General features: G+C 43.0%; 1 protein-coding gene across 1 annotated transcript; it reads right to left on the reverse strand.

The window, feature by feature from the left end:
• Positions 1-2,400: 2,400 nt before the first annotated feature.
• Positions 2,401-53,244, reverse strand: PPM1K (protein phosphatase, Mg2+/Mn2+ dependent 1K). The gene is made up of 7 exons (XM_078676204.1): positions 53,091-53,244; positions 44,215-44,729; positions 43,418-43,518; positions 18,211-18,376; positions 17,749-17,893; positions 16,315-16,449; positions 2,401-7,827 (listed from the first exon to the last, which is right to left on the reverse strand). The coding sequence occupies exons 2-7, from the start codon at positions 44,658-44,660 to the stop codon at positions 7,696-7,698; spliced, it is 1,125 nt and encodes a 374-aa protein (XP_078532330.1). The 5' UTR covers positions 44,661-44,729; positions 53,091-53,244; the 3' UTR covers positions 2,401-7,695.
• Positions 53,245-72,089: the final 18,845 nt, after the last annotated feature.

Here is a 72,089-nt window from a genome sequence, read left to right on the forward strand (position 1 = left end):
GTAATTGTAGGCAATGCGTTAAACCATCCGCAAAATGGAAGAGAAATAAAGCTACATTACAACGGTGATTGTAACACTAAAAACTTGATTTATTACATCAAATGCCCGTGTGGCAAAATCTACACGGGAAAAACTGAAAGAAAATTGAAAACAAGAATTTCTGAACACAAGAGTACGATCAGAAATAAAAACACCAAAAGTAATCTAGCTAGACATTGGAATGACAATAACCACAGCATAGCCCAGCTAAGGTTTTCCATTCTAGAGGTAGTTAAATCCTACGAGGGGGTTGATCTCAACAGATCCCTCCTCCAGAGAGAAATACACTGGATCAAATTTTTATCGTCTCAAGAACCTAAGGGTCTTAATGAAAAAGTAGATTTCTCATGTTTTTTATAATGACTCTGTTTATGCATCTATGTTTGATGAATGTAACTTATATTGTATCTGTATAAGAATCTGACCTGATTTTAGGCACGTCCAATATCATTTTCTTTACCTTTTTTCATTTTACTTTTGCTACACATCACTTTCTTGTTATTTCCCCATTGCAAGATGGCGCGGGTTAGCATCGGCTCATTTGAGTGAGTTGTCCGCTTTTCATTTTCATTTATTTTTGTGAACGGAGTTCCGTGTAAAAGGACTGTCGAGGCTTGCCCCTTCGCAGTTACTGTTCCCGGAGAGTGTGTTCGATTAAGAGATAGAGAGGAGTTTGTTGTACACGCTGAGAAAGATTTACACGGTGAGCGCGCTGCGCTGCAGCTTTGGTGTGCATTTCATCCGCGAGGGTTAATGTTCCCCGACTGACCGGCATGGGTTTTCGTGTCATTTGCAGGTAGAAAAGTGAAGCGCTGGGTTCACAGTATATTCTTTTGAACACTGGTGTTCAAGATAAGGTAAAGTGCAGTTTTACCTGTTTTAATTTCCTGGTAATAATTTCTTGTCATTGGTTTGGATAGGAGATATTCTCCCAGTCATCCGATGGGATTTTAGTTAGAGTCTGTATTTTGTTTTTGCAGAAGGATTTAGCGCCTGAGGAGCGCGATTGGAGTAAGTTTTTTGGTGTCATTATCACACAGGCACATAGGTGTTGGTGAAGGTTTTTATCTACCAAAGTTCTGCTCTTCATTTCTCTGTTTATGAGTTCTGTTCAGTGCCTAAAGAAAGACATTTGAGTGATTGTATTGCCTTCCACATTCTATCTTTTCAGGCCCCCGACGAAGAGCTGCCCACAGCTCGAAATGCATTGGGCATACACAGATGAAACGTTATTATTTTCATGAAACTGTCATTGAAGTTCTGAAAAATTTTTTTGTTATGATCATGTGTTGTGGTTGATATATAACAATAACATGTTGAGTTTATCTACACTGTTTTGAAAATTCTCATTTGATAAAAGTTGACTAAAACTTATTTTGAAAACGTATTGAAGAGTGTTGATATTATTTTAGCGTGTTTCACGCTAGAGCAACAGTGCGCCTAGGTTAAGTGTCATTTACACTTAAGATAAGGTTGTTCAAGATTGAACCTCCCCATGTCAGGTGTTTGTTCTTACAGTTACGTTATGGAACCCTACACCTCTGTTCCTTTACAGCCAGATTGGCTAAAGTCCCTAGTGGTGATGAGGGGCACTGCCCGGTGTGTTGTGCTCCCAAGGAGACCACAGAACTGGTTTGTTTTTCTATCCAGCCTTTGAAAGCAGCAGGCAATGATGAATATTATGGTTGTGCCATTCTCTGGGCACTAGAATATATAAAGTTGCCATTAAAGATACTTAGTTCTGATCTCAGCAAGCCATCGATTTTTTTCATGAACTTGCTAGCTTTTGGCTATGTGGAAAGCAAGGGCAAAGTTTTGCATACTACCTGGGAACCAACTCATGGTAGACGTGAGGATGTGATACGCTGTACTATTTATGTTCAGATTTTGGATGTTAATGTCGGATTCTTTTGCTGTCCCCCATTGTTTTCTGCCTAATAATTAATTGAGTTCCAAGTAATTAAAATTTGCTGTATTTAAAACTCATATGACCATTCCCTGAAATGTAATGAATATTTAGGTTTTTCATTATTTAGGTTTTATACTGCACTATGTGTTCTTATGTGCTTGTATGGCCGTTGAGCCGAAATAAAGTTGTATTGATTTGATATGAAATTATTTATAGATCACTATAAGTCAGAAGTTTGTTAGATGTGAAGGAGTAACCTTACTGGAGTACATTTCCAACGTATTTAAACTAGGGGGCCTTTGCATGAATACATATGAACTGTCTTTAACGAGTTACTAATAGCAGCAGTATTTGCGCAGAAAGTATGCACAATAGCTATTGTCATATCGAGTTTATCACAAACCGATTTTTATTTAGGAATTTAAAGTAATAAAGCACATACATAAGGTAGCTGAAATTCAAAAACTTTATTTGCAAGGCATTCAATAAAAATATTACACATTGTACTTGGCATGACACTAGTTTGCATTATCCAGTATCCAATTGAACAGAGAAGCATGAGTAGTAGGAAAAGTTCTTTTATTTAATACACAAAATCTAGACCACGATACCCAAAACAAGGCATAGTAGTAAAGGAAGTACATCATGAGAGGAGCACAACCGAAAATGCTGAAAAGCTATAATTAAAGCAGCATTACTTGAGAGCAACAGGGTTTTAAAGGCAAAAGGTGACATTCCACAACATGTGCAATGCAAAAGCACACTAGCAATTCTGAACCTAGATCAAAGAGTGTTCGCATATGTAAAGGTTGCAAAACCAGTAGTTATCCAGACACAGAGAAAGTAACAGTTCGGCTTATTTTCAGCCTTGAAAGAAGTTTATGCTACAAATACACTTTATATTAATAAGCATTTTATGCCAGGAATTATTTGTGCTTATTTACATAAAATACATTCAGTGAACTGCTTCCGCCTGTCCCAGGTTCAAAAGCGTGATTCAAGTACAGGGTGGATAAAGCCACTAGCAATCAGTCCCAGGAACCCAATGTACAGGACAGGCAAACAATTCTGAGCAAAGAGCAGCAAAGAAACATTAGTGATCTGCAGGTCACAGTAAAGCCTTCAAGATAGGTGGATGTATATTATTCCATAGCCCTTCTCACTAACATTTGGCATCAATCTGCTGCCAGTAACTAGTACTCTTGAATTTATGGAAAAGCACACTGCAGGTACCCTATTTCAAATGGGTATTAGCCATTCAAAAACTGTTTTCATTGTTTACAAGAGCAATAACCTCTTCTGGTTAAACCTTCAGTTTGCAGTAGATTTGCAGCTTTCAAAGATGAAGAAAGGAGAGCAAACAGTGAAACATCAGTTTCTCACATGACGTGCTGGTAATTCGCCACAGACTAAAGTTACCCACTTACAAGGCATCCAACAATGATACGTAAAAAAGGAAGTGTAAAGTAATTCATTTCTAGAGGTGAGAATGCAAATATTTCACATTTAATAGGCCCACTTAACATAAGTGGCAGTGCGGCAAAGTATCTGCTTCAGCACACTTTTATAGCGCTACAACACTTAAAGCTGGTATGTGCTGAATAAATTATATGCAGTTTCAGGATGGTTTGAAGATGCTTGGGGAGCACGTCATAAAGTTATAGGTACAGCCATGACCATTCAGAACATCAAAAGCCAAATACCTCCACTTCCAAACTCAAGAGTGCATTGACTTTACAGACAACAGCAAGACTTTATTTACAATTTTTTTTACATCAATATTAAAAACTTACAATACTTGTTTGTACGTTTCATAACAGTACAGATTCCATAAACGAGGAACTTATTAAGCTGCATAGCCTTTTTACAACATGAATGCAATGGAATGTATGAAACTCAGCAGGGTACTGAAATGCAAATCCTTGCGACATTAACGAAGAAGGGGTTCAACAAAGTGGCAAAGGAAACACCAACAAGGAACAAAACACACCTCTACAATATTGTTTTTTCCACAGAGCTTTCAAAAAGCACACTCAACGTTTAGTCTACACAGGACTCTAAAAAAGAAAATTGTGTTTTAGGACATTTTAGCCACAGGGCAGTATGTATAAAGTTTAAGAAACAAGAAAAATGTGGCTTTAATGTTATCTTTAGATAAGAACCAGGAGAAAATGATTGATGAACCAGAAGCTACAGGTCTGTGATGGTGAAATAAAAAAAATTCCCTTTCATAGTTTATACTGTACACCATTACAATAACTTTCTTTAAACCAAACCAATGCACGTGTGTAGTATCACAGAAATAACTGTCACACAATATATATATATATATTTACTTACAAAAACATATATACAGATAAATATATACAAACGTCACACATCATATAAATTACTATTTAGCACTCATCTAAAAAAAAAATTTTTTTAAAACAAGGCTGTATCCCATTGTGCAACAATTCTAAGGCAAGATTGACAGCTGTCCCTGGTGCTACATGTAAAGGGTGCTAGCTTACCACGAAAAAGCAGAAAGGGGTGCTGGAACTGGAAGGTGTAAAAGCTCAACTTTTCCAAGTATGGCCCTTCGATGAATGCAAACCTTCGATGAATGCAAACCTTCTCAGGCCCACTGGTAGGACTAAACTCAACAATACATCTGGATGGCAGAAAGGAACAGCTACACAAGCATGGTCTGCAGGCATCTCAGAACAGACTCAAAAGGCAGCTCCACTGTAACCTGTTCAGTAGCATCCTTTAACCACATTAGAGAGGCCAATGCACAATTTCTACAACGTATTACGTTTCTTAGATATTCAGCAAAAACACAGGTCATAGCACTTCTTCCACATTCCAAAATGAAGTCAAATGTCCCTTTCAAGGGGATTTGAAAAGTTACAAGATAAACAGTATTTGCATTTCACTATAGCAGAAAACAAGAATGCTCTCAAGTTAGAGAAGCTAGTTTATATGATGAGCAAAATGTATTATGTGGTCCTTCCCACTTCCACTAGCGCTTTAGAATAAGAATGTTATAGCAATAGATGCTAGAGAAAAGGGCTGTAGAGCATGAATTAGCAGGAAGCTTTCCTCATGTACACTATAGTAAGACGATCCACTGGCACCACTGTGCATTACTCTTCCATCAGTATCTTCAAGACAATGGTAAGTTAAATAAAAACAACTTTTAAAAATAAAATAAATTGAATCTCAATGATGGCCAATATCCAAAAATGTAATACTCAGTCCAACGGTACCGGAGCAAACCATAAACTGATTCTTCAAAATTGTTCCACGTTTTCATCCCCTCAAACCTTTGGGCCCAGGTTAGTAAACCGCACCCCGACATGCCATGTAGGAATACAATAGACCTATAGTGTAATGCAGTACCCTTTAGATGCTCATACGTGTAATACATCCATTAATAAGCAGTCAAAGGGTCCAATTAATAAAATAACCAAAGCACAAACAGCAGACAAATTGTTTGTAAAGGCAGAATGAGGTTTCACCAACAAAAATATCTGCTGGATTACCAAAATCCGCTTGAGTCCTCTTGCCAAAATATACATTCCACCACAGAAAAACAAAAGTTAGTCCATGCTTGCCTCATGGCACCTACAGCAATCCTGGACTACCTAAAGCGACTGCTATCTAGGAACTAACTCCATATCAACAGCCTTATGGTTTGCTATTTCTTAAACATAAAAAGGATGTGGAGTCTTGGCTCAACTAATAAAACGACCACCACAATCCATTTTAAAAAGAGTTTTAATGATTAGAACCAAGTCTGACCTACCAAATTATGAAAACGAGAGAAGACCGTCCTGGTAATCAAACCAGATGAATGTAGGTAGGAACTGGTTTAAAAGAAAAAACCTATTGATGCATGCCACAAATCAAAAGTTAAACTTATAGCGGTCATCATGTAGTTTTGCAGGTAGACCTAAAGCAGAGTAAGACACTGCAGGAACCCATAATCCTGTTATATAGTCTGACGGCACATGAACAAAAAAGAAAAAAAGTCTTCCATTTTCAGACAAAAAGCCACTAACACCACATTGCTAGCCATCAACTCTTAAGTCAAAAGATACTCCAACAGACAAGGGCCCTGAAATGCCACAAGCCGTCTGCTTTGTTACATATAAGAAAGCAAAAGAAATGTAAGCTTGTGATGACAGTCATTCATTAATGAAAGCCTTAGGCAAAGGAAGGAAGACCATAACCCAATGTTAACTGTATGATCAATCCATTTCGCAACTCTTCCCATTAATAACAGTTCCTTGCTGTGATTCTAGAATTAATATACTGTTCTTTCCAAAGCACCACCACTACCAGGTGAGGAAGCATTATATAAAACCTTTTGGTGGACACTTGAAAATTCGACTAGTGATTTCATACTGGGTATCCATGGCCATGGTTTGCTTCCTTAGCACAACTTATTAAAAGTAAAAGAAAGGAATGAAAGATCATAATAGCTTAAACCTAGATCAAGGGCTGCCTAATGCAGATATTCTGGTATCTTCACAAATCCTCCCCTTTCTCACCAAACAATGCCACGCTTCCTCAAACACCAAAAAAGGTGGGCTGTACAAAGATGTATACAAGAGAGGTCATGGCATGCCCTTGTGAAATGGCTCTGTGCCACTGCAGCTGCTTTTCAAGCTTCCTGCTTCCCCAAAGAATTCCAGCAGAGACTAGACCCTCTCAGATGGGTAGTGAGAAACTTGATCAACTCTACCAGCTGAATCTCACCCTTAGAGGTGGCAACAAAGGAATGGTCAGAAACGAAAGTATTAATTAAATGAACCGTTTAAAGAATCACAAAGGGAATACTAGAGTCAATGAAGTTTTAATACTAATGTGCTCCCAGTCTTTTTAGCTTGAGGAGCCACCTAGAAGCATCAAGCCCAAGAGAAACCAAATATCCTCATTGTGACATTAAAAAGCAATGGAACAGTTAACTGAAGAGCACTTGCAAGTTCGGTGTTTGAGAGGCTGCTACTGGCAGACGGATACTTGCAAGGTTCTTTTTGCTGCGGCATCCCAGATTTCAAGAGTCACAAATACATTTTAGTGACCTGCTGGTGGTGGAATGAAAGAGATAGAGGTATTTATGAAATTCACAGAACACACATGGTTTTGAAGAAATGACCATTACTGTGTTGAACGTTATTTTGTACGCTTTAAGCTATTGTCCCACATAAAACACCCTTTATTCTTCCAGGTACATAACACCATACTGCAACATTTAGTATGCTAGGTGTAATTAAACTCATTTTCATGACAATGTAAAAACTAAAAGTTATGGGGCATTTACAAATTAAACTTCTTTACCACGAACATTAAAACAAAAAATTGATGCGCTATGCCATCCATGATAAGTCTGCCGCCTGATGGACCACATGTATGCAAATTAGTTTGAGTCATAAGACAGTATTAGGACAATAAAAGGAATATGGCACGCAGTCGATACTTCCATCTGGGTAGTCCAATGGCCTATGTTTAGCTTTCAAAAACATTTGGAAATTGCTCATAGTGGAACAGAATATACTTTTTAAAGCCCTCATAGAAGACTAAAAACACCCTTCACTCCTCAGCTTATACACCAGCAGACTCCAGATTAAAACTGGAAAAAACACACAAGTCATACTGATTACTAGATGTAGCCTTGTTAGGAAAACAGCGACACTAGGGGTTTAAAAAATATTAGGTCCTGCATACTGAATAAATTACAGACTTATGCGCAGTAACAACTATGCCCATCTTCCGCTTGAGGCAAAACTCCGGCTGAAAGAAAAATTGGATTCAGAGTTCTTGTGCTTTCCCCAAGCACCAAAAGGCACTATAATAGCAGTGCTGTTATCCTCAGTGCCATATTGCAGTGCCTGTATAAAGGTAAAAGGGAGAGAACAACATTAATATGCGCGTGGAAAGGACATTATTATGCAAATGTTAAAAATACACTTTTATGCCAAGGAAACGGTGGGATACTTTACAATAGGTAGTGATTTATCACGTTAGAATATCAGATCAATGTTTTAAGATACGTGCAGCAGTATATATACATTTCACTTGAAAATCTTGTGTTCTAGCCATGAAGTCTTATCATTAATGATGTCATTTCAGATGTTGCAGTGACATTATCAATAAGGTCATAGAACATATCAGGAGCTATGATCCTGGTAAGGTGCGCGCATGCACCCTACACTTTCACAGATCCCAGCACCTCTGCAGGAGTATGCATCTATTACCGGGACAGAGAGAGACAGACTTCCCAGTGCTCATTTTAAAAGACTGCAGCAGCGTAAAGGGAAGTTTTCTCTTCGTGTGCGCACCCCAAACAGGGAATCCAGTTGAAAAAGACACTGCTGGGGTCCAATCAATATTCTAATGGGGCACCTCAGGCTGGCAGTGTGAAGAGGCAGCTCTTCAAGTACATATGCAAATTCAATTTACACCTTTACAAGACATTTTGCTCGGCCAGCTTGCTTGAAAGGACTTGAAGAGGTGTTAAGTGCATTAACATGTAAACAGAGTGCAAGGGAGATTCGCAGGTTAATTGGTCTATAAGGCCATCAGGTTGCTCTTGCAGGCATTTTTGAAGGCTGTTTGTTGTCTGTTTTATGGGCTGGATGGAGTGGCTTTACTGTCGATTTCCCCAAGATTATCACAAGCACTGCCTGCAGTAAATACAAATGCATAGCGTGACCAATACCTTGTGAAACACATCAAAAGCATGTCTTTAAAAGTGATTTTTAAAACTGGCCCGATTTCCAAATATGGGCACTTTTTATTTTTAGCATTCTCAGTCACTAATGGAGGCCACTTGCTGCCCAGTCCAAAACTGAAGACACAGATAGCTACAGTAACAAGCAATGGCAAAGCCCGCAGGTTTCACCTATGCAAGATATGTTGGCTTTGTCAATGTTTAGATATGTTGCACAGCAGCACATGCTTAAAGTAAAGGGGAAACAAGCATTGAAAATGCAATAGGTCTCGCCTTTAAGTTAAAGCTAATTGCTTTGCTAATGGTATTGTATAGCAAAGCATAGGGCTTTAACTTCATGAAAGGCGAGACCTATTGCATTTTTAATGCTTGTTTGTAGATATTACCAGTTGCTTCAGTCTGGTGTAAGCAGCACACGCAGTCACAAAACAGAGAGGGTTTAAGTGTAAGCTAATTAATTCAAATAATGTTAAAGACCTTTACAAAACAATATTTATGTAAAAAGTTATATAATGCATTCATACTCGTATTAACATCACTAGTAACCTAAGGAAGAAACATGAAAAAAAAGATATTTGGTCAAAGGCCGTGTGAACGGACCAGCGCATACATACAGCCCTTGCAAACATTACAATTCAGACTCATTTGCATGTGCCCAGAGGGTCGATCTGGTTCACACAGCTGCTTTGTGCGAGCCTGTTCATTCATCCATAAGCTTTACAAACACTTGGCTGTGCACTGGACGCAAAAGTTAAAAACAGAATTAACAGAGCCATGCAAGCAACACATGCCAACATTTGGAAACGCTGAAGGTGAGGCTAAGGGAGGTGGGGGGTGCAGCACATTATCCTGGATGAGCTCAGACACTCCAGCATGGAAAGTTGTGTTGAAAAGAAACCAAAGCTAGCGCCAAGAAACTTCGGGGAGAGGGAAAGACAGACCAGAAGACGGACAGGAAAACATACGGAAAGGGCAGAAGTGGAGCATGGCTGATGCAGAAAAAGCATGCAGACGGTGAGAAAGCAGAAAGGAAGGCAGGAAGTGGGGCAAGAGGAGAACCCAAAAGAGAGGGATAGAAACACAAGCATTGGCATAGCCAATAAGTCTCACCTTTGGGACCTTATAAGTGTTTAGCCATGCAACACTTGATGTTGCTGCACCATGGATATTGTGCTGCATAACTAAATACTTATAAAGTCCCAAAAGCAAGATCTATTGGCTATGCCAAAGCATGTTAGGACTTGTGGCCTGTGAACAGGACCATAGAAACTGAACCTGTACCAGGAAATTTTGAAAGAAGCCGGCACCTAAAGGGGGAAGCGTGAGGTAAAACGTGCTGTGAAATGTGAAAGTAACGAGGCCTGTGAAGTGTGAAAGATTGTGTGACAGCGAGGCCTGTGATCCAGAGCACGAACTATCACAACCTTGATATTTGTATTCTAATAATCTAATAAGGACACAGGAAGAAAGCACGAAGAATGAATGACTCTAGTCAAGCACACATTATGTAAACTGCCAGATCAGAGGTGGAGTGTCAACAATCTCCCATCTCTGACTGCAGAGGGATGACTCGCTCCCTCTCCTCGACGCTGAGATGAACCAGAGATGTGCAATGTCCCTTCAATAAAGCACTAGCTGCAATCACTGCTCACAACCCCCCCACCCCCCACCACCCCCCAGCTCCACCACCCTTCCATCCTTTCTTATTGAGTGGAATCTTTGTCCGAACAACTTTTTACAGATAGTAAAAAAAGAGAGGGGATTGTTTATTGAAGGTTTTAGGAACCCGCACCTACTGTTATGTGCGTTTGCTCCCTCAAATGAAGTTGAAGGGGAGGGGAGGGGGGAGTGGAAAAAGGAAGAGGAAGGAAAGAAAATGCCTGGGGAGGAAGTAAGAAGGTAAGAAAGGAAGGGGAGGGAGGACTGGATGGTGGTTGGAGAGGAAGAAATGGACAGGGCAGAAGGAAAGCTGTGCGATGGAAAGATGAGACTGAAGGGAAGGAGCAACAGGTGGAGATGAAGGGGATAAAAAGAGGCGTTAGAGAGAGTGGACAAGGGGGAAGGAAGAATGAAGAGGAAAGAAAGCACGGCAAAGGACGGGGAGGAGGGATAAAGGAAGTGGTGGCCAAGAGCGTGAAGTATGGAACGACAAAGCGAAAGGGAAGATGAAGGGACGAAGGATATATAATACTGAATAACCAAGCACAGCAAGAAGGGGAAACTGTAGAGCCCACTTGATAGAGCGTGTTTCTAACTCCAGAGTCCTGGACAGAGCGGACCCCGCTCCGCGACCCCCTTATTTATTGAGAATAAAAGTTGTTTTCCGCGATCTGTAACTTTATCATGACGACGGACAGCGGCAGTGCCGTCTCCCTTCATATGTCATTGAAGCTAATCTCATGCTGTATTTGGCTGAATATCTTGTTATTTGCTCCTTAATTAAAACATTTTTTTAATAATCTGATATCGAGTTTTGTCTACCTCCGCCATCCCCGCTACCCCCGCTCTAAGGGCAGCGTCACGCAGAGAGCGCTGCCAGCGGTAGTTAAATTTCTCAGCGGTACTGAAATAGGTTGGTTTGTGAGTAGTATTTAAGAGGCCGTAAAAGGTGACCTAGGAATTTTTGTCAGAAGTAAACTCTGCAGAGATTCCAGTTCGCACCATGTTGCCCCTCCGATCTCAGAGGATTTTTCAATCTTTACAAAAACGGAACAAAGAATTAAAATACCACCAATAGCTTTTACCCCCTAACGTTCATAGATCTCCGACAAGCACACACTTGCTGTTACGACCTTGTGTAGAAATACCATTTCCAGTCGGGGGTCAATTGGACAACAAGATGTATGGCCGTGAAGCTTTCACGCTCTTGCTCCGGGGTTTCTCCTCGACTGACAGCACCTGCCTGGCAATCCCTCCACCGGCACCAGGTTCTGCAAGAATGATAGCACGGACCGGTAGATTGTGTGCTTTAATACAACGAACGATGTGCGTGTAGCAACAGCAGAGCCTACCGTCCAGCACATAAGTATTTACGTCAGACGCCACAACGTAGACTTTTCTGTTTTCTGCCTTCCCACTTGGACGGGCTCGGCCGGACTTCCTGCTGGCGTAAAAGGTTTATTATCTTCTTTATGGGGCCTTCTGTTTGGACCCATAAAGAAGATAAACCTTTTTACGGCAGCAGCAAGTCGGGGTAGCCAGTCCACGTGGGACGGCTGTAACAGAGAAAAGTGTACGTCAGAGGACGCTCTTTTCCAATGGCTGGCCACCGTTTAGCCTAAAACGGTGACGCCAGCCAATGGAAAAGAGGGGCGGGGCTTAAAACCCACTAGTTAACCCTCCTGATGACACTAAAACTCGCCAGCGAGACTGCGCATGTGCGCAGTCTTACGCTAGGCTTCGACCTAAAAAGTGCTATGATGCAAACAGCATTGACTGCAATATAGCACCTTTTTCCTCTTCAATCCATGTTACACGGCAGTCCATGCTGCTATGCAGTTTATCTAAAAAGCATTGACAAAGCCAAACAGCTCTCGGGTATGCGAGTGCTATCTGGCTTTATTTAATGCTTTTGTGGCGGACAGGAGGTTAGAGTGGGACATAACAGAGGGAAACAGCTTTTACTTTGCATACCATTACCACCTATATGCTTTTACCTCATAAGGTAAGAGTAGTAAAGGTAAAACATACACACACATATTCACTGAAAAAACCAAAGGCTACAGGAACGTTATAGTTAGGAATTAGCATTTTAAAAACCATAGAAATTCACTGAAACAAAGACGATAGGGACTATATAGTTAGGGTCAGATTTCACTCGTACACGCCAGTGAAATTCAGCAGTTATAGCTGAGCCAACTATAACTTGCGCCCCCGCAATGCACTGCTTATGACCTTACATATTACATCACTCATAACATGGTCAGTGACAACACTGATGACATCTCAAATGACATCCCTAGAGGCCTAGGGGTCACAGGGTGTTTCTATCCTGCGCCCTTTTCTATTCATCTTTTTTGTCTTGTACCTCGCTTCAACCTAGTCACAAGATGGCTGCCAACTTTTCCTCTTTCGAAGTGTTGGCAGCCATTCAGATCTCAGGAACGAGATCGGAAGGGCTCCAAGATCCACAGTTGTATATCTGAGAGATCTTTAAATGTTTCAGGAACTACTTAACAGATTTACACCATTTAACAAAAAGAGTGCTTTCTGGACCAAGAGCTACCTTTTTGCATATTGGGAGTAATTCCGTTCAGTAGTTGGGCTGTCGCCGTTTCTAAAGAATTCTATGGAAATTAACATGGAGAAAATGCTTTTGAGCCCCCCCCCCCTTCTCATCCCAGTTTGATGGATCACCCCGAAACTTTCAAGACAGCAGTTGAAAAGACAGGCATATTAGTTTTGAAAATTTCATGGAGGATTCGTCAAACAACGCTAAAGTTATTGGGAAATGAAAAAACGCTCTTCCTATGGAAACTAGGTCCTAACTAGAACTACCTACCGGCGACCGCCAGTAGGAGATATATATATATATATATATATATATATATATATATATATATATATATATATATGTGTATTTTTAGGGTATAGGGGTGGGTTGTGGCATAAGATGGTAGGGTATTTTTGGATTTAGGGATGGCTGGAGGTATAGGGTGGTAAAGCTATTTTTATGGTTTAGGGGTGGGTAAGGGTATGGGTGCTAAGGTTATTTTTAGAGGGTATGGGGCTTTAGGGTGGGTAAGGTTATGGGGTGGTAAAGGTAATTAAAAAAAGGGGACATGTGGGGTTTCTTTCCCCCAAAAAGATTTTAAAAATTATAATTTGTTAAGAGTGGGGAGTATTGGGCAGTCTCCACAAATAGGAAAAGAATAAAAACAAAATTTTACATTTTAAATTCACGTCCAGCAACCTTCTTGGGTACCACCAAGAGTCTGATACATTCCTTTGCAGGAGCAATTTTTTCCACTGCTTCCGTCCAGGCAGGGCAGCCCTACCCAAACCCCGATGTGTGTTTTTTGTTTTTTAACATTTTTGTAGAACAGGGGTCTGAGTCCAGAGTCTTGCAATGAAAGGAGCTCATCTTCATTGGTGTGGTGGCACCAATTAGATTTTAGCTTTTGATCTATCGAGTACCTGGATCCTCAGTGGCTAGATATATAGGGCCCGATTCACAGAACTAACTTAAGACAAAATCCTAAACTTACTACCGTTTTGGTATTCACAGAAGTTAGAAGTCCTAACTTTAGGACTCCTAAATGCCTTCTGTGAATACCGAAAGTCTTAGGATTTTTCTCACTTTAGCAGTCCTAAAGTTAGGAGTCCTAAATTTACTACTCCTAAACTGAGAAAATCCTAACTTTAAGGCTTTCGGTATTCACAGAAGGCATTTAGGAGTCCTAAAGTTAGAAGTCCTAACTTCTGTGAATACCGAAAGGAGTATGTACCTTCTGTGAATACCAAAATGAGTAAGTGACTTCTGTGAATACCAAAATGGTAGTAAGTTTAGGATTTTGTCCTAAGTTAAATCTGTGAATCTGGCCCATATACATTTTAGATCTTAATTTCTCAAAATCTGCTGAACGGATCTACACCAAATAAAGCACACTTTCTGGACTAAGATCTAGCTTTGTGCGCCACTCCACTTTTCCAGAGCACCCAAAACCTTCAATAAAGATGACGTGGGAGAACTTTTTACATATTTTTGTTTTAAGTTTTAGAACGAATCATCAAACTGCATTAAAGTCATAAGCAAACCAAAAAAATCAATTTTCCATTTCCTTTTGCAATCTCCGCCATATCGGAGAACCTCTATTGTCTTGCCCACTGTGGAGTGATTAGGATCAGTCTCATTTATAATTATTGCACTTGCTGATCACCAAAGATATAACGGGAATCAGAGGAATAGCGTATGGAAATTTCCACGACCATTTTATCAACAGGGCATTCCCTTAGGAGAGACGGTGTGGGTGTGTGAATGCGAAGTCTTGGCATTTTGCATTTACTGGAGTTGCAAACAGATCGATCACTGGGGTCCAAGACATCTTGGAGCACTAGTTATTTTAGTTCACGCTTGTGTAATATAGATGCTTCTCTGTTTTCTATGCGTGGCAGATGTATTGTTATCTCTGAATGGCCCATCTCCAGATCTCCTGGCAGAACATCGACAACATATGGGACCTTGTTCCTCATTGCTTGTTCAGATAAAACATTGCGATTGTGTGGTCCACCTGGGTTTGCACAGTCTTTTTCCTCACTTGTGTCCAAGAAACCATTGGGGGCAGGAACATGGTCTTTAGCTCCAGTGGCGGCTCTTCCCCTAAGGCAGAGGAGCGTTGTCCCACTGCCACAAAGTCACAAAAGAAAGAAAAAATTAAATGTTAATAACATTCCGTTATTATCATTTTATTTTTTCCTCATCATTTTATTTTGTCCTCCTGCTGCTGCAGTGCATGAGGCAGCGGAGCTGCAGGGGAGGAGTGGTAGAACAATCCTGTGCGCAATGACTGTTTGGTCAGCCCGCTCGGGGCGCCCAAAACAGAATTGCGCACTTTCCCCCTTCTCCATGCAGACAGCATTACAACTTGTATGGAGAACATGCCCACCCCTACAGCCCCTGGCTGAAAGCTGTGTCACGGCGCTCAGCCCAATCACAACGCTGCATTTCAGCGTTGTGATTGGCTATGGGGCGAGAGCCTAGCTGCCTGTCTGTTCCGACCTGGAGTCAGACATAGGTGAGCAGGAGAGAAGATGGGGGACCAGTCGGGTAGGTAAGTGGTATTTATTCATTATTTTATGCGGCCAATTGCCCCCCGCACACACACACACACACACGAGCTGTGCTGGCTGCCCCCGTTTAGCTCCAGGACATCTATGTTTTGGGTAGCTTCTTAGTTGCCCCATGTGCACCCTCCCGGCAGGTGAGGGATGGGTCAGTGGTGAAGGTAATTGTTGGAGTTGGTTGTGTGAAATGTCTGCCCACTTATGTTGACCACGTTCCACCATGTCATCTCTTCTAGCACTCTTTGCGTTAAAACCAAAACATTTTACCAACTCCCTGTTGCCTGTGATGCTTAAACACAAATACCTAGCACAGTAACTACAATTGGTCTTGATGTTTTTAGTGTTTTGTACATTATACAATTAAAAACAGTCTTCTAACCTTAAAACTCCGCTAGGAAGCTCTTCTAAACGCACAGCCAACTGATTGTGGGAATCAAGACTAACTGGAGATTGACTGCCTATGGGTGGCGTATTTAGTCAAGTCAGCAGCTATAACAACATGTCCATGGTGTGTCACGGTTCAAAACTACCCGCAAGATAAATTACAAAGGATCGTTCTATTTAACCCCTTCCATGCTGCCGTCAGCAACGCTACCTCGCTGGTGCTGCCGTGGGCCAATGGCCGACGCGGCCCCGCCCGTTTTGCGGAAGTGCCGCACTTCCGCAAAATCACGGGCGCAGGAGGGGTTAACATGCAGATGTATGGAACATTTTCTGTTTACTGAGTTTTAGTTAACAACAATCGTTTTGTTGGGTTTTTTGGCATTTCAATTATCCCAAAATAACTTTGAAAACTGTTTAGCATGCCATTTACAATACCTACGGAACGCTTTCCTAAAATATCTCTAGAGTTCTCAATTACCTGCTCTGTAAGGACCTGAGCTGCCTCCGTGGGATCATGACATTGGTTTATGATGTCGCAGATCTCTTGACTGTTCACAATGAAGTTGATTCCATCTGTAGTTAGGACAAGGAAGCCATCGTCTGCATGATGCAGCTAAACACAAACAAGCGTACAAATTATGGCAAGCAATGTCATCAGATTTATGTTCTAATCACAATTGTATTGTCATTTTCAGCATTTGCTCTTACTAGTTAGTGTTATGAAGCAGAAATAGTAAGTATGCAACCAAATAATTATAAAACTGTGTCCTATCCGTTAGGCATACTTTGGTAGTTTTATACCAACATTTATAATAACTTCTTATATTAGTGTACGTAATAGAATTTTCGGTGTTTAAGTGATCTAAAATAACAGGGGTTACTTTTCAAACAATTTATCCTCAACTTGAAAGCATCAAAAACCCCAGTTGGCACTGCCAATATTCGAATTGTGACCTGCAGATCATAGCAGATAGCAGAAATGAGCATTTATCTTGTTAAACATACTTGCTTTGACCAGTAAGGATCAGATAAGAAATGCAAAAATCTACCCCAAACTTAAACAAACCCTACATTGACTCTTGCTGGACAACCAGCATGAGATCGGCCTAGCACAGACATTTATGGCTTTGGTCAACTTATGTACATTGCCTGGCTTGTAACCAGCAGAAAGTTGTTTCCGCATACCACAGACTGGCGCACTAATCCAGCCAGACTCTAGCCTTAATTTATTGGTTCGGGTTGTTAAAACCAGCTAATGCAAAAATGACACACCAACAAACTAAATTAATGCCCACATGAATTTGTAGTGATAAGGGACTATCAGATGGTCAATTTACAGGACAAGAGAAGAGAGCGAAAGATTCAGCGGTGTCAATGTTAGAAGTGGTGCCAATAAAGTGATATGTCCCTTACAGAGCTTGTGATCTGTGCGTGTGTGCTCAAGTTGCCTTAAAAAAAAAAAAAAAAATCCTTGCAGAAAAAAAGGGAATGAGAGGTCCGGGAACTAAGAGACACCAGCAACACAGTACTGATAGTGGTGTTTATCAAGATGCATTATTTGTACCATAGTACTGCTAAAGATGTAGTTTAACAATCAAGATTATGTGCAAGCTCAAAGCCTATACTGTTTTCAGAATATAGGAGTAATCCACTTACTAAAACTCTGTAATCTAAAAAAACATACATAATGACCTTTTACAAATTACCACATACACATTACCTGCTTCTGGCCACAGAAATACACCAACCTATATTCTGCTCAGAAATAATACAAGCCAATTGTTTGAGAAAACAAACATGCCTGGCAAAAACACCAAAACTATACATACAATCTAAAGGTTTCTTTTTCATTACTTTTAGCTGGCTCAAGATATAAAATTACAGCCTGCTGATTGGACCATGATGTTCTTACCCTAATTCTTTTTGTTTCTGGTTCTGCGATAACGCCACTGCGTTTAAGATCCATATCACCAATGCTCCGCGTCATAGCAAGTCGACCATTAACATGTGGCTGGCCCAGACTGTTCCATGCTACGAAGCCACCACTGTTCTTTATCCTAGAAAAAAAAAAAACACACAAAAATGGAATTAGATTAAAACTATAACACAATGCCAACATTGAAGTACAGAGCAAGATATTGTCCTTTAAGGAAGGAAATGTAAGAACAGAGTCCGGCAAAACTGATTTAAAGTAATGAAGCATTTCAAAAACGAGTACATTGATTTTCATATGTTACTTAGATTACTGGCCAGTTTGCTAGAACGTCCATTTAACATAGACTGCATAGTCCCCACCCCTATCCAAAGGCTCAATATGGACCATTTAGCATCAATGTAACACAGGCACACCAAAATTGTGTCTTTTGGAACATACCGCTCCTTCTCTTCTTTTCTTTCTGGAGTATGATCAATTGTCAGCTTCACAGCTTTCCCTTCTCGACAAAGAAGAGCACGACTGTCCCCAACACTGGCCACAACCAGCTCAATGCCATCTCTCAACAAGGCCACCGTGGCAGTAGTCCCAGAGTTCAGCAGGGAGGCTATAAATTTCACACACAAAAAGAAAATGAATCAAGCGTTTTGGTGGAGTAATACACTAAATACTGCATTCAAATGAACAACGTTTTGTAGAAGCAACATGCAAAAAGCGCTAAATGCTATACCATAGCTCAATGCAAACTGGGAGACGTCCAATGTAATCAAATAGAAGAATCATTTTGGTTCAATAATATAACTTTTAAATGACTAATGAAATATTTAAGCCAAAGTTAAAATGAGCAAAAGGAGTTCAAGTGCTGGGCTTCCACAACAGACCAATCGTTAAATCTGAAGTAATCACTAAGTAAAAACGATTGACAAATTCACCACTTGTTTTCCTTAACCTTATGCAGAACACACACCTGAAAGTTCTAAATTTAGAGGGCAAAAAAGTTGCATTGAGCTTGGCTTAAACTTAGAAAGAAAAATAATAAATTAACTAGGGTAACAAAGTCGTGTAGAATTTTAAAGCAGGTTTTTATTTGTACACATTTTTAAATGTTAAAGGGCTTACATTTAGCTCTTCCATTTGTTGAAAAGGGTCAGCATTCAAAGGCTAAAGTTAACAGCAGTTATTGCAAAACAGAAGCAACCACTGCAGGTAAGGTCAACCTGGATAAAGGCCAAAGAAGCAGCAAAGTGGGGGTATTCTTGCAATCCTAGTCCATTTTATTAAATCAAACCTCAATATTGTAACGGAGTGGAATTTGATGGACTACTAGAAACTACACTTGAATTTTACAATCTGGTAGTTTGACCAGATCCTTTGTTGACACTGTTCTCAAAGAACAGGACCTTTTAATGCATTCATATACTTTTTTTGCATCACTGGGCCTTGAAAGCTCAAATACAGAAGAAGGTAGAATTAATTTGTTTAAGTACATGAATGCATATTAAAAAAAACACACGCATACTTACTAGAATGCGGATGTTAACCGATTGATGATACCCGGCCATATGCACAAGCATATAATCGCAGATTCATATTTTGTGACATTAGCAGCCCGATTAAGTTACTTTTCCAAGATGCTTGTAGTCACTCTAATAAAGTTAAATTTAAGGAGAAACTTGGTCTTCGAACCTCATCCATAACAAATTCATGAAAACACACCAGAGCAGAAGACAGAAAATGGCTTCTTGGCTTCTAAGAGCTGCATAAACTATACGCAGCATGTATATACTGCATGTGCATCCATGCCCCCTACTAAATAATAGTTATGCATGCACCACAAGACGTTTGAACAAACTTTGCAAAAGGAATGTGGACTGAAGTCGGGATCAACTAGAGAGAAGGGAACCGTGCATTAATGCATTCTCTTACTGCTATATCGGTTTCGCCACAAATTCGGAATAAGCGATAAAGGACGGAAAACAATCATCCAGAGGAAGGCCTCACAAGCTGCTATTGAGGCTAAATTTCTGGGCAAAGTGAGCATTTTTTCAAGAAAATGCTTCTAAACAAGACCTGCAAAATGTGTGCAGAGAAGCTCTTGTAGATGCCATCCAAGTGCATTCATAACATTGGAGAAATTCCAGTAATGCAGCCTTCTCTTTGGTCACCAATCAGACGGTACAGAACTCTTATAACTTGCAGCAACAAGGAATGCTGGGAACTATCCATAGTGCAATCCTTGCAGTGGAATCAGATTTGACTCAATAGCCACATCTTCAGTGTCACATGTCAGCTTACAACCTATCCGAGGAAACCCTGTGATGGCGCATCTGACATCAAACTTTATGTAGAATCTCCTCTACTGGGAGAGGCCAAGGAGAAAAAAACTCCTTGGAATCAAAATTTGGAAGTTCAAAATCAATACTTTAATTCAGCGTATTCGGTCTCAATATAAAGTAGTTGAATGCCCAAAAGCACATACGTCTCTTAGATATAAAGGTTGAAGAAGAAGTTCTAAGCATTATTAAAGCAAGTTCTGGAAATACCAACTGGGACCTTGGCAAGCATGAAGGAGACCGGAGCAGAGGCAATGTGAAATCATTCCCCAAACGCTTCACTAGCCTTTTGGGCTATGGAGGCCTGATCAAAAAGTAATGATTGCGGGGGCCCAAACTATGTAGGAGGCATGATTCACTGGGAGCAGAAGCAGAACCTCAACAATTTCCCTTTGCGCTGCCTGGTTTATAAAGTGCTGCTAAAATCTTGAATGTAGCCTGCTGCAATGTTCTGCATTAACTGTTGCAGATAGGAAGCATGCAACTAGGCCTGACTGCAAACAGACATTTATTTTGGAGAGGGTTAACATTTAAGATATTAATAGATTCTGTTCTACAGTCTCATTCATTTATCCACAATGAATCTGTATTGATCTTGAATGTCAGTCAGAACATCTTTTTTCATAAACAGACTTGCTTGACAATAACAGCATTTGTATAACCCTAGCAGAGGACAACACCTCCAGTAAATGGGGTTTTCTTAATGAAACTCTTCCAAGGGGCGAAGCTATCAAGACAACAGCAGGTGCAAAGGCACCGGGGCCCAGGAGTCTTAACAGCCCAGTGAATCCTATTCATGTCTGTATTTCATTACCAATTCAACGGCAAGGATGGTCCATTTTCCTCAGTTACAATAGACTCTGGAGCACCCTTGCTATACCACTGGTTCCTCCAGATTTTGGTATCCCTATCAAGGATGTGGGAAGAGGTTGGGGTTCGTCTCCGATATCAACGGTTCTAGCAGATGTATGACAACACTGATGGGCTCATCGTGGGTGCTCTGCATTTAATCTCCAATACCAACAATAAAGGGCTCAGAATGAGGCTCCCTTTAGATTGAAGGATTATGCCCCTGCAGAAGAACCTCCATTTCAGAGTTCACGGGTGGAATGTAGGGGGGCTGCTTCAGGAGACACGCTCACAAGTGCCTTATCAACCGCACCCAATTACTTACAAACAAGTGAAGCGTCCTTTGAAAAACCCACTGCAAACACGAGGAAAGAGAAGTGATTAATACAGGCCTTATAACCTTGTTTCTAAATCTGCTACAGACACGTTTTCAAGGACCTCTGTACAATCTAAGAACGCACTGAACAGCAGATATGCAAATGACAGCCGTACAGGGCTGGAATGAAAATCAAAATAAACTCTGGAAGCCAGCCACCCAACACTGCAGACGACCACAACTAGAAAGGAGTCCTGGTTCATGGTTGCCTGCTCTGAAAGCAGCCCTCTAGTCTGCAGCTTACTGGGGAAAAATAGAATAAAGGAATGGTCAGTCAGGATAAAAGCCAAGACTGCTCTTGCACATCTCCGCTACCTCCAACTATTGATGGGAGAAGAAATGTGATCGAAAAGCCTGACTGGTGGTCAACAGCCCACTCAAACAGTACAAAGAGAGAACAAATAAGCTTCAGGATATTTAACTGCATTGCTGGAAAACAGGACACGGAAGCTGCGACCATATGGCTCCCATGAGCTGTGGGCAGTATATGGCACGGTTGAAGTAAATACTCCCTTGAGCGTGAAGGGCAGGAAAGAGAAAAAATGTACTACAAGAAGTTTTACCGTGAATACCAATTGGTGACTTGGAACGAACAGAACCTCACATCTTGCCGTTTCTAGAAAGAAACTAGTTCTAATTAAAAAGGTAGTTGTGGGTTTAAATGAGGAGCAGCCTTGATAGATTCAATTAAAGGCTTGGGAGCTTATCTCAAAGTGCCAATACTCCACAAACAATTATAAAGAAGGACTCTAGCAGCTGCATTAAAATAGCCAATAAACCCGCCTACCTCTACTGCTTTAACAAGTTTCATTTTTCGGCAGTTGCAAAGCCATTGCCCCACGAGTGGCAGACAGTAGCAAAATGTATATGACAGCTGAACTGCCAATGAATGAAGAGGCTAACCCCAATCCCTTTGGTGTTCGTATATATGTATACATCTTAATGTTTTTCCATTACAATTGACTGGTGATAACCCATAGATGTCTCTAGGTCACACCAAAAAAAGGAGTAGCTGGCTATACGTGCCTCTAATATGCATGAAAAGGTATTTTCTTTCCTGAGGTAAGAATTAAAAGAAATAGCAGGGTGAGAAAAGTAAACAGCTTCTGGAACTGTAAGATCTTTTCACGGGGCGGGGGGACTATTTTTCAAGCAATGGTTTTAAATTTGACACCACAATGTCTTTATGAGAACAGGGCGTCTTACAAGCATAGCAAATAAGGTAAACTGGACAAATAAAAAAATTGCAATCATCACTAACGAGTCATTTAAATGAGTTCAGACATTTTGCATAATTAAAACCAGATAAATGAGCAAGAGTATACAGGTGGGATAAGAACAGATTTACCACAGAGACCAGCACTCTGTGAAACAGGAAAAACGTATGTGTGCAAATAAACACAACCCACAAACAAACCCGAATTTGGGTAACATGAGAGAGACATTGTATCAACTCTATGTCTGCATACTTAGATTTGAGGTAGTCAACACTATCTTTGCCAATTGTGGTGACAGGACAGAGGACCCAGTGATGCTACTTGTTAACAGAACTTTCTCACGGTCCCTAAGAAGCTTGTCAAAGCCCTTTCCCTGCTTCATGTTACCAAGCTTCCGCAAGGTCTGGTCAGTCAGGGAATAACCAGTCGAATAATCCTTTTGACCTCCCTTTGAAAGTGGTAGTCTAAGAGTTCAGTCGAATCTCTGGTGAGAAAGAATTCCATATTTTGGGGCTGAGCCCAAGAAGGTACAGGCTTGAATAATTGACTTTCTGAATCTCGCAGACTCTAGTTGGAGGAAACTCACTTCTTAGAGAGAGGCTACCACCTGAGCTACTTTGGCTGTCTCCGTGCAGTGTCCAGGTCTGAAACCAGATTTGAACTGGTCGAGCAGGTTGACATTACTAATGTGTTGGCACAATTGGTTGTGTACACATTTCTCTAAAAGCATTTCAAGAAACTGAATGTTCCATGACTGGTCGAAAGTTATTGAAATCAGTCGGGTCATTGGGCTAGCAAGGAGTTTACAAGCATTGTCGATGAAAAGAGAACAGATCTTAGTGATAGTTTAAGGCATAGAGTCGTTGAAGTGTGACCTTCCAGTGTCTGCCACGTCCATTGCTGCCCTGAGGGTGCAGTTCAGGGCAAGAAAAACAAACGAACCAGGTTTCACATGAAGGGGAGGAGGTTGTCTCTAGCCCAGGGAAGTTAGATTATCTCCGTTTAAGCATCTGGTATCTCTTACTTCGTGTTTGATTTTGACCCCTTGCCCTTTAACATTCTGTTGTGAGTCGGAGAGATTGAACATGATCTGGTGGTGGTCTGAAGATTCTGTTGGGATGAAGGATTCTATGTTCTGCACTCCTTACTTGGATATTATGAGACCAGGTGTGGCCACTTTGAGATTTATTGGTTTCAGGAATGCTCGCAAAAGGCTATGGTCAGAGAAGACACTTTTTAGGGTAGATATTGGTGTCATCTTCATGGTTGATTTGATTTATCAACTTGTAAAGCGCGCGAATACCCGTGGGCGTCTTGGCGCTATGATAGATCCTCCTATCTCAAGAACGGTGTCTAGAGTTATGCCGAGAACAGCCAGGTTTTTACTTCCTTTCTAAAGGATTCCAAAGATGGACAAGTTTTTATGGCGAAAGGCAGCCGATTCCAGGTTCGTGCTGCATGTACAAGGAAGCTTCTTCCACCCCAGCTAGCTCGTCTAAATCTGGGGACAGTAATTAGCTTCAATTGACCGGATCTCAGAGGTCTCGTTGGTTCATATTGTTTTAAATGAGACCTCAAAAATTGTGATACTGTTCCCTGAAGTGCCTTATATGCCAGGCAGAGTGATTTAAATTTCACCCTTTTTGCAATTGGCAGCCAATGCAGGGTTTTTAGTTTGTGACTGATTGGCTCAAACTTAGGTATGTCTAAAACCAGTCTGGCTGCTGCGTTTTGCAGGCGTTGTAATGGTTCCAGTGGAGGCTGAATTCTCCTAGAAAGACTACATAGCATGGAATAAACTGCAACTGTTTTCATTATTCGTTCAAATAAGGCTATATTACCCCCTGGTTTTTGGGGGTGTGGGAGGGGCTATATGAGAGGCAGTTTTGTTCCTGACGAGCCATAGGGCATCACAGGAGGAAAAGGAGAACTCCGAGCACTTTCCATGCCAGTCTATGTGGAACATAACATGGTTTGATTAAAAAAAAATAAAGCATATGACCTAGATATTTTTTTTAAAAGGTAAAAGTTAAGTACTACAAAGAGACACAGAAAATTACATTTTAAAATAAAACCATGGTAAGCTAGTTTAATGAAACAAGACCGAAGCATGATGTGTACATTACATGCAAATAAATACCTGCTTTAAAAAAAAAAAAAAAAAACCTTAAACCTGCTAATTTAAAATGAACTAAAAATACATTTGTAATAGTGATTAAGAAGAAAAACACTCCTTGATTTTGGAACTGTATGGCCAAAGTATATATGCCAATGGTCAGGTGTTAATACAATTTGTGGTGAAACTCTAAAAGAAAGAGGCAGAACCCGAACTAGAGCATCAGATAAGCTATAATGATTAAAAACAGACTACTTAGGGTGAATACCGTGCTGCAAAGCACTGCATGCTGCCATTAGACTACCTTTGAGCATTTTAGTCCATCGGTTCATAGGATCTCGCTAGATAGCCATTCTAAGAGGAGAGGAGGACATCATTATTAGCCATGTCAATCATAACTGTGAGCCAGTACTGCCTATGCTGCCTCGGGCAGAGTCCTTCATTAGGCCAGGATGACCCATGGCACTACCAATGGAATGCTTACTTGCATGAAGGTAGAGGGGAGGGTTTATTCGTTTCTAAGGAGAGGTTTAAAAAACGTGTTTTAAAACCGTTCACCTAAATCTTGGGCAGCTTGGTCTGTGAATCAGTGATGCCTCCTGGCTGTCACTGCAACTCACATCTGAAGGGATAGGCAAGCGCATGCTTGCAAGTCATTAACAGTTTTTAAATCATTTGGTACAGGGTTTACTTGACACACAAGGAGGCACAGAATGCTCCGTCAACTTTTTTTGGTTTACGAGCATCTAACATCAGGGGCCAAATTTACAAATGCTTTTGTACCCGAAAGAAAAATAGAAATAAAAAGGTTCAAATCTTGTGTACTTGTTTTGTATGCCCGAATCAATCATAAGAATTGGCAAAGTCAATCGGGTTTGCCTTTAAAAAGTCAAATGCCAACATATTGGCTTTGCCAAAGCTTGTTTATTGTTACTTTTTATTTGGAAATGTAATAATAAAATGCGCAGAAGAACGTGCCTCTGCAGTCATCAGTCAGGCACTTAGAAATACGTGTTAGCTCGGAATGCAGACAAGGTGAAACCTAAAAATGAATCCATTTCCAGCAATAGAATATGAATTTCCTTTCAACTTCTTACAAAACTCCCATAGGGGTTAAGTCAATCACAGAAATAACAGATCTATGTAATACAAAACTTGAGTGGTGGAAGAGAAGGGTATATTAATATGGAAGATTTCATGGTATTAATATAAAACCCAAAAATCCCCCATTTGTAGTATCACTTGGAATAGTTTCTGGCATAAATGATACTTCATTTTTTACAACGTATCTTGATCATACCAGATACACATTTACTGCCTGATTGAGGATGTCAACCACCACAGTTAGGACTATTTTAGCCGGATTTCTTGATTTACTTCTACACAGGGGAATAGTGACAACAGACTAATAAAATGAGCCCGCATGTCAAGGCGATGTGGACTACGATACCTTCATTTTTGATAATTTTGCAAATCAGAAAATTGCAATACGGAATGTCTGTCTATAGACTTCAAACGATTTTCCATTCTTCATACCATTTCAAACAAGCTAATCAAACAAGGTAATAGTTACCCACGGGGACTTGTGGCTGAAGAGTCGCACACAACACTATGAACAAGACCAATGTTGGAGCACCATTTCTACGGATCAGTACATTTCTTCTGCAGCCAATTAATTGTGCATAAATGTTATATTGTCAATGAAAAGATTGCTGTGCAGGTTTCTGATTATGCACACATACTTGTGCTGCGTATCAATGAGGAAAAAGCACTCTAGCGCCCATCACACAGGGAATGTTGGGAGCCTTCACACAGTAAGACAGTATATCAGTCAATAAGCTCATGTAAGCTTGCTGGAGGGTATGACAATTGGGTTCATACCACAACATTCCGAGAGGATACTCATCGATGAGTTAGTTATGCGACGTTTAAAAAGAGTGCCTGAAAGCAAGGAAGAAGCCAAGCGTTAAAAATTCTCTACTATAAATCTGGCGAGGAAAAGGTTGCAGGGAAAAAAATAACTACTTGAAGAAGAAAAGTCTTGGAAGAGTCTAGAGCTTTGAAGAAAGTTGGGGAAACAAAAAGCAATGCGCGTTTCATAACACAATTGGAGGTGTGACATGAAGGGTCTGGACTCCACAAAGCCTTTAGGAAGACTTTCAAATACTATATCTTAATACTAGGCCTCAATGAGCTGCCCCCTGCTGAAGAGCCAACTTTGCTGGCAGCCAAAGTGGGAGACAAGCTCAAGTAGATGCCATAAGACGATCTCTCCAAAGGCTGCACCAAAAGATACATCTCATCTGTGAAACATTTAATTTCTGGTCGTGTTGCACAACTTCTGTGTAACAGGGCATTTAGAAAGAGAATGAAGATTAAAGTAGGTAGTATTTATAGTGAGGATTTGTTTCTCACTTTAGTTTTGCTTTTGCATATTAGTTTTCTTGAATTGATGACATTAAGTTGTTTCAAATTTTGAAGGTTTTTAGATAGTCTGATGCCATAAGTGCCAGAGCTTGAGTAGAAGGCACACACACACAGTTTGTGATTTTCGATAATCCTTTGTCACAGTTAATTACTAACTTCCTAGCAAAAGTCCCTTAAGTCCTGCATTAGCATCAATGCCTGAATTTCTTCTCCACAAGACTACATTTATTGCAAGTATAACAGAAATTACAATGTTTCCAGCAAGGACACCTGTCTATTTGGTGGGGTTTTACTAAAACGGCTCTTCTTGATGTTGCCCTGCACTTAGGATAAATCTGGTTTCAAGAACCTGGGTAAAGTCAGTTTTCCTCTATTCAATATTTTACTTTTTGGCCATCTTCAAGTAAGAACTTAACCAGGCGCTCGTGTTGCAGGCCGTGGTCATATGTTGAAAGAAAAGACCCAAATTGGCTGCAGTCATCATTTCCAAAGATGATGGTGCCCCTTACCATGAAGCAGTACTTCTCTTGCCCAAAAGCTTATAGAATGCCTTTCTCTGTAGCCGATGCCTGTGCAGCACAACTTCTCAGAGGGTCAGTAATAGTGATTACATTTGAATTTTAGTGTCTTGCAATAGTTATCTGATCTTAGTACACAAGATACAACCTAAGACTAACAGCAGAACAAAGTGCTGCTTTTTAGGCTTGGAGTGTTTCTCTAGCGAAAAACAAAACTGCAATTCATGTCTCAGAAAATGATACTGAAAGGCCTGTAGGCAGCTCGACGAGAAGGGGGCCAATCACTTTAAAAAAAGAAAAGTGCAAGGTCTACATTTCCCTATTTCCTCTGCACGCAAGGTAACGACTCGGTGCTTAGGTTTTATTTCAAATTTGAGGTATGGATGATGTATCCCTCTTAGCTTCATAATCAGTGTGTGTGCCGATTGGGGAAGGAGCAGTGACCCCGCCGACCCCAGTCTGTTGTCTTTTTAACACTTCCGCAGTATTCATCACTTTCTTCTGAGCTCGGTGGGCTTTAATTTCAGAACTCATTCTTCTAATCTTGTGCTCAGACATTTGGTCCATGTATTGGCCATGTCTACAAGACTGTGTTGTCATTACTAATCCCATTTCAGAAGGCTACCTCCGACACAATGTAATTATGTAACCAAGCATGTGGACATATTTGATGACCTACTCTTGTAGAACACAGCTATGCAGAGTTGGGCAGCCATTGTTGGCACAAGCCAGTCCCATTTCCAAGATCCTCCAGGGTAACATTTTGATATTGTTCAATGTTTACTTGAGGGAAGTAGAGACTTTTGCAGATTCCCAGGACTTCCTCATCTGCTGCTACTTACAAGCATAGAGTACACACAGAAATAGATGTGTACATTTTTTCTTACAGAAATGTCAGGTTAAAGCACTTATGTACTTCCCAGCGATTATTTTGGTTTTATTCTACAAGGTTTCTTTTTTTCCTGTGGAGAAACCCCTTTAACCTGCACCTTGAGTAATTCTGAGGAGTAGGAACTGGTCACACCCACTCTGAAGACAGATTTACACCTACTCCTGATGTTTTTAAGAGTGTGGAACTACTGCAATTATTTGGTTCATTCCCTTATATGAGAGAGTGAGGGTGTTTAAATTTTACAGGCGACTCCACTTGAACATCCACAAATCATCCCTTGAGGGCAGGTCTGTCCACACACAAATTTCTTCAATATCGAAGATTATTTTTGTGCGATACATGTGGTTTACAGAACAACAAAAATACAGATTTGACGAGTGTTTATTCATTGCAACAATTAACTCATTTCTACTTTTTAGATTTTGCATTTCATTTTAAACACTAACAAATCAATCCCTGCTAAAGGGTTTTATTGTGGCCCATCTTGGTTATATAAATGTAATCTTAAAATGTTTACTATTCTGTAAGGTGAGAAAACAGAAATGAAACCTACTTGTATCCGGAGCCAGAGCAAATATAAGTCAAAGCGATGCCTCAGTGCTTTTCAAACGTCAAGCTGCCAGAGGACAAGCCTACAAAATACACATTATCACAAATGCAAGACATGCTTTTAAAAAAAACATAAAATCATAGTAGGTCAGGGCGGGGGCTGGGAGGGGGTTAACTCCTTTGTCTGTTTTCTCCAGCACCTTAGAATTTTCAATCAATGGCACAGTTCCAAAATCTAGGAAATCTGTTTAAATATAAGCAGCAAAGCAACAGAAACAAGATTATTAAAGCATAGCACTGGACTGATGTGTATAATTTTTTTTAAGTGGCATACATTTTGTAAACATTTGTTTCCCCAACAATTTTGCTATAAAACTAAGTTCTTTCAATAGATCTTAAACACTCACTGGACAATTTTTACTTCATGTTCACATCAACTAATGTGACAGAGGGGATGTGGGACCTTCCAGTAGTCCAGGCTAGGAACCGCTGGACTCCGACACCTGGGACAAAATTTAGCAGATCTCTCTTTCCACTGAAGCCCAGCATATAGCGTCCAGGGCCTCCAGTTCTAGAGCTGCTGCCAGGTTCAGTCTCTGCCACAAAATAACACGCACAGAGGCAAATAGGAAATGCACCCAGAAACGATGTTATAACAATACGCACCTGCAACAGTGAGGAAGGTGGAACAAGTGCGGCAAAACTAAAGAGCATTTATCTAAAGGTAGAATAATATCAATGGGAAACGTTGGTACCCATAGTTCCATTAACATTTTAAGTATTCCCCCAAGTCCCCATCCAACTACACTTTCACAATTAAAGCACACAAGATAAATAATGTGCAGAATCATACTGAAAGCATAAAAGACATGCATAATTTACTAGTAAACCTAGATTGAACCCACAATGAACATGAAAGTCTTGCTTCGTTTACCAAGTTATTCCTTTCCTCACTGTTGCAGGATTACAGTACAAACATTTTTAGAGCAATTTAGAACTGCATGAAATCCTTTTTTTTTTATATAAGCATACTTTGCAAACGATACAGCTTTACATGCTGGACACCTCCACACATACGGTGGCCCCCCCCCCCCGCAATGACACGTATAGGGGATGGCTATTTTAGAAGTCCTCTGGTGTGCAAGAACACACAAGGCACAAAAATGCATACAGCCACAGTCAGTACAACCTTTTCTCAGCTATCTTGGTATATGCGCTCAGGATGAAAGTGCTCTCTCAAAGTTGGAGTCTACATAATCTTCCTCTTTAGCTTCATAAACAAAAACAACAAAAATGAGCAGAAGAATTAACATTTCTAACATGTTTTCCATTGTAATAGATCTCTGTATAACCTGTGACATTCGATTTACAGTGGCAGCTTAATATAACTTGTTTAACATTTCCAAAAGGAAAGACAGGAAAACATGTTAGGTACACAATTATGTGGTTTTTAAGATTGCGTGTGCATGCGAAGTGGACATCGAATTGCCTTCCAGACGCAGGCATAGATATATCGTTTTGAATTCTTAAAAGCCACAGGGTTTCTTTTTTAGGGGGATTTTTTAACGTACAGCACACGTCTTAAATGCCAAGATCACAAACGCGCTCTTCTAAACAGTAAAAAGTTCGTGACGAGATGCCCAATTCTCACAGGCATGAGATTTTGTGGATTGTGCAAGCCTGTTATAGTAGCCACAAATATTTAGAATACTTCCTAAAAAAAAAAAACACGAGACTGATACATTAGTGTTAAAATGACAGCATATTGTCTGCTTTTAAGAGACTTACTTGCCAAAAAGTTTCACCTTCATCGTTCTGTATTTATAGTAAAAGATAAAATAAATAAAAAAGTCTTCCTAACTAATTTCACCTTTACATTAAATAGATAAGACAAGATACAAATTAGACTTATTCTAGAAAGGACTAGTGGGCCTTAACTTAAGAATACAGATGTGTGCAGTGCCACCATCCACCAAAGGGCTACTTGTGTCAAACATCTGACATCTTATATCCTTTCAGTCACCCTGCTCCTGGCACAGAAAAAAAAACACAGATTGTGGATGGAATTATAGCTTGGCATAGCTTACAGTATTTTAGCAGATCGTTTTGGTAAGAATTAAATTTTCTAGAAGTTAATAGAAAAACAAAAAAAATTAATTATCCTTGACAGGGTTTTTATTGAAGAATGAAGTCAAAAGTAGTGGGTGAGGAAAATAGGCACAGAGTTCCACACATTTTTGCTTTTAACCTAGAACTGCATCAGATTAGGACATAGTTTTACATTTGAGCTTTAACATGCTTTTCATTGAACATTTGCACATCTAAGCCTACTGCGTTTTTCTTGATTATGGGATAAAAAGCATTGAAAACGGATCTGGCAGCATGGGAAAACTATCGCACAGTAGTTTTTTTTTATGGACATCCACTGAGACTGTATATAGTATTGTAATTTCATTTATATAGTGCGTACTACTCCTAACAAGGTATTTTCTGAAATCAAACCAGAAGAATCGAGAATTCTATCAATGCCATACAAAAAGAGCGTCTTAAACTTGTTCAGATCATTTGTATGTTTTATGGTGGGTAGAAGGGGCCTCTATCAGCCTTGGGTCATGAATCTGGCTGGACAATTTTCTTAAAATATGTAGCACACTCCGACATAAGATTTTCTAGTCATTTAAATTTCAGGACATTTTGTTTGAAAGGAACAGGAAAAATGGGAAAACCTCACTACATTACTAGCTATCAGGGACTCTCGTAAATTCTGGCGCATTGTTAATACGGGGTCCGAGGAGCTAGCCCCGGACCCCGGGGGTCACATCCTGCTGCTGTCTAAGTCCCCCATGGGAATACAACGGGTTTTGGATGGATAGCTATTGAACCTAACATCTCAGCAAAGACCTGGCAGGATCATTTCCAGTCCCTTTACAAGGTCGCCGACGATGTCACTAATGACACTCCACCTATCACCAGCGTACTAGTGGAGGGGGATCCCTTCACAGAGATGGAAGTACGAGCAGCCATCGCAGGGCTGGCATCAGGCAAAGCGCCAGGATTGGACGGCCTGCCGGGTGACCAATTCAAGCAGGAGCCTGACGTATGGGCCCCCTACTTGGTGCTGATATTCAATGCTGTCCTGAGGGGTATGGAGGTCCCCTGTACTTGGCTGGGCGCAGAGATTGTTCCCATATTTAAGAAGGGATCACCTCTGCTCCCAGCCAACTACAGGCCCATCAGCCTCATAGATGTACCCCAGAAAATATTTGGTAGGCTGATACAGGATCGCCTCCAAAATTGGATAGAGGAATTCACCATTCTTAGACCCTATCAGGCGGGATTTAGAAGAGGGGTCTCTACTATGGACCAGATCTTCCGCCTGAATCTCCAGTTTTGGAAGACTGCGGTAATCGAGGGCGGCAGCTTGTACACGGTATTTGTGGACTTGCGAGCCGCCTTCGATTTAGTACCTAGAGATAGACTTTGGACTGTACTGGCGGAGTTGGGCATTCCGGCTGATATCCTGACTATTTTGATAAGATTACACCTTGGAAACTTTGCACGTGTTAGGTGCGGCAGAAATGGGGCGCTTTCCGGAAGGTTCCCCGTTGACAGGGGGGTGAGACAGAGTTGTGTGCTTGCGCCGACCCTGTTCTGCCTCTTTGTCAACGGGGTAATCGCCCATCTGACCAGGATGGGTGACATTGATGCTCCTAAGTTAAACGGCAGCAGGGTGCCCGCTATTATGTTTGCGGACGACACCCTGCTGCTGTCTAAGTCCCCCATGGGAATACAACGGGTTTTGGATGGGTTTTCAGCTTTCTGTGTGGAGCGGGGGCTTGAGATCAACGCTTTGAAAACCAAATTCATGATTCTCAACCCCCCTCCCTCAACACGCCCCAACCCTACCATAGGTGCACTAAGGCTCGAGAGGGTCCTTACTTTTGAATACCTGGGTGTAACTATCAATCAGGATATGACATGGGACACGCACCGGACCAAGGCTAATATGAAACTGGTCCAGTCAACGGGTGGCATTTGCAGGATGGCAAGTAGATCGACCTACAAACCTTTTAGTGCAGTTCTCCAAATTTACAAAATGCAGGCTAGAGGGGAAGTTTTATATGGAGGGGAATTGTGGGGTCATACTCCTGCCCAAAACCTGCAGATTACGAAAATAAATTTATCAGACAGCTGGCGGCACTACCAGTAAGCACCCCGCTCCTCCCGATGAGACTCGACCAGGGTCTCAGACCAATTACGGAAGAGCTGGGACTAAGACCAATAACCTTTTGGCACCGTATCTGGAGCACGCCAGAACTTATGAATTACAGGACTGAGCTCCAAGAGATTCTTTGTCTACCCAAATCAAGACAAATCCCATGGTTGAGGTATATCAAACAAACATGCGAGACTCTAGGTAGACCAGAACTATGGCTAGATCCAGGAAATGCATGCAGTAGGATTCCACGCAAACTCCTTTCGAGGGATTTTTATGAGCTGAAGTTATCGGCCTTAATTGGGGGCATACGGGAGGGGTCCCTGACATCTGTTCATTAAATTCAAAGACTCATACCATCTAGAGCATGTGCTCGACGATATCACTCCCGTTCTTACCAGAAAACTATTCTTGCAGTGGCGTTATGGCACACTCCCCACTAGGGCATTCACTAACCGTTGGGCCCAGTCATCAACTAGAGAACAGTGCCAGTCATGCTCACACCATCTGGAAGATGAACTGCACATCATATTCTTCTGCAATGCTTACCAAAGATCTAGGAAATACTGGCTTGTACCTCTTCTCAAAAATCTAGGCTTCAGCCAATACCTCCCAGCTTATAGAATCTTAAAGACGGATCTCTCACCTCCGACTGTGTTTGCGGTAGCAACATTTTTAACAGCGATGTGGCACACCCGCTCCCGTTTTTTGAAATATGAGGTAGATTCGGGATAATTGAACTGTATTGATGATTTTTAATTGTAACATATAGTAATCGATTTTAATATGCTTACTGTAATGCCTTTTTACAATGTTCACTGGGTATTATCTGTATTTTTATTCTAAATTGTTTGTATCTCTTTTATGATCTAAACCGATCGAAATAAAGATTGAAGTGAATGAATGTTTGAAAGTTTAATCGTCCATTTGTTTATGGCATCCAACTATTTTTCCCTCAAAGTAAAGCTCAAACAGAGATCTCGAACACTCGAGAACTTTTTTAGGAGGTACACAGAAGATGAAGTGCTTTTTATATACTTCAGAATAAAGGTTACAGTGAAATATTACTGTGGCGATAATCTATGTAGTGCCAATTGAAGCAAAGTCCTGAGTATTATCTTCAGCTGAATAATGAATTTAATTTGGTTTAAATCTACTTATATGATAAAATTATGATTATTTAATCTCACTTACACATCAGAATATGCTATGTCGCAAGCCTGTCAAGTTTTTGTCTCATTACGTTTGATGCAATTGAGTGCAGTAGAATTGTGAAAGCCCTACCAAATACTCGAGTTTAATAAATGGATGAGGTTCATTCATCCCGTGGCTATTCCATCTCCTAGTAACTTCAATGTGTAGCCTTTTCCTACCAAGAGATAAATGGAAAAAGCCTATTTTTAATATACCAAGATATTCTGCAGAAAAGTAGCTTAAACTTCTGAAATAGCCATGGTTACACATTTACAAGCAAACCCCCACTCAAGACGTTTAAAAATGTTCTAAAAGTCCCCAACAATGCTCATTGGCACGAAGAAAATAAATGACTAGTCTATAAGGAAAGGTCCCCTGAACAGCTTGAAATATGACCATCTTGCTAAGAATGACACAGGGCAGTGGAGTGAAAGAAACATCAGAAGCTCTAAATAGAAACAGAGGCTGTGACTAAGGAAGATGCAAGAAAAAATTGCTTGCACATTTTAAACTCACTGACTAGCCATCTGTGTTGATAAAACAAAGTATGGGTCACTGCTGGGCTTTAGCAAGTCTCAAGTACAAGAACTGAAAAGCTTACCTTCAACGATGCATCTCCAGTGCAGGATGGCTTATACAGATGGACAAGATTATCCTAGTTAGCAAAGAATTTATAACAATGAGGGGGAGGGGGGGGGGAGCCTTGCCCATAAACTTTCCTGGTTGTCATTTTATTCATTCCACCGTTGATGGTAAAGGGCTGCAATATTCAAGATTTTTTCTTTTCTTTTTTCAACGGGAGGAGCAGAGATATTTAGCTGAATCCCATCCTAAGACAGCAATATCGAGGAAGCTACTTCACGCAGCAGAGGGTGTTTCATTAGGAGAGATGCCGTTTAACCACCATCGTTACTACTTAGTCTACAAGCTACAATACTCTAAACTCCCTTAAGCAAACACTCCTGAAGCAGCCTACCTAACAACATTGTGAATTAAAAAAAAATTATGACAGGATGGATGTTTGAGCTAACGCACCACAAGATGGAAGCTCTCTGTCCTTCAATTAGCAACTGTACCAGTGTAACCCATCTATCGTTCCCAAAGCCCACATAAGCAACAGATTTATAAATCACAAGTGGGATAAGCTTTACTCAGAAGGAACATAATTTCGAGTCAGCCGTTGCGGAGCCTATACAGGGACTTCACCTTCTCTAGCATTTTGTGAGTACCAACATGCCTGCACTATCTCAGGGAAGCCCCCAAACAGCACGTCCCATTGTTTGTGGTATAAATTAGAAGAACATCTAGAGGCCAGACAAAAGTTACTGAGCAAATTAACATAGATTGCAGAGAAACAGAGCCATGTTTGACTGGATCCCTTGCTAGAAAAGGGGTTGACAGCAGGAGTCCAGGAAGGAGGTAGTGGATTGGAAGCAGCTGGATCCTATCACAGACCTGGGTGAGATTCCCATCTCAAGCGTCAATCTCTTTACGGAGGGTGGCTGCACAAAAGTAGAGACATATGTAGCCAGAGGCTTTTATAAATAGAAACTGTGCAACAACTATGTTGAAGAAGAATAAGACAAGAAAAGTGTGGGCATGGACTCATTCCTCAAACCAAGCCTGTCTATCTCATAAAGACCGGGAATCAACACAGGAACCATATAATTTTGATTAGGAGGGGAGAACTAAAATACACTCAGATGACCCTACATGTCATATGGCCTGTATTCTGAAAAAGAAGACTAATGGGTATATAAAAATAAAAAAAACTCTGGAGCGTCAAAACAGAGAGATACCAGTACCAACTAGCTACCACATAGGAAGGCAACGTTTGTTTGTCGACACAAGGGCAGCCTGCTTGGCTCTTCCCGAGTAGAGTTAGAAAATTAAGACTCAAGTCTTCCTTTGCTTCCCACTTAGTTGAATCCCCAACTGATTTCATCATAACGGACGTGGGAGCAAAAGCAGTCACTTGTTCATTAAGGAATTAGGAATGTATAAGTGGCCACCATACAAAGCCACTTCACCCAGTACTTCTTAATTCAGGTGGCCAAAATATGAGCCAAATCTACCATCCAGAATTTTAGAATAGTTGGTATAGGCTATGTTTTAAACTATTCAGGAAAGATCATAAGCCACCTGCCCTTTACGGTTTGGTGAGAAAGGATTAAGACACCTAGGACTAGATGTATCAAAGGGTTTTACCCTTTCTGTGTCTATGGAAAAATGTGTTCAAACATAATGCCCCTAGTCTCCGAACTGTTCAGAGAGGACATCAAATGCTGTCAACCCCAAGAGCTTCTGAATTTCCAGCTCAACTGGCCTACAGCACTGCTATAGTAGTTAAAAGGAGAGCGAAAAGGCTCATAATAAAAGTCTGTGTATGATCCAACCAGTCGATAGATTTGTTGGTAAAACGACAGCTAGTTCCAAGAAAATCCAAGCAGAAGTAACAATCCGCTGCCATAACGTATCTTACGCATGCAGCACAACCACCTTCTTTATACATAAGCATAAGACACCACCAGTGGAACACGCTACAACTATGCCACTAACAAAATACCATGCTTTGGGAAACTACTCCAAGCACAGTCTCTAAATGTGGATCTACGCCTACTTTGTTTTTAGAATATTCAATCCTACCCCCACACAACAATACTTGTGCCCAAATACATGCACCATACTGAGAATCAGTCGTCAAAATGCCATTCATTCACACCCCAACACAATGAATCACAATTTTCCCTTAATCCCAATTGGCTTTTCTGCTTCTGCTCCATTTACTCAATAGAAGTCAGACAGCTACTTCACATTACTACCCCTAACTCTAGTGTGAGATTCAGACTGCTCGTAAAATTTGACGCAATGCGTGATTAACTTGCATGTATCACTTTCAGACCGTATGACATAAATTCCATTCGTAAAAACTTCCTATCTTAAAACATCAGGGTCAAATGCCAATGTTTCCTCTTGGACATAGTCACTGGTTATACGTTTTCATCACTAATGGGGCTAATGAAAAACTTTAACACGGTACAATACAAATTAACTGAAAGAAAACGATAGGACAGCTTACACCCTGCAATCTGCAGCAGCACATCTAAGAAGGAACTAGAAAGTATAAACTCTCCACTAACATGAACAAGATAAAAACCGGGTGTTCAACATTTGAGTCCAGAGACACGAAGAGAGTTTGTTTTTTTACTTCTAACTTTTTTTTTAAATTAGACATGGGCAGGAAGGACATTTTTATGGAATATAACATTTGCATTTTTTGTTTCACAGTTTAAGTCCCCAGGAGCCTAGTGATTAGTACCAAGTGACGTGGACAGTGTCAAAGGTGTTCTCCAACTGACATGACCCCTAGACTGCAAACAAGTAATTGTGACGCAGCAGTGGGAGTTCAGTATGGCCTTTGAACCTTTGCCGTTGTGCAACAGTGGATAGAGGGAAGAAAAGGTTACTTACACACAAGACCCCTTCACTATCATAGGTATCTTCATTAAATTCATAAACAACGAATAACCCCACACCTTTGTGAGCAATCACAGAACATTTAAAGAAAAAAGTTTTTTTTTTTAAACCCCCATACAAACCAAAAAAAAAAAAAAAAAAAGCCTGCACAAGGGAACAATTTCCTTTTGATTGGTTTTATTTTAGCACAACGGTCATAAAATATTCAAAAATCCACTTAAAAATTGAGAGGGCTTAAAACACTTAGAGTTTTTCTGCCCAAATAACTTTCATGTTTCCTTTCTAAAAAGAAAAAATGAAAATGAAGGCCCCTCCCCCGTCCCGGCCTCCATAGTCCTGCAGTTTTACAGAGGAAAAACTGCCCTGCTGTGGTAAGCCCGGCCATGGACATTCCCAACATCCAGTGCACTTAGCCCATCAATTCATTTGTATTATTCACCGACTTAAATAGGGCCTAATCCTCCACATCTCCTTCATTCCTGTGGTCCAAGCATAGAGGAGAGTAGGAATTGTAGTTTATGAAATTAATGAAGATACGCATGATAGAAACTAGGGTTGCATGTTAAGTAACTTTCTTTTCTGTTATGGGATCTTCACGAACACTCAAATAATGAGCTAAACAGCAAGATAAGTCCTTTTTAGGACATGACCAGGCTGCTATTGATCATACCACAGTAGCAAGAATATTAAAACTGGTACATTTCTCAGGCTAGAGAGATTTGCTGCTCTAACTGTAGCAATGAACAAAATGTTTGTTCTTTTTTATGGTGTCTTTAATTGCAATAAAGTAAGAACCTGTTTCAATTAATTTCGGCAAATCATGAAGTTCAGTATCTGCAGAATGTAAAAATATATCATAGCAAAGATATTTGAATCCTTCACTGGTCAATGAGAAACCACTGCCGAGTGTAAAACTCAAACACGCTTGCTAGTTGCTGTCAACAATGAGCTGATACCTCATTAAATGCAATTAGGCCTGTAAACACATCTGTCTACAGAACGGACAATATGACTCCGGCATCATAGGACAGAGGGAATAAGAACTCAAACTACAACAATATTTTTAAAAAGCCATCTCTGTCAACCTTCAACAAATATTCTGAAAACCCATAACAAATGTGTGCACCGCCTAAAGAAGCCTTGAAAAGTAGGTCTCAGTGGATGTACAGTCACTTAAAAGTTTCCTAGCAAGACCTTCATACGAACAAAGTGGCTAAAAAGTTCTTATTAACTTAAATGGAGGCTGGTAAAGTAAAGTCAGCCTCTGGATGTTGATCTGAACCTGCTGTAACATGTAAAGTTCACCTATAGACCACACGCTGGAAGGTGCAGGGTATGAATAGTCTCAGAGAAGAACTGGTAAGTGACTCCATTGATGAATATTAAATTACGTTGTGAAATATCCTTCACTAGTATCAAACATTTCGTGAAAACAAACGTAAAAAGGATATAAATTGACTAACAATCTACAGCCTGTTACTAATAATTATTTTTACAAGAAAATCCAATGGAAGGCTCTCGTCAGTGCTTAAGCAAAGAAACTCTTCGAGAGGCCTTACTAAAAACTCAAGGCATTTAGGGCCCGATGTAGGTAAATCCCATTTACCGATTTTGAAATACCGAATCCTACCGATTCGGTATTCAAAAATCGGTAAATGGGATGTAGGTCCCAACATCTGGATTCGTTACCGAATCCTTAACAATTCTTAAATTACCGATTTGGTAAATACCGAATCGGTAATGCCCATTCATTCCTATGGGCTTTGAAGCCCATAGGAATGATTAGGCATTACCGATTCGGTATTTACCAAATCGGTAATTTAAGAATTCACAAGGGAGCAGGGGGTGTCACTTTGACACCCTCTAGCACCCCCAAAACGGCCATGTGTGCAATGTGGCACACAGACATGCCCTAAGGGCACGTCTGTCTGTCACATGGCACATGTGTACATGCACAGATATGCATGTACACAGGAATCGGTTTTTTACCATGGATTTGTATTCCATGGTAAAATACCGATTCTGTAAGCCATGTGCTGCCGGAACATAGGCTACCTACATTGCATTTTCGGTAATTTTACCGAATCGTTATCATTACCGAATCGGTAAATATTACCGACTCGGTAAATTTACTGATTCGGTAATGATAACGAATCGGTAAAATTACCGAAAATGTGCCCCTACATCTCCATAGCCCTTTACCGATCGGAAACGGCCGAAAATCGGTATTTTCGGCCGATTCCGATCGGTAAAGGGCTACCTACATCGGGCCCCTAGTGCTTAGCTGCTGTAGAATCTGTCCTAAACACAGATTCTCTTTAGAGCTTAGGCGAGGTCCTGAGGCTTCATGTTGTCAAATATAGTTTCAAAACTGCACATGAACCAACTATTTTAGGAATCCTCATGAACGCAACTGTTGCCCAAGGTCTTGAACCAGCGGTACGCTGAAAACATTGAAACATTCGTAATCGGGCCTTTGTGACGTCTAAACTAAATGTAAAAAAAAGCACGGGGGGGGGGATGAAGCATCTCTTAGTACAATACAAAAGGACGAATATGATTTTAGACATTAAAAAGGGAGTACCAAACTTATATTCTCTGGCATCATGGTCTTGTGTGTTGGCCCAAAAGCCACAGCCTAAGGAAACCAGTGATAGGGTTCTTTCAAAGAACTACACTTCGAAGCACAGTCATCTGCAGAGTGATTATCCGCCAACATCTAATCCCACTGTTACGGAAATCTGGAATGTCTGCATGGGCCCAGAATCCTGGTCAGGAGGTAGCTATGAAAACAAATACCCTTCTGGCTGATCTACCTCCAGACGGTGTTCTCTGATGTCGCAGCTAGGCCTGGGTGGTAAATTCCGTCCCGTTCGTGGAATTTGGGTAATGTCGCGTTCCGCGGAGAACGCAAATTGCTCAAAATTCTGCGTTCTGTGACTTTGCGAATTTTTTGCTTGTCCGCGTTCTCAAATGCGTGTTCGCAAGATATTTCGCCGAGCACGCAAGCAGCGATTGCGAACAGTAAAAAAGCACCGCGAATAAGCAATTCCGCGTGTTCGCGGAATTTCTGCGTGTTCGCAGAGATTTTTTACAGTTTGGCGGATATTTGCGTAACGGGTTTGCGCGAATTCCGCCCACCCCTAATGAGTTAAAGAATGGTGATGGATTAAGCCCAGATCAGTTGACTGGGGGTGAGCGTTTGATTTGCTCAAACGTTCCGTCCATCATCCCCTTTTGTTTCACCCCTAGTCGCAGCATGAAGATGTAGCTGTCAGTGTAAAGAGCAGTTAGTTCAAAACACTGGTGGAGCAGACTGGCGGTGAAATGCTTTAGAAGGTACCACGGTGGGGTTGAGGAGGGAAGTGAAGAGGACTGAAGGACTAGCGAATTAAAAAGTACTTCATGTTCACTTTGCTTCCCTGTAGAAATTATGTATGGACATACTACCTCATAGAAATGCATTTCAGGAAGTCAAGAAAGGTTGGTGTTAAAAAAGAAATAAAAAATTCAAACAAGTGCAATAGATTCAAAGTGAAAAATGATAAAAGACAGGAGCATTGTGTTCCAAGGTTCTTCTCACAGTGAGGTTTACAGTCACTGTGCTATCTGAACAGATTGTGGACATCCTTAGGAGGCCCTAATGTAACAATTCAGGTTTTTTTGTATAGCTACATGCTATGGACACAATTATCTTTTTTCTTATTGAAAAAGGATTTGGGCAGTAAAATTGCTAAGTATGGGTGAAACCCACTTTAATTTTGTAACGGATTCTGCAAAAATATATATATATATTTGGAAAGCGTGGTTGAATTTACATAGGCTTATCTCTTGGCACTGCTTTTCCGCCTACAAAGAAATTAAATACTGTCTGACAAGTGGGAGGCAGGCCAGGGTTGGTCTCTGATTTTACTTTCAAGGTCTCTCAGAGGTCTTGGAAAGAAGTTGTGATCGCATTTACTGCAGGACATTCCTAGAGCGATAAGAGCTCTGGAGGCATACGTGATGGGGCCAACAGGATGTCAGTGTACATAGGGCTCCACAGGTGAATTTCAAGGGTCAGCTTAGCAGATCTACTCAAATGAACAGTTTATGAATGATTACCTGCTTTTGACAGCCAAATGTCCAACATTACGACCACCATTTACCCCACAGAAATCAAATCTAGGTTCAAGCATTTAAGCCATATAGGATTATAGCAATGTGTTCTTGTGTTCTACAAATGGTGTTAAGCGGACAGCATCAAAGTATGATGCCAAAAGTGAAGCATCATCATAACGAAAGATTAGATTTCTCCATCAAGTTAATTACTGCAGGAGGGTTAAGCAAATATACAACGATGCACCATTGCTGTGAAAAGTGTTCAGTAACATGAAATTTAGAAAGGCTGAAAGTTTCCTCTTGGGTAGGGAAGGAAAATCCCTGCTAAAAAATGTTAAATGTCTACATAGGGAGTAAGACAAGCTTCAGGACAGGCGCCCTTGCTTGTACACAAGACGAAATAATCAAACCTTCCTGCAAGGAAGGTGAAGCAGTAAGAAAGGAAAGTGGCTTGTGACCAATAAGACCACAAACTGAGAAAGGCCTTAAGTAAAATTTAAAAAAATATATAGAATGATTGAACAATGTAAAGCGCAGTCTTTTTTCTAAAATGCCATTTAAACTGGAGGTATGTCTGCAAATCTTTAGTACAAATGTAGCCACTAGGTTGCTACATGACTGAATAGACAAGTGCAAGTTGTGGGATGGTCCACGCAGTAAGAGTTGAAAGCATAGGAAAGCTGCATTTGATTCACATGGCAAAGATGAGACGACCATCAATATATTTTATTGAAAAAGGAGCAAAAGAAACTTTGTTGAGGATTATATCCATCCTAAATAGCAGCAGATGCATTAGCACAGTACGTAGTAATCTGGAATGGGTAAGAAGTGAGGTGTAATGGATGAATCCTCACATGCCTCGAAAGAAACCCCATAAAGCCACTAGCTCAAGAGTATGGTCTAGAAGAGTGATCTATGTATTTTAAGGGGCTAGTGAAAAAAGTGTGCCAGAGCTGGTAAAAACGATGATCCAGTGGGTCATAGCTGAACTAAAATGAAGAGAATATACATTTTGATGTAATGTGTTCAAAACAGAGATTCATAAGCGTTAATGACAGAAACAATCACATTACCAACTGGATCACAATAAAGCCTAACAAAAACACATACAACCTGGACTATTATGACGCCCAGCTGGGAACATTTTAATTTTACAATAAACAGCACATAATAAATAATACTCCTGATACACAAAAAGTCAGTTAACGGAATGGCTAGAAAGTGCATCTCTTTCTTTGGAAAGGGAATGACAAGTTGCATTACATAAACAAAAGACTGACTAGCAGGTTTTGGTATCTTACACCCCAGCTAACACATCTGCTATAATTTAAACCTCCAAGTAAGAAGTATAACATCCTGCCAGAGAGCAGCAATTCTACCTACCGTCGACTGTTGTGCGCATGTGTCTGGCAAATGCTTTATCTATTTCCACAAAAGAGGTCATCAACACCTTTTCTAAGTTTTTCTCTTGTGCCAGAAGCTTTCTGGAATAGAAAAAAAAAAAAAGGATGGGTGGGGGATTAGATAAGTGCAATCCAAACAATTTTTACAACTTCACTGACAATATCACAAATAGTGGGCACTAGTAAAATGAGCTTCACTAAATGAAAAAAATATTTAAAAAGAAGCCTTCAAATCGTGGTAGGGAGAGGGCCTGAATTGATTTCAGAAAGGGCAGGAACAGCAGCATTTAATATGGACCTTAGGAACAGAGATAAAACATCAGACTCAAAAATGGGGCTGCGTTTTCAGTGGGAAGGGTTTGTGACCCGCTCTATAATTGGCCATCAGCACTATCTTCGGTCACTCGTGTCCTTCAAGTGCCACTGTGGGGTAGGTTTGCTTCAGAAAACCTTCAAAGTCAGACCCCGTCTACATGTAATGGATGTTCACGATGTGGATACATCCATGTGTAACCTACTGCACATGTTCAGTGGATACTGAAGCTTTCCTTCATTGCTAAAACACATAAGGTACGCACTGCCCTTAGCCACAGGTAAAATGTATGGTCATGCCCTAAAATGAAAAGCCAACAGCAATCAAGTTATACTCATTTAATCTCAGAAGAAAAAAATAACAGTAATGAGAAACCCCCCCCCCCCAAAAAATGGAATTGGTGGCCAAATCAAGGCACAATGACTCAGGATTTGTGGAACCCAGTATTATTTTACACGTCTTACCCAATGTATTCCTTCATGTATTTGTCACAGAAATCCGCAGCTGCTGCGCCCCCATGCCCATCAAAAACAGCAAAGTACAACACATCTTCAGTGAGCTGGCCATAATTAAAGCGGTCCTCATTTTCTTTGCGTTTCCCGAGCTCCGTGGCGCATCCCACCTTAGACAGGCTGATATGGGGAATCAGCTTCCCGTACTTTATACTTGTTGGTAGCAGAATGGGCTCATCTATCCGGTTATCCCAGATGCCAAACGAATCCCATGTGGCCGGGCGGCCGCTGCTGTCTGGATCAAAGCGGGAAGAAAATGGTCTGCGCTCAGTAGTGGAGCTCGGACAAGCAGGAACCGCACGTTTTTCGTCTTGCAGCAAGCGGGAAGTCAGCAGCGCTCCTCTCCTCACCTGTGACCCGCCATTTCTGACCAGATGTGCTAATGCAACTGTTGACATTACTAGACTCCACTGAGAGCAACAAGGAAGGAAGGCTTGATGTTCTATTAAAAGAAAGTTTTAAAAGCACTGGAAAAAAGAGAAATAAATATTATTTGAACAGATATGTAGGTAACAAAAATACGACAAGCATCAGGATATAATGTCAACAAGTAAAAAAAGACAGAGTAATTGTAGTTATTTCCCGCTTCAAAACGGAAGGCATTTAATTGAAACGAATATGAAAAGTTGAAGGTTTTGCATCCCTATTTCACTTAAACGAGACCACATTAGTCCATTCTGTCCACCACAACTTCCAGTGCCTTTGAATAGTATGGTTGCCATTGCTTTGTACTCGTCCCTAAGGTTTTAAGTACCTTCTGCTTCCAAATCAACGTTCAGATACGGCTAGTAATAAGAATGCACTACAAATACACTATGCAACATATGCTATTCTCTGCATGCTACTATGGTCTTTTATTCAAGTAGCTTGTAGAAGTAATGGGCAAGAAGACGGGCATTTGTTAACTGCGGACGAAGTCGGAGATTTATTCAAGTTGATTCTAAAACTAAAAAATAATCTAACAGGGCATATCATATATATTTTTGCTGCCACAACCTCCTAAAGGTTAAGGCTCGATCCTGTGTGGTGTGCACATATCGAGTAGCATATGAGTCCAAGTCGGTATTCCAAAATGCACGCACACTGTACAAACAGCGACTTCTACCTTGCCGATTTTCAGCAAGTCAACTCGGCACCATCAGTACCCATGCTATGCTGCTCTCGAAGCACATTAGAACTGGGATAACGCACCTTCACCACCTTCTCCCGGAATTGGAAATATTCAAAGAGAAATCTGGCGCAATGTAGACACCCAGTAAATACCAATATTTGCACAAGCAGCATTTACTAGGTGCACAGTTTGCACCTGGGACGCCACACAATTTGCAGGTATCGTGTTGAGCAAAGCCTACATGTATACCCATGATCCCTGCCCATAGGTACTTCTTCAATTTTAGAAGAGTTACAAAAGAGTACAATAAGGGAAGTGTACAAACAGAAATGGATCCCCTTTCCACTATTGTAACAATTCAATTAATTGCTTAGTGCTGACACGACCGCCTCCAAAGACACCAAAGGAAACCTCTGAATGCATACCAACCACCCAAGCCCTTCCCATGCCCCTCTGGCAGCCCGCCAATTGACTACTCGGTTCTCCCTCTCTTCCCTTGGTTACCAATGCAGCAGGATATGTATGGTCTTGTTGGAGAAAGGTCTGAAAATTAGACTTGATTTTAAAAGGAAATAAGAGTTTTCGAAAGGAAAAACAAAACAAGGTCATGCTGTTCCATGGCGATCTCCCATAATTTTAATATAGAAGAAGCTCATTGAATATGTGCATTAGACCTCATACAAAAAGTGCTGTGCTCCTCCTCTTTCCTATAGCTTACTACCTCACTTAAATGCATCACTCACTGGCTCCACAGCTCCAGCAAGCAAGAGTAGTGATAAGAGCAACCATGCCAAAATGTCCCTTTCAGGCACCACTGAAGGAAAGAGACACTTATCTTTTCTACCTATAATAAAGTTGTTTTTTTTTTAAATATAAAGTACCTTAACGATTCTTTTAAATGATTCTTGCATCCAGAACACACCAGAGGAAAGTACAGAAAATCTCAATTGTATCTGAAAGCTCTTTCCATGCCAATGCCGATCAAATCCTTGCCAATAACGGAAGATCAAACAAACTTTATTTGGGCTACTTGATTAGTGTCGCTAGCTGAGGATCTCCGGTTAATGAGACCAAGTTGCTCAAGTATCCGCTTAGACAATCTGTTGATGAGAATTTTTTACAGATTTTACTATCCTAATTATTGTCAGCGATAGACACTACTCTGCTCGATGAGCCACTAACCTACATACAAAAGATGTAAGCATTATTAGAAGTAGTAGTGCCGTGGAATCAAGGAAATGTTATGAAGTGGTTGACACTGGGCAAGGAAAACCAGCAGCAGGTACGAACCAGCTCAACTTACGCTTGGTCCACAACATGTCAGCCAAACTAGAAAAATATGCAGCCTCAAATAACTGCAGCATTTCAGAGCTCCAGGAGGAAACCTGTGTCAAAAGTAGACGTCTGATATTGTAGCTTCAAAAATAATAAGTAGGCTTGAATGATACAAATAGAAAAACAGCAACAGCACTGGCCCAGGCAAACCACAACTGGGAGAATCCTGTCCTATTCCATCTGGTCTCCTGTTCACCGAATACCTCCACTCTGAAACGAAAGTGCTCAATGGCAAATATTACTCTCTGGTTAGAACATAATGTACCTTAGACTGTTAGACAGTGTATGTGCCGAGAATTCTTGTGAGAAAGGCTACAGGAGGAAGTAGTTACAAGCAAGTCTTTAATGATCCATATCACTTTCTTATTACGTACTAAGGCTAGTCAAACAAACAGAGAGACTAATGACAAGCCGATAGGAAAATTCAAGCTAAACAACCTATATGTTCCAGTCCGCCTCAGTGCATGCTGCAGCACCAATGAGTGGAAAGGGGTGTAAGATCTGTTAGACGCATTATATATCTGCAAGTATGAGTTTTTATAAGATGCAAGACAGCATAATAAATTGTTACAGATCCTGAAGGACGTATTAGTATAATTGGCAAGTATGCATTAAACGATGTCACTGTGCGGCAAGGATGCACCAATGTAATATTTTAGGCTGCAACAAACTAACTTATGAACCTGCTAAAGTCCATTAAACTAGGTAATAAATCTTAACACCATATCACTGTCTAACCTCCATGCAATCTTCTCCCCAGCACTGTGGCCCTCCCTCCCCGCCCTAAACTCCTGTTTATAATTTTGCATTTCCCCACTGCACTCCCCAGAGCTGGTATACATTAGAAATTAACTGGAATTCAGTTACAGCATGTCCTCATTCCAGGGCCGGGTTCTGGAATGGTTACTTTCATTTGTACTAACTGTACTGAGTGAAGCCAACACTGAATCAAATGGGGGGGCCCCCTCTGTACATCAAGTGTGCATGCACTGTACGAAGACGCATGCAGTGCAAGGTCACCAGAGTGCACTGGACTCTTTTTGCCCAAACAAGAGTCCACCTTTAAATGTCTCACGTAAAGCAATCCTTTAAGTCTGAGTTGTCACTTGCCCGGATAAAGGTGCCTAAAGTCAAAAGGTATTTGGGCACATCTTGTTCTTTATCTACTCATATTCACCGAGACCAGTGTTTATACGAAACGATAACTCCCTCTTTGCTGAAAGAAACTGACCTTTAATTCCTTTTATAATCCACAAATGGCAGACAATTGTTATAGTACATTTAGAAAATGAAGAAGGCCCACTCAGGTCATTGCAAGCATTAGCAGAAAGTAGTGTACAGACAGACGTACATATTAAATGAGAAATACAGACCTAAACTAGTAGCACAGAAAACGCAAATAGAGTCTGGACCAGAGGGGGAGGGCAGTAAACATGAGCTTTGGTAGAACAAAATAAATATAATTGGACACAGCAGAAATTAAAAGTTACATGCTCGCATCGAGAGAGGACATCTCTGAGAAAATATGTAGATAAAGGAATACAGAGGCACAGGATTGGTGGGAGATTAGGCTTTGTAGAGCAGTAAACAGGTAGGGAGTAGAGCATTGCTAGGCTAGAAGAGGTGAGGCGCCGCGGCCAGGGCGACTGACGCTGGAATCTGGCAACCACGGTTCGATCCCCGGCTCCGGCGGCAGGTTAGCCCAGCACCATGTGACTCTGGGCAATAGCTCGCTTAATCTTCCCGACGGCCCCCAGCGCCTAGAGACCCTTACGGGTGATTGTGCGCTTTACAAATGTGGACTTTACTTTTACTTTAGGCTTCAGAGACAAGCAATGGACAACCAGTAGTACAAGCGGTGGTGTGGAAGCACAACAAATAACATGGGCTCGAGCCGCATTTCACATATCTGTTTCTGCAGAAAGTATCACTTTTTAGGCCGAGCATAAGCGTACGACCTCTTGTATACTTTAGTATGAGCACCTTCTCAGCATCAACACAGAACCACCTCCTCATCAGTGCATCACCAACTCAGCATCAGCACAGCACCACCTTAACATCCGCACTGCATAGCACTATCTCAGCATCAGTGCACCACCTGCAACGCAGCCCCACCTCGGCATTAGCGCACCACTTCCTCAGCACAGCACCGACTCAACATCACTCAGCACCACAGACTGGCAGCACCACAGACTGGCAGTAAAAGAAGAGCAATTATTGCCAGCTTTGCTTCTTGTAAGCAAGGACTATAAGTAAAAGTGTGCGTTTATGCACCTCCTGCAGGTTTTCAAAACACAAATTAAAGGAATTGACATTTACAATGCCAATAGCTCAAACTCTCGCAAATGAGAGGCCAATTGCATTGCAAACGCTTGTTGGTATATATTGTTGTGCATAAGCAAATGCTTTATTAAATATGCAAATGTAGGAAGTATTTACGGCTGCAAATTTATAAAAGAAACTGCCCACCACATTCTAAGTTAAAGCTCAGTTTCCAGTTCCATGGGGCTGACTGACGACCTGTGCGGTTTATAGAAACTTGATGCTAGCTCATGCCTTCTTCCTGTCCAAGAGAGTTGTGCTGTACGTGGCAAACATTCATCCTTGGAGAGATGGTAAATCTCTTCAAGTAAAGTACTTGCAAACTCTTGTCCTAGCCCATATTACACAACATAATAGATCTCACCCAGATTTATGTTGCCCTCGCTCACTTGCCTTTTAATTTATTTTTTATTTTAAACCAATACAATTTCGCTGAACTTGAAAAATGATTCACTGGATCGTCTAAACTGACCTACTTACAGATTTCCAGTAGAATTCTCTAGATCCAAAAGCACATTAGGAAAAACAACACACAAACGTTGCCTGTCATGTTGCAAGTTAGCCAAAGAAAAATCAGAAATATTAAAGAATTTCAATCGCGTAAACTGTACCTGTAGGTCGGTCTGTGATTACACGTACAGTGACCATTTGAACGCCCACAGTGAAACCTAAAGGTTTATAGACCTTAACGACAGGTGTTACTTTCTAACCAACCCAAGGAAGCTCACTTTAGCTGCCTTTGAAGAAGGAAATATTGAGTTGCAGCCGGCAGGGAATCAAACTTATCAGAGTAGATGTTTGGAACGGGAGGGTACACAAGGATTTTGGAAACAAATGTACGGGTTCATTCAGGCCCGGTTCTAGAGGGTGGGCCGGGTGGGCCCGGCCCACCCAAAGATGAGCCTGGCCCACCCAAACAGGAGCCTTGGCCCTCGCAGTGAGAGCTTGAAGGCAGGCGTGCAACGCACAGGTCGTGTGTGTCAGCCCGGGGAGACAGCTTCCCGGGCGCACACACAGACAGACAGTTTAAGATTATCGCAGCCGCACCAAAGTACTTAACAGGTCTTTAAAGACCATTAACATGTTAACGAGGCTTTGTTTACTTTTTTCACCCCTTCATCTCTGCATGTTGAAAGGGAACAAATCCTTTCTTGGACACCGGTAACCTTTGATAACCTTTGCCTACGTCCTGCTGCGTTGATATTTCTTTTTCTATGCAGCGCAGGGGAAAAGTGGTCTGTTTATTCCTAGTCACCACCTGACCCCTGCAGCTGCTTATCACATCAGGCTGTGACACAAAGTATGACTAATGGAGTAGGTAAGAGAATGTGTTACAAAACAAATTATTTTTAAAATCTGCACAGGCCCAACAGGACACATATACTTCGTATGTGCTTCATTTAAACAGTTTTTATAATTTCATCGTAGCCGATGCTGGTCAACAATAAAACAATACAAAATGCCCAGATAAAGTTGGTGATTAATGATCCTGCTTTAGAGCAATCATTTGTCTGTTAGTATTTTTTAAATGCAGACGCACTGTATTTTTATGTGGATAGCTCAGTGGGTTACTGCCTCTGTCACAGAGATCCTTGTGTTACTTCAGAAGTTAAAATCCTAACAAAAGGCAGTGAACAATGAACTGCCACCAAAGAGCTGCAAACAAACATGAATGGTATAATTAGAACTTCGCTTTTTTGGTTTTGTGATATAGTTAGAACTTCCCCAGTCTTTCATTATTCTAATGTTGCTAAAATGAGTATGTTTGGGCAGATCTACATTTTTATCAGTAAAGCTGACCCCCATGGAATACTCTTTAAATCCTACGGTTGTGTTTCCCCAGACCAAACCCCCTTAAAATATACTGCCCACCAGAATGGATGACACGTGATTCCTACACCTTGTAATCCTCACACACTTACAGAGACAATGACATTCCCTGTAGACTGATCTACATACTTGTATGATTCATTGTCTCTGTAAGTGTGTGCGTTGTGTAAAGTACTGACACACACTACATTGATATGAGCAGCACTATACAACAAATTAAATGCATATGAGAGAGAGGATATGTAAACATGAGGGGCACTGGTGGAGGGTGGTAGTAAGGGAGTCTGAGGAGGAGGTCATGAGGGGGAGGGGCTACAGAGAGATGAGAGGCACTGGTGGAGGGTGCCAGTGAGGGAATCCGAGGAAGAGGTCATGGAGTGGAGGGGGGAGCTAGGGAGAGATGAGGGGCACTGATGTAGGGTGGTAGTGAGGGAGTCTGAGGAGGAGGTCATGAGGGGGAGGGGCTACAGAGAGACGAGGGGCACTGGGGGAGGGTGGCAGTGAGGGAATCCGGGGAGGAGCTCATTAAGGGGAGGGGCTATGGGGAGATGAGGGGCACTTGTGGCGTGTGGCAGTGAGGGAATCCAAGGAAGAGGTCAATAGGGGGGGCATGGATGGATGAGGTACACTGTTGGAAGGTGGTAGTAAAGGTGTTTATGGAGAAAGAGGTTTTTGGTGCAGCGCCAAAAAAGACTTTTGCATCAGCGCTGAAGCCGGCCCTGTCATGGCCTTTCTGTTTTTGTTTATTTAATTGGCAGTTGGGCCATAAGGGCCACTGTGGAACATACTTTAAAGTGCGTGCTAATTATATTTATTGCTCTATTCAATGTTTTAAGTATGAAGGGGATTTTACTAAAGTTTTTACCGGGAGATGGTGCCTGACATGGGGCGGGGCCCAAGGTCATCTGTGAGATAAGGTGCACTGGAGAGGAATAGTGGCTAATCAAGCTTGTAAGGGAGTGCGTTGAAGAGTCCATGGTCAGGTGGAGGTAGTAATGAAGAGGGATTCTCACTGAAGGCTCGCACAGAGGGAGCCCGAGAAGTGTCACTTGCCTGATACTCCCACCTCAGACACCTCCTCTTCCCATCAAAGGGACATTACATAGAAAAAACACTTTTTGAGAGTGATCACATTTAGAAAGAGATTTTGAAAAGAGTGCGTTTTACTGGGCCTTGTAAGACTAAGAAGAGATAAAGGAAGGCCCTGAAGCAGGCCTGCCTAGACATATATGCGACAAATCGAGCCCGCAGTGGCCCACCCAAATGCGTCCTTGGCCCACCCAATTAAAAGTTCCTGGAGCCGGGCCTGGGTTCATTGAGTTACCTTACAAGGTCACATACCTGGAACTTGCAGATTTCATGTAATGCCCTACAGAAGGGAGATAACACCTTAAAGCTAAGCGATCATAACAGAAGCCTGAGACTGGAGATTAAGAGATCTGCAGCCAGTGCACTGTCTATCTGACATACATGCCCCATAATATACCCCAACACTTACGAGATAAGCATCGGTCTACGAAGTGCGATATACCCCCCCCCCCCCCCCCGAATGGAGATTTAACACAAGAGTCGGTAGCAAGTTCATTAATAGCGTAAGCCACCTTACTCGCAAGGATTCGCCCCATCAAGCTACTGTCTATGATGTATAAACATGTATCACCGATGATGAGCCATGCATGCATCGTGCAAACTGGGGGCTTGGTAGTGACTGATGATGTATACACATGCATCACCGATGTGTCATGCATTGCTGGGTGCTTCGTATCATAAAATAAGCATCGCACTAAGGATGAACTCGAACCCTCCTCCCGGTGGAGGCAGAGGGTGACCTGTGCCTTCTCAGCTGTGCATTAACGCGCGCGGCGAGCACAGGTCTGCAGAGGAGCCTTGCCGAAGGCCAATGGGAACGCAGCAGTAACAATGGCTCGTGACGTCACTAGGCAGCTTGCCAAGGAAGGGGTTTCAAGCACAGCGGGGCCGCCCCCTTCGAGGTCATTGCCAGTAACCCACGCCCCCCAAGACCTGGGAGCCCACCTTATGAACTGTGAGGCATTGCTGTAGCAATACACAATTCAAGGATCGTCAACACAGTCTATTTAAAACAAGTCAATGTGTCGGAGCCACACCCACCACTGAAAAATGTGTAGTGCCGATAAAAAGGTACACCACACAAAATAAAGACCAAGCCACCAAAGGCCATATTGTTTAAGATAGACACTGCGGTAGTTACCTCTCCCCTTGTCACTTTAGAAGCGGTGAAATCCGCGGCGGCGGCTGCTGCTCCGTTGGTGCTGCTCCCGCTGCAGCTGGCTGCTGACTGGTCTCCGAGCTCCTAACCTCCCCTCCTCTTTTCCTACCAGATCAGTGCGCAGCAAGCGCAAGGCACCCAGCCAAGCAACGAACCCGCAGCCAATAGATTCAACGACTGTGTCCGGGCCCGTTCTACGGTAGCCAATCACAGAGGAAGTCCTATTCAGCCATACAGAATGCAGACTCCGGCCATCGCCTCCACGGCAGTCCAACCGCACCACCCTTTCGTCAACACCAATCAGATATTGGCAAAAGAGTCTCAGGACCCGCCTTCTCTCCGAAATGTCCCCACCTTCTTTTGGGAACGGAAACTGAAAGAGGACAAAGACAACTGTTGGCATACTGGCGTGACTTCCTGATAGTATTGTAAGAAGTTGAAGTGTTTATCACGATAAATACTTATACCATGCTCCTTTCAGTGGTCTCGCTCAGGTAGCATTGCGATAAAGCAAGATATGTAAAATACATTTAAAAAATTACGTTTTTAATAGAAAGCTTACTTTTGCCAATTTATTGCAATGCTTTTATTCCCTTTTCTCATGTGACATTATTGTAATTGCATTATATAGTGCTTACTACCCCTAACGAGCCGTTGCAGCGTATTACAAAGCAGGCTGCTCCTGGCTTCGACCTAGAAGGTGCCAGCTTCCATTTACATTTGTGACTTTTACACTTAGATGCAGAGTTTTTAACTGCATTTTGTAGTACGTTTAGTAGTACTACAAGAACTTGTTGCGAGACGTTGTAGCAACCAGGCCCCCTATGTAGAGCTGCGCAGTGACACTATACACATCACAACTGGTGCTAGTTCGGGAGATGAACTGTAGTGTTACGCTCTCACGGCGCCCGTCCCCTTCCTACCCAGACCAGGGCAACCCCTGATGAAGTGGGAGGACTGGAGGGAGTATTTCAAGAACTATGTGGAGGCCCTGGAGGATGAAAACGGTGAGCCATTTCCCAGCGCTAGGAAGAAAAGGTTACTGCTGTATAACCTGGGCCCGGAAGGTGTACGTGTGTATACGAACATAGTACCGGCAGAGAGGCCACCTGCAGCCGATGACGTCTTCAAGAATGCCTTAGAAGACCTAGACAACCATTTTCGCCCGGCAGTATGCGTATCGGTCGACCGGTACAACTTCCAACAAAGAAAACAGGAGCAAGGAGAGTCGATAGATGATTATGTGGCAGCTTTGAGATGACTAGCTATCACGTGCAAATATGGACAACTACAGGATGAATATATCAAAGACCAAATTGTCATGCACACCACGAACAGGTTGGTCCAGGACAAGTTGTGGGCACAGGGTGAAATGTCGCTCAAAGACGTTATCGCAATGGTAAAGAAAGCTGAACTTTCGAAAAGATGTGCAGACTCAGCGAAAAAGGAAGGTGCGCAGAGGCAGATGGTCAACAAGATAGACGACGCGTCCTCATCCACGAGGTACAAAGGAGCCACAGTAGAAAGAAGGCAAGATTCAAGGTGGACAGGAAAACAAGCTACTCCCGGTAAACAACACTCGGACAGCAAATTTTCATGCTACAGGTGTGGGAGCGCAGATCATTCAGCGCAAGACAAAAGATGTCTGGCGTTTCGTGCCAGGTGCTCCTTCTGCGGCATAGTCGGCCATTTTGAGAAAGTGTGCCCCAAGAAGGGGAAGAGAACTATGGTGAAGTACATAGGGCAATCCTCGTCGGAGGCCCCAGCTGAAGAAGATCTGGAGGAAGACGACATGGTGCTGTGCATCGAGGAGCAGGTGTTGGAGGTAGCAGTCGAACGTTCGGACCAACCACGCACGGACATGCTGATAGGAGGAGTGAAAGTCCACATTGCAATTGACTCGGGGTCCCCGTATTCCATTGTCCAACGGTCGGTATGGGAGGCAGACTTTGTTCCCATCCTGGGTCCACGACTAGATCCACCGGACATACGTCCCATTTCATACACTGAGAATGCAATCCCCATGGTTGGCTTCCGCACCTTGAAGTTTGAATACAGAGGCAGGTCTGCGAACTGCAAGTTGTATGTTGCGGAGAGGGGACCCTCAGTGCTAGGCTGGAGAGACCAAGGCGATTTGGGCATCAAGCTAGATCCGGGGGGCAAAGAGCAAATCCTGCTGACAGATGACGATACATGGCCACAGCAAGACAAAATAAAGCAGGCCTTCCCCAAAGTGTTCGGGGGCACGGTGGGTAAGCTGGACAAGTTCGTGCACAAAATACTCCTCAGGGAAGATGCCAGACCAGTGTCCCACAAAGTCAGAAACATCCCTATTGCTGTGAAAGAGGCAGTCCAGCTGGAACTCAAAAGATTGGAAGAACAAGGGATAATAGAACCAATAGACAGCTCAGAATGGTTGGCCCCCTTGGTCGTGGCCAGGAAGCCCAATGGCAAGGTACGCTTATGTGTGGACCTCCGTGAGCTCAACAAGTGCTTAATTGTAGAAAAGTTCCCCCTTCCTCGGATCGAGGAAATGTTGGCTAGAACAAAGGGAGTATCCTGGTTCTCCACAATAGACCTTACGTCAGCGTATCATCAGATTGACTTACACCCGTCAAGCAGGAAACTCACCTCGTTCATCACACCATTTGGGTGTTATCAATTCCGCCGCATGCCGTTGGGCTGGCCTCTGCGGCTGCGGTGTTCCAGATATTGATGCACCGCCTATTCAAGGACTTACCAGGTGTCCAGTACTTTCAGGACGACATCCTGATCATGGGAAGCAGTCGGGTAGAGCATGATGAGAAGCTGACAAAGGTACTCACCGTACTTCAAGAAAGAGGTCTCACGGCTGAGTGGAGTAAATGCAAGCTGGGCATGTCATCCGTCACATATCTAGGGCACGAAATAGGGAACCATGGAATATCCCCTAAAAGACAAAACGTGGAAGCCATTTGTGATGCAAGAGCCCCGGTCAATAAGGAGGAAGTGAGGTCATTCCTCGGGATGGCGGAGTACTATAGTAAATTCGTAAGACACTTTGCCACCAAGACTCACAAACTTCGCCAGCTTATCAGAGACAAGTCGCAGTTCACATGGGATGAAGAGGCACAGAATGAATTTGAAAAGTTGAAGCTGGACATCAGTGGTGCAGTGCCGCTACATGGATATGACCCCAAGAGCAACACCATCCTGACTACGGACGCTAGCGAGAGAGGACTGGGAGCAGTGCTGGCACAGGAAAGAGAGGATGGCACGGTGGAGACACTCAGTTTCGCATCCAGAGCGCTGTCTCCCACAGAGCAGAAATACAGCGTCATCGAAAAAGAAATGCTGGCGGTATCTTGGGCCATGGGAAAATTTAGGCAATTTGTCTGGGGCACCCGCTTCAAACTGCAGACGGACCATAAGCCTCTGGTCAAAGTGCCAACCTCAAGTGGCCACGACACAGCCACGCCACGCATCGCGAAGATGACACTCAAGCTCTTGGACTACACATATGATGTGGAGTACCTGCCAGGGACTCGTAATAAAGTGGCGGATTATCTCAGCCGAGCCTCGGCCATGGAGGAAGCACCTGCGGATTCGCCTGACTCGGACGAGATGGTGGCAGTGATGGAGGATGCGGAGAAAGCCACCAGCAGGCAGGAGTGGGCCCTGGCCTATGAGGGAGATGGAGAAATGGAGGAAGTTAAACAATACTTGATCTCGGGATGGCCGGAGAAGAGACACCTCAAAGAGGACCTGAGGAAGTACTATGAGATACGGGAGGAGCTGTCGATGAGCGACTCGGGCATTTTCATGTACCGAGGGGACAAGGTAATTCCTCCAAGGACTCTAATTCCCCTGCTTCTGAATCAACTCCACGAAGGTCACCTCGGCATCGTCAAAACAAAGTTGAGAGCGAAACAAATGTATTGGTGGCCGAGAATGGACAGCCAGATTGAAAGGCAAGTGAGGGAATGTGGCCAGTGCCAAGGAGCTGATAAAATACTAAGACCCCTGAGACCAGCATTAGGAAAATTCGAACGGCCCCAGAATCCCTGGGAAGACATTGTAGTAGACATCTTAGGGCCTGTCCTCGACAACATGGGCATAGCCAAATACATATGCGTGGTCATTGATAAATACTCTAAATGGCCAGAGATTGAGGTGCATGAAACCATGGACACGGACACGGTACTGAGATTCCTCACCTCACTGTTCTTGAGGGAAGGAATACCGAGAACAATATTAAGCGACAACGGACCGCAGTTCACATCGGACAAATGGAACAAATAGATGGAGAGGAATGGGATAAAGTCGAAACACACAGCAGTGTATCACCCCGCTTGCAATGGTCAGGTGGAACGGTTTAACCGTGTACTGATGGGATCCATACAAGCTGCCATAACGCAAGATTGGGAACTGGAAGTTCAGAGCATGTTATGGGCTTACAGGAACTGGGCTTACAGGATAACACCAACTGCGCTAGGATACAGCCCCTTCCAAATCCTGAGAGGCAGACTCCCCTTTACAAGAGACAATGTGGTATGGAGAGAAAAAACGGTGACGAGCAAATGGTCACCGGCGGTAGTTCAATACAACCTGGAGAAGGCTCAAAAGGTGTATGCGGCGCATTACAACAAAAGGCACAACACCATGGACACGGCTCTGGAAAAAGGGGAGTGGGTTAGAGTCAAGCTAGCGACTCTCCAAAGAAAAGGTGAAAGCAGGTACAGCAAACCCCTACAGGTGCAAGAAGTACGTGGACGAGCGGCCTTGCTCAGTGATGGGAGAGTGTGGTCCCAAGACTGCATGGCAAAAGTCAACAGGATCATGCAGTGGCCAGTTGCCAAGGAGGAAGAGGATGAGGGCCAGGAGCAAACTTACGACGATGAAGAGACTGGGATGGGGAATGAGAACCCGAAGGAAAGATCTACTCAAGAGAATAGGGAAGAGAATGAGCAAGCAAGGGCACCTGAAAGAGCAATGGTGAACGCGGCCCCGGCTGGGGAGAAGGAAGCGGACACACACAAGAGAGTAAGGTGTCTTCCCGGTGAAGATAACAGAGAAGAGCACACACCGGTAAGATGTACCCGTGCCGGGAGGGCGGTCACCCTGCCCTCTCGATTCAAAGACTATGATATGAGTGACTATTGATGTTGGGACTTAATAAATGTTTTGTCATTGGAAAAGAAGGAGATATGTAGTGTTACGCTCTAGTCTCCGATGCCCGACATGATGACGCGGCGCGCCGGAGCAGGAGCGCAACACTAGCGCATGCGCAGTGAGCAAGGGAGAAAGCACGCGAGAGAGACGGAGACGGGAGAAGCGACCGGAGCTGGATGGTAGACGCTCGGCGCTCTGTGTTTAGCGTACATTGTTTGTTTAAATAAAAGAATCGACCACAGCTACTTGTGAAGAGTCCTCTGTGGGGAAAATTACATAGAACATTACATGAACCACGTGCGTTTTTTGTTGTTGCAAATTTTATATAGTGCGAACTCGACCCGAAGGTATAGAGCCCTTTACCAGTTACGTTACACAAGGACACATTCATTTTTTGGTAGGCGCTGGGAGATTAAGTGATTTGCCCAGATTCACAAGATGCTGAGTTGACACCGAGTCTCGAACCTGGTTCCCCAGCTCCAGGGTCGGATTCAGTACTTTAAATGGGCTGGTACTCACCGGTACTGAGTACCAGCACTTCAAAATTTTCGGCGCTTGAGTACCAGAACTTCTTTTTGTCCAAAGAGAGTACCAGTACTCATGGGAATGTAAGCCAAGCTCTGCGCAATTGGCATTTACAAAAAGAAGCGCAACACAGCTGACAATGAGTGGGTCAGTTTTCGTTAAGCACTCTCATTGAGTGCTAATCTCCCCTTACAATGTGCTAATTGAGTACAGGACCGGCTCTAGGGCGGTGCGATCAATGCCACCGCACCAGGCACTGACTTGTAGTGGGGGCGCCATGTGTATTGTTTTAAAAGTACCAGATGCCACGTTCCTTGTCCCAGCAATTTTCAAGCATCAATAAAAATGTCAGGATAACTCTGGTGATTAATCAGACCCTCCAGGATTTCACGATTTCGCGGTTTGCCGCGAAATCGGCACTTTTGTAAAAATGCCGGGATTTTTACAAAAGTGCCCGCGAAATCGTCACTTTTGTAGAAATCATGGCATTTTTTCAAAAGCTAATCTATCCTGGGGGGGGGTCTGTTTAGCGCTGGCTGTCTCTTCACTGCTTCAGGCAGAGCAAGAACTGCTGATCTCAGGACCTTCCTTGACTGGGGACAACCCGGGGAAGCGGAGAGCATTGATCTGTGGGAGGGAGCAAGCCTGGGAGAGCACTCAGCACTACTGTTTGTAAACAGAAACATCTGCATCTGTCAGTGCACATCAATAAAGAGGCAGTGGGGAGATATCCCCTCCAGTTAACTGCTTATGTCATGCTCTCTCATAACACCTCTTTGCCCTACAAACGCCCCCCCGATCTGTCCATCTTTTATGAGGGTCTCTGCTTTCCTCTCGTGTTCTGTTCCATCATCTTTTCTTCATCTCTGCAGCTCTTTTCTGCTCCGTGTGATTCCCTGACTCACCTGCTTTGCGCTGCTCTCCCTTCTCGCTCCCTTTTCATCTCTACAGCTCTTTTCTGCTCCGTGTGATTCCCTGACTCACCTGCATTGCGCTGCTCTCCCTTCTCGCTCCCTTTTCATCTCTACAGCTCTTTTCTGCTCCGTGTGATTCTGTGACTCACCTGCATTGCGCTGCTCTCCCTTCTCGCTCCCTTTTCATCTCTACAGCTCTTCTCTGCTCCCTGTGTTTCCCTGACGCACCTACACTGCACTGCTCGCCCTACTCGCTCCCTTTTCAAATCTACAGCTCTTTTCTGCTCCTTGGGATTCCCTGACTAACCTCCACTACACTGCTCTTTGGCAATAATTCGTTAGATTGATCTCGCTGTGCACTTTCTCACAAATCCTGAGGGCTTTGGGGATTGCTAGTAGCAGGTGTTAAGTTTATACTTTGCCCTTCGGTGGCCTTTCTACTGGCAACACAGTGTCCACGTTGTTCCCAGCTGTTAGCTGTTTTCTATCTTTTAATGTATGAACTGTGCTGATTTGTAGTGTGGTTTTCCCATTAGTTGTTGCCATCTAGCTCTTGTTTAACTAGTCTTTTTGTTGTATCCTGCTAGGTGACTATTCAAGTTAGTTAAGCTATACTATGGGGAGAACTTAGAATTTTGCCTGCATATGTCTCTTTCTGCGTCCATTAATATTCTTATTTGAAATAATATGGTATATTGTGGTGAATGTATTTTTCATTGAAACAAGAAAGAAAGTTGATAAAGGCAAGTGATGCTTCTTTATTCACAAACCAAAAAAATAGAAGCAGGTCAAAGTATAGTTTGCTTGCGTATTCTCCTCGAGCTGTAGGAAAAATGGCCAAATAAAATGCTGCAAAATTGCTGCTAAATTTCCATATTTGTGCCGCTAAATTTCCATTTTTGTGCCGCTAAATTTGCTTATCCATGCCGCTATATCCTGGGTGGTCTGATAATGTTCTTCCTGGAGAGAGACCGGAGCTTTGTTTGGTAGAGGAAGTTTTTACTCATCATATGGCGGAAGGTTAATATGCCTGCTGCAAAGAACATGTCCCATTCAGATCACAAAATGCATACACTATAAACAGGTCAATTGGTTATTGCTTTTGTCAGAGAGATCCTTTTGTAACTTGTGGTTTAAAAGTTAAAATCCTAATATAGAGCAGTGAGCTATTAATTGTCCTCAAAGAGTGGCATGCAAACTGCAAGGAATATATTACAGCTACATGTTTTTTTGCCCGGTCTTTCCTTATTCTAATATTGCAAAGAGGGTTAATTTGGGTAGAAATTAAAGAAAACCCCTAACAATAGTGTTACATTTTAAATACTGAATTTGTGCTTTTCCAGATCAAGGACTCGTAAACTATACTGACTACCAGTATGGATGACATGTAACTCCTACACCTCGTAGGCCTCTGTCTTATGTAATATTTCCTATACACTGATTTACACATGCATGATTGTTCCTGTGCAACGTATGTGTGATGTAAAGTGTACTGACACCTTAAACTGGTATTAGTGGCACTATAAAAATAAATGAATCTGAGACAGTGGTTATGGAGACTTGGGGGCATTGTCAAATGGTGGTAGTGAGGGAATCTGTGGTGAGGTGGTCATGGGGGTGCGCCAACAAACATTGTCGCACAGGCGCCACCAGTACTAAAGCCAGCCCTGATTGAGCGGCTGCCAGTAGGCATTCATTCAGAGCCAGGAAGCTGGCCGGAAGTTTGGGAGGGGCCAACACACACTGTGATTACCGACACAGCCTGTGACTCTCTGTCTGCTCTGACCAGAGTCAGACTGGGACAGAAATTAAACACAGGCACCAAAATGAAAGTGCAATCATCATTGTGGTAACTGTGAGCATGTTACAGCGCTCACCACTTAGCTTTCTATTCCCTGTTGTAACTGGATGCAGTGTACCTGACCCCCAGGCATCAGCCCTTCACCAGGCCTCGTCGGGCTCATAACGGGGTGCAGTGGTGGTGGGGGAGGAACCTGCACCAGGCAGATATCTTCCACTAAGAGCATCTGCCTCCTGAGATAAAGGCATGGTTCTCCCCTTCTGTGCTGACTTTTATTCCAGTCCTTTTGATTTTATTCACATTTATGTTCCACGTGGAGTCGTCCAGATGTTTCAAAGACATTTGAACTCCTTTACTTTATTTGCTATTTTCGAAGTTCGTTATTGCCACATTTGGGCTCTTGGAGAAAAGGTTAAACGTATATTAATTGTTTACATGGTATTTTTGATGTACCTCGGGCCTCGGGCTCGGAGCACTGAGCAGAGAACAGTGTTATTGCAGATATTGTTTGTTCACTACATATGAAGCTGCTGTTTTTTGTTCGGCTCACGTCAGACAAATGTTCTTGGCATTTCCTCGGATGAGGGCAGTGCTTAATTTGTAAAAGAAGAAGTGCAGGGGCTGAAAATTTTGCCAAGGAGGCCACAGCTCCCTTCTTCCTCCTGAGAGCCCCAGTTTCAACACTCTCACTGCCTCAGTCTCTATCTCCTAACCTTGATCTGTTCTCTGTCCCCTACGGCTTTGCTCTAAGCGTCTATCCTCTCACCTCTCTAATTGTGTCTATCATCTTTGTCACACCTGGTGTGTTACCTTATTCCCTGCATTTCTGATTTGCCCTCTATTAATTCTACCCCTGCCCTTTTTCCTGTTCACTTTTATCCATGCTGTGCTCTCTCTCCCCTCGAGCTTGGCTCCTTACGATCACTCTTCTAGCAGTGATTAGCTGTATTTCCGTTTTATCATTTGTCTGCTTTTTTTCCCTCTGTCCTGTCCTCTACATCCTTACATTCTATCTTCTCTCTTCTTAATGCTCTCTTCTTCACATCATGGCTGCTTTCTCTTTGTATCTGATTTGCCCTCCTTTTCTTTTACTTAGCTCCATCTTATCTCTCTCCTCTCCTGTTGTTTCTTTCTCCTCTTTACTCCTGCTCTCTCTCTCATCTATAGCATTGCTGCTGCCTGTGACCCCTGTCGTCAGCCTGTACAAGTCCCTGCTGTTTTGAACTCTGCGTTTTCCTGTTGTCTTTCCTAAAGAAGAGGAAGATGCCATGTGTTTTACTTTCTTACCTACACCGAGTGCAAAAACAAAATGTACACCAAATGAAAATGCTGTTTTTGCGTATATTAATCAGTGCAGTACACCTGGGTTATTTGCAGAACAGGTAGCTGCTCGAGCACAGCAGGTGATGTCACTACTAGTGCTGCCTATAATTAGTAGGCCCAGGGATGGCGACGGCATTGGCATCCACTGCTCAGCTTGCTGTGACCCTGCCTGCTACCGCACAGGCATTGTCCCCAGCCGTAATGCTGCCAATGCCGGTAAGTATGACTGTGGTGCCTACTGGACTCACACATGCTCAGCAATTACCCTGCTGGGGTGCAGTGCACAGATTCTACAGGTGACGCCATGGCGCACAAAAGTTGTGTTGGGCCACAGCCGCATCGAGCACGTTGAGGATAGCAACAATGCAGGGCTGCAGGATATGCTACTCTGGCTACACAGCAAGTGGAAAGTCCACAATTACTTTCATTTATTCTTCCTCAAGAGTCCTCACTGCCAAGTTCCAAATGCGCTCTCGCAGCTTCCTTGCCTCAACTCTGTCTTGAGTCAGCCCCCAGCCACAATTATCCAATGGGAGGATTAGACTCAGGCAGTGGCAGGGTGCAGCAGACTTGGGGAATAGAATGTAAGACATAGTTTGTCGATGACTTCTTGGATTTGTGATCGGTGAGATGACATCATCACTAACATGGTGATACACAATCATGCCTGCCTGGACAGGCGTATGCTGGCCTGTCTATGAACATTTACCAGCCAGTCACCATGCAATGTATGTAATTATTTTTATTTTGAATTTGAACAATTAATATTGAGACCACCACCTGCAGGGTCAGAAATTGTAGCTCCGGCCCTGTGAAAGAAGTGCAGGTGCTGAGCACCTGAAAGCACCTGCTCAAATTAAGCACTGGATGAGGGTTTGTTCGTGGTTCGAGGTCACAGATGTGCCTTATTAAAGGGACAGATGCCACCCTTCGGCCAAGTTCCCTGGGGGTGCAGTTAATCAGAGCCTTTGCTCTGACGTCACTACGTTGACAGCACACCACAGCACTGAATGCGGACACTGCTGGGGGTGCATGCAATCAAAGCCCTCGCTCTGATGTCACTATGTTGACAGCACTGGATGTTGACACTGCTGGGTTGCATTTAATAAGAGCCCTCACTCTGCCGTCACTTCGTTGACAGCCCAACACTGGATGCTGACACTGCTGGGGGTGCATTTAATCAGGGCTACTGGGGTTGTATTAAACAAAGGCTGCTGGGGGGTGCATTTAATCAGGACTCTCCTTAGCTTTGGCTCGAGAGTTTAGTGCAAGAGGCTTCCATATGCAAAATCTTCTGGTGCCTTCCAGAACACCAGGCAGTGGCAGATTGAAAGCAAGTGTGAATAATTATGAAACTGTATTAGTAGGCAGCTGAGATCATGCGTGTAGGTAGGGCCTCTTACATCCCATTTGGTACAGTCTGGTGCCAAAGTGCCCTTTCATTCCTGGTGCTCTGCAGCAGTTTTAGGATCTTCTTAAAGTTTCTTGTTGCTCAAATGGGTGTAATTTCTGAAGTTTATAGGTTTCCCTCGTCTTCACTGTTTGATTTTGCCTATGAGAAAGTGTCACTCATAGTCGTTGAATTTCACTCATGATTACACTGAATTTATGAAAATGTCACACATAAGCAATCTGAAACCTTTGCAGCTATCTGCAGTGTGTACTCAGGAGCTATGGAGTCTATAGCACTGTAGGTGTGAGAGCGGGGCTGGCTAACAGGCATATCTCGTGACTCTCGGGAAATCAAAGAGAAGACTTCCTGCTGGCATAGCAGAATAGTGCAGCAAATATTTGGATCCAAACTGACGAGGAAAGTGGTGATAGTGATGCTGTGTGCAGCCAGTGGAAGTTAAGGTTTAGTAATGTGGGCAGCAGCGGATATAAGTATTTCTAAAATGCATGTACTGAATGCCCTGTCTGCGTGCCTGAATGCTTCTGTGACCCTGTGCGTGTTCTTGCCTGAGTGAGTGTTGTCTGCAGTGTCCAGCATAGCAGATGTATAGTTGCAAGCCCGACAAGCCCTGTATTACCACACTCTGCACTTGAAGCGCATGTGAAAGGGTGCGCTTATAGCATGTGCAAGGCCACTCTCTCTTCAGTGCAGATCTGCTCTCTCCTTAGTGTTTCAACACAATTGTATTTTGTTTTGTACATGTCATTTTATCCTGAGTTAGTGGAGGGGCTCTGGGAGGGGTAGAGGTGTGTGAACCAACAAATTAACAAGGAGAGCCCAGTCAGAGCCGAACCAGGAAGTCTGGCCTGGCCTTAAAAGCTCATACAGAAGTCGAGCCCTGAAAACATTACCAGTGAAATAAAAGTGTATTGTGGAAGCATTTCGCCTTGGTGCATAAGCATATATCACAGCACTGAAAAGAGTTTGTGCTCCCACCATGAGGACAATGCCATTAGTGATCTAGGAAGCAAGTCACTTTTCAGGTGGGCCTCATTTATGGGCTATTTTCTTTTCATGAATGAAGCAACATTATACTGTACAAGATGTGATTGTACTGCACACAGCTTCAACTTGAGCATTTGACTATAACGTCATATGTGCTAATGAAGAAAAAGGAGGTTGGCAAGATAAAATATTTGTCTGCGATCACACAATTTGGCCATGTGGGAAAGCTGGGATTGATCCCAGAATTTCTGCTTTCACATTGTGCAATTCAGCCTCTAGATGGCTTCATCTTTTTTTCTCTCCTGTATTGCAATTAAGGTCACTATTTTGTCTTATTCTTTGCACATGAGATTAGAGTTTGGTTAGCAAGCACATGCACTAACACAGTTGAGTTCATTTTTGTCTTGAGGGTGCAAGAGGACCTGGAACTGAGCCAGAGCCAGGCATCCTCGCTCGAGCTTTCAGTAGCTTGCCCGACTCCAGAAAGAGGGAATCAGACTTTACAGCAGGTAAGGAGCTTTGAGGCCAAGCTGTGCAACCTGGGAGGGGCTGGGTGATGCCTGCTAAGTGGCAATGAAATAAGAGGGTTAACCATAGTTAAACCTTTCCAAAAAATGTTAAGGAAAATATTTTGTGCAAGGCACGTGATCTAGATGTTGCACCATGAGAAGCCCACTTTAATAATAAATGTACCCTTTTGTACGTATAAGGGAAATGCAATAATAAAATATATACCAGAAATGCTTTCGTATAATTATGCACATCTGCACACCAATTAAATCTCAATCAGATTAAATGTGTGCCCCTGACCGGATCCCATTGCACTGCCCATAGCCCCGCCCAAGCCCCTCCCCCCTAGTACACATCTCATTTTGGTGAGTACCGGCACTTATTTTTTTCCATTTAAAGCTCTGGTCGAATTGGTAATGCGGGAACTCGGGAAATGCCCAAAGGGCCGGTTGCCGATTTCTAGGTGTGGGCTGCGTTTTTAGGCAGCCTGGGGGCTGTCTGTGCTGTTAGCATGTCACCAGCGGCACAGTGGGTGCCTGAGTGGCCTTTCTAGAGGCAGATGAGTGGAGGCAATAGGTATCACTCCCTTTCTCTCGCTGTATGCTGGTTGAGCGGGGGCAGGGGGCCTGAGCAGAAGTGGTCTCACTTGCATGGCTCAGCAGTGTGATCTAATCTGTGCATTTTTTTTTATCTAAGTGAAGTTAATAAAACATGCCACCAACCTACTTTCTTTTCATAAAACTTTGCGGAAGCAGTGTTTTGCGGAAAGGCAATACGCAGATGTGGGTCACTTTTCTTTGGTGTGCCCGGGCCGGTTTTTGATCACAATCTAACCCTGCCCACCTCCAAAGTCAGCAGCTCTACACGTAAGGCTACATACTCTCCCTTTTTATTCCTCCCCTTTTATTAACCCGCAGCCACGCCTGGCCCACGGATGACGTGCTACACCAATATCCCATTTCTTCACAGGACAACAGGACCGCTGACCTATTACATCCCTTCCCAAGTTAGTCCTTGACAAAAGTCCCAATTGGTTAGCACACAAAATCCTGAAGCTGGTGGCTTGGTCGAGGATTCAGCCTCAAACTGTACCCATGCGGGTGGCTGCAGATAGGAGGTTTGTTCTTCGGAGTTATGACTAGTGGGGAATCTGAAGAGGGTTTGTGGGTCTCGTCAGGACCCCCGCATGTTCGCTGGCCACGCTGTGGCAGTTTGTGTCAGGCTCTTGAGAGGCTTCATGGGCTTGCCCAGAGGGGGTTAGTGGAATTTCCTTGAATCAGTAGATGTTATGCAATATTTCTTCAGTCCCTCTTTGGACCGTCACCATGGTGCCTCGGTTGGCCACAACCGTCCAGGTTCCAGGCTCGTGGGTGATCCTGAATTTGCCCCTGTGTCGCTGATCCCTGATGAGTACGGTCGCTCCAAGCTGGAGTGACCTTTGAGTGGCGCAGCGGCAGGTGCTGGCATGGTCATTCCTCCGCTTACTTCTTGCTTGCGCACCTCGGGCATTATGAGGTGGATGCATCCAGCCTGGACACACGGGGAGCAGGTCCCTCCGGGGTTCGTTGAACATCATCGCCCATGGGGCTTGTAGCATCGTGCAGTGGGGAGTGCTTCGGTACTCGCGGAGGAACAGGTTCAGCCATTGTTCCTGGTCGGCCTGTTCGACTAGGGCGTTGCGCAGTGTTTTGTTCAGCATGCTCTTGAACCGCTCCACACCGCCATTTGCCTGGGGCCACTGTGGGGTGATCCGGTGGTGGTAAATTCCTCTTTGGGTAAGAAACTCGGCGAACTCCGCCCCATGGAATGGGGGCCCGTTATCATTCCTGAGGCCGAATATTGCAAATGTCTTTGGGAATGCCTGAAAGCTGTCGAGGGGATTACTTCCACTATCGGGTACTTGGAGTATGCATCCACTAGGACGAGGGTGGTCTTCCCCCTGGAGAAACTCCCAAAGTCCATACTTAGCTTGGACCATGGGCTGGTGTAGGGTTCCTCGTTTACCACTGGGGCCGAATGTTCTGGCAGGCTGGTCAGCTGGCAGGCCTGGCATTTGCGCACAAGTTCTTCTACCATCGCTTCCAATTCCAGGGAAAAACCTTCTCCCTCATTCTGGATTTCATCTTGGTGGTGCCTTGATGTCCACCGTGTGCAAGCTGCGTGACTTGCTGCCGTAGTGTCTTGGGGATCACAAGGCGGGAACCCCGCAACAAAATACCTATTTCCGTAGTGCTGAGTTTGTTCCGCACTCTTCACATCTTGGTCAGTTCGTCCTTATCTTCCAAGGCCCAGTCATTCGACTGCCGGAGAAACTCTCTCCACGACCCACTTTGGACAGCTTGGAGGGTTCTGGCATAGACAGGGTTGAGCTCGGCCGCCTTCTACATGTCATCAAGGGTCATTGTCTAGGGGCACACTGCCCTTGAGATTGTCCGGATGCGCTGCTCTGATCCTTCTTGATATCCAGTCTCCTTCCCCGGCGTAGGATGAAGGGATAGGAAATCCACTGGGTTCTTCGCTCCTGGGTGGTACAACACTCCCATGTGCCAGTGTTGCAACTGGATGGCCCACCTCTCAATCCGCAGTGGTGGATGCGGATCTTTTGCACATCAGGACTAGTGGTTGGTGGTCGGTCACAACCGTGAAGGGTTGGCCGCTCAAATAAAAGTGGAAGTGGTTGCAGGCCCACTTAAAGGCGAGGGCTTCACGTTCGATTTGCGCATATCCTCGTTTTGGATGGTGCTACAGGTGGACTGGGCTGCAGCCGGTGGTACTGCTGGATGCCCATTACATTGACAGAGGCTCCGGTGTTAATGATGGCGTTGACTTCGGACCCCTCGATCTTGACCACACACATGGGTTGAGGTCTCCTATGGCGTTTGAGCTCCTGCGTGAAAGAAATGCTACCTCATTGTCATCAGAAGATTCTTCCAGCCTGTGGCTTGCCCAGCTGGCCCCTTTTGGTTCTTCGCGTTGCGAGCGACATGTTCATGATGGACTTCTGGCGCACTGCTCTGGATAGCGGTCTTTGTCCTCTGTTGTCTCTTCCCCTGTTCTTTTTCCGGAATACCGCAGCAAAGTGGTTAGGAATCCCACAGTTGGCACAGGTTCGGCCTTGGGCGGGGCACTCACTAGCCGGGTGCTCTTCGTGCCCACAATAGCCGCACTTCACCTTGGTCATTAGGGGCTTTTGTTTTCCTGCCTGTGTCGTGTTTTATCTTCATGCGGAGAGTGTTGACCCTTTCCGTCTTGACGTTCGTCGGCCTTTCCTGGGCTCTTGCAAGGGTTTGATCCATTTCACTGGCCCGTGCTGCTGATAAGTCACGCATTCTCTTTAGTATTAGCATGTTCTCTAGGCGTATCTCCTGTTGACGCTGGATGAGTCCTCTGAGCACTTTATCCCGGCATCCTTGGACATTAGAAATACCCTTCTACCACAATTTTTCTCAACATTCATATAAGTGCATCATCTTCTAAATTCTCACTACAAAATTTGTTCTTCACTTCTCATAAACTATAGAATCTCTAATAATATTATGCGAAATTTCAAGATCATATCTAGTTTCTACACATTCTTACACCAATTTTCCTAAATGGTACATCCTAATAGTAAGCAATAGAAACACTAGACCACATTGTCATTGGTAAAAAGGCTGAACCTGTGCCAACTGTGGGATTCCTAGCCACTTCGCTGCGGTATGCCAGAAAAAGAACAGGGGAAGAGACAACAGAGGACAAAGACCGCTATTCAGAGCAGTGCGCCAGCAGTCCATCACGAACATGTCGCAACGCGAAGAACCAAAAGGAGCCAGTCGGACAAGCCACAGGCTGGAAGACTCTTCTGATGACAGTGAGGTAGAAACATTACTAATTTATTTCACGCAGGAGCTCAAACACCGTAGATCTCAACCCACGTTTGTGGTCAAGATCGAGGGGTCCGAAACTAGATATGATCTTGAAATTTCGCATAATAATATTAGAGATTCTATAGTTTACGAAATATGAAGAACACATTTTGTAGTGTGAATTTAGAAAAGTATACACTTATATCAATGTTGAGAAAAATTGTGGTAGAAGGGTATTTCTATCATTAGCTATTTCCATGTAATAATGTTTTGTGACCATCTATATATTTCTCTTTTTGAATTGATTTAATTTCACTATATTTGATGTTGGTTTAGAATTATTTCATTTAAAAAGTGTAATGGCCACTTAAAGGCTATTTCAAAAATTCTTTTTCTAATGCGGACCTTTCCCTGATCAAATACAATGGACCATTTACAGCTAGTGAAATGTTGCTTTAGTTCTATAGTACTTGTATTATTTTCAAAATTTCAGAATGTTTCTTTAGCGTTCATGGTGAAATATTCCTGTGAAACAGGATTTCAGCTGTTGCTACAGATGGTTACTTTTTATCTCTTTTGCACCGATGTTAGGCCTTTGTGGTGACCTCCACAAGTTACCTGCCTTGCTGCCTCATTGCCGGGAGCAGTGTTGAGACGCTTTTTGCTCGCGGGACGCCTGCCTGTTGCCTGCTGACACCCTGGTGGGACTTCTAAACCCAGGGTGCATTGCTTCATTCCGCCGGGCCAGAGTGTGCACAGCTTCTGCAGGGGGAGGCGCTGACATCACGCTATAAAGCGCCGCCTTCCCCCACGCAGCGCGGGGCCCTCCACAAGTTACCTGCCTTGCTGCCTCATTGCCGGGAGCAGTGTTGACGCTTTTTGCTCGCGGGACGCCTGCCTGTTGCCTGCTGACACCCTGGTGGGACTTCTGATCCCAGGGTGCATTGCTTCCTTCCCCCGGGCCAGAGTGTGCACAGCTCCTGCAGGGGGAGGCGTGACATCGCGCTATAAAGCGCCGCCTTCCCCCAAGCAATGCGGGACGCGCGTGGGCGGCGCCGGAAGAGGCCTTTGTAGGCCGGAAGAGGCTGGGCTGGGCCACCCCTCTAATGTGACATTAACAAAAGTGAGACTTTTATTAATTGTTTGTTGCTTGACTGTTGCTTGTTTTATTGGCTATAGGTATCCCCTGTCATTATCAGCCCTTAGACAATTCTGATAAAACAAGGCCTAATAGGGCTTAGGAAAATGGCGCTACGATCAGGGAAGGGGAGAAAGGCAGCGTCAGGCTCCATTGGGGGAAGCGTTACTGGGATATTAGATCAGTTTATAACTAGAGCTGCAGTAGTCCTAGAGCACAAAATAGCCTTTACTGAAAGGCGCATATCATTGGAACCTCTATACTCAAAGTGATCTTCGCTGGGCACTATCATGTCTGCAAAAACACCAGAACAGCTATGCAGCCAGATATCTAATGGTGATAGTCTGCTAGAAGTGAGTATAGGGTCTGTGGGGCCCATTACTGGTGCTTCGGTGAACACCACAAAAGAAAGCACTTTATCCGAAGAAAGTGGGCCAGCAGAAACAAGTACCCTTAATGTCCTAACTGACCCTCCATTCACAAAACATGTAACAGGCCCTGTACAGACTGGTAAAAGGAAGCGGGGGGAGAACTCAAAAGGGTAGATGCCCGAAAGTAACAAAAACATCCAACAAAGGGGGGAATTTACCCACATCTACCAAACCAACACTAAATAATGCTCCCCCAAGATTGCCTATTAAAACCCCAATTATTTCCACGTTACAGCCTCCCAAGTGGCTTTCTTTAACATCACAAATACCAGAAGGTTTCTTGGAACAAGTGGAACAGATAATGAAGTCATTTATGCTACCTTTAATAGAAAGAATGAAAGTAATAAATGAGAATTTGGGGAAGTTAGAACGGGCTACCAAAAGCAACTCGCACACATTGGAAAATCTTGCAGCTTGCATGCAAAATCTTGGCTCTGCTTTACAAACTAGAACAGTTAATAAGACCAACCATAGCTCATTAAACATAACCCCTTTAACATTAACTACTACAGCGAAGGGGTTACAAAAAGCGACCAGCAATGAGATCAAGAAAGAGTCAGAAAGGACAAAGCCAATTAGCGAAGTAGGAGCAAAAAACACTGAGGCGGTAGCTGGAAAAGACCTTGTAACTTCAGATCGGGCTGGGTAAAAAAAACAAATATAGAAAAGAGAAATAGAAGTGTGGATAACTTACCAGTTATTGGTCTACCCCCACAATCAACCCCGCTGGTAATAATTTTGGGTAATGTGCCATCTCTCCCTGATGGAGTAAAGGAGGATTATGGACAACTTAAAAACAAGCTAACACATTGGTTGTCCCGTAATACTTATGAAGGACCAACCTCCGTACATGATGTCATTATGGTCCGCCGTGTTTCCTGGTTGTGTAGCTCCAGGAAATGAAGAAGGGGGGACTGTATTGTGGTAAATTTTAATAATCCATCG

Source organism: Lissotriton helveticus, chromosome 2_1, assembly GCF_964261635.1.
Source record: "Lissotriton helveticus chromosome 2_1, aLisHel1.1, whole genome shotgun sequence".
Classification (NCBI taxonomy): domain Eukaryota; kingdom Metazoa; phylum Chordata; class Amphibia; order Caudata; family Salamandridae; genus Lissotriton; species Lissotriton helveticus.

Excerpts from the sequence above, each read along its gene's own strand:
- PPM1K (XM_078676204.1), bottom strand. The coding sequence starts at position 44,660 with ATGTCAACAGTTGCATTAGCACATCTGGTCAGAAATGGCGGGTCACAG. Across the intron at positions 18,377-43,417 it reads CATGCGCACAACAGTCGACG|CCTCCCTGCTGAACTCTGGG; the intron begins GTAGGTAGAATT and ends TGAAATTTATAG. Across the intron at positions 7,828-16,314 it reads CTCAGGTCCTTACAGAGCAG|GCACTGCAATATGGCACTGA; the intron begins GTAATTGAGAAC and ends ACCTTTATACAG.